Below are 72089 nucleotides of genomic sequence, written 5' to 3'. Positions count from 1 at the left end.
TCAGATAATATCACTTTCAGATAGACTATGAGGCAAAAAGAAATCTCACAGTCGTGTTGCCTGGTGAGAATCTAACCCAAGACTTCTTAGCTGTGGGCTAAGTAACTTACAGAGAAAAAAAAAAAAAAGTTCAAGAAAATTAGATAACATTTCGTGACTTTACTAAAATCTTCACTTGTGACTGAGCCTAATAACTGTGGTATTAGAGAGAGAGAGAGAGAGAGAGAGAGAGAGATCAAAAGCACCATTATTACTGGATAATTAATGTAGCCTACATAATGAACTTAAAGAGCATCTTGCAGAGCAATTAGAACTGAAACACTTGCTCATCAGTCTGGTTGGGAGATCGTGTTAACCCCTTCAAAAGGATGTAGCTTTAGTCTCTCTCTCTCTCTCTCTCTCTCTCTCTCTCTCTCTCTCTCTCTCTCTCTCTTAATGTAATTTTACTTAGTCGTAGCGAATGTTTTGATGTACCTTTCTGTGTTCAACCCAACTGGTATTTTGTGAGGAAAACTTATACACACCTTTACAAATTGTCATGCATTTTTTCACTCTTGGTTGATTTCCTGTCCCACAATTTTGTCTTACCGTCCCAAGGCATATATTACTGACTTCCTTCACTTCTGTTTTGTGTTATATATTCAGAGCATACTAAGAAGACGAGACTGCCTACGTCTCTTCACAGTTACTAAATATAAACATTATGTGTATACTCGCATTTTTTCGTCACTGTAGTCTGAAATTTGCTATTGGCCCATTACTGTTTAAGGGATTTTCTACAATCAGGATATCTTGGGCCCAACGGTGTTTATATATATATATATATATATATATATATATATATATAAATAGAGAGAGAGAGAGAGAGAGAGAGAGAGAGAGAGAGAGAGAGAGATACAGATGTAGATATATAGATAGATAGATTGACTGATAAATAAATAGATAGATAGATGGATACAGATATCGATATATATTATCAGTTCTCGAAAAAAAAAAAAAGGAGAAAAGTTTGACAAGGGATACTGAGCCAGCAGCTTCTTGCATATCTCTTGTGACCTCGGGAAGGAGAAGCCGATGATTTCATGTCATGCAACTCATGTCCCACTATGATGCATTAGAATATGGCGTTGTTACAGTAAATCTACTGCAATTTATATTGCATTTAAGGGTCATCCACGTCCCTGAGATATAGACGCTGAACATATATTTTCGTACCGCCGAATAAGCTTCTGCGAGGCTGCCGCAACTACCTGTAAATGAAATGGTCAGGTGGGAAAGAGAATGAAACAGTGTCCTCGGGGTGAAGGAGTTACGCCAACACTAACCCTCTCATAGCAGGGGACTCTACAATATTCTTCCACAACTAACGCCAAATTGTTTGACGCAGCTAAGAGAGTCATGGGAACTTGTGTGTTAATACCGGTACACTCGGAAACCACAATCTTTAGCCCACCCGGGTCTGGCCTAGAGGTTAGGACCAGGTCCTTTCTGGACGGACGGCCCACTCAATCACGGGGCAACACCTGCACGTACACGCATGTTATGAACCAATCAAAGCTTGACTCTGGTTTGTATAATTTATCTTGCTAGAGATAATCATATTATGGCGGTATAGATGACGATATGTATTAATTTACTGCATGTTTCCCTGCGATATCTCTATTCTATCCTACAAGGAGAATATGTTTTCACCTCTGTTTATCTCTTTGTTTATTTGTTTGTTTGTCTGTTAGCAGGATTACTCAAAAACTAAAAGAGAGATTTGGACCAAATTTGGTGGGTATATAGCCCGTGTCCCAGGGAACAATCGATCAACATTCGGGACTGATCTGGATCGTATGATAAATTCTGGATCCGAAACACACTTTTTGCAAAACCCTAATCAGTGATGAGGTAACCTAACCCATTATGAAGAGTGGTTTGGAAATTACCTTGCCCTTGTCGGAGAGATTAAGCTTCACTGAGTGTCCCTTTAGTCAAACATGGACACGACTGTAAAAGTCCATAGCTTCGAAGAAATTTAAGAATCAAAAGAAGCACTTCCAAACCACCCAGTGAAACCACACAACGGTTTCAGCATCTGAATGTGTGTGTGTGTGTGTGTGTGTGTGTGTGTGTGTGTGTGTGTGTGTGTGTGTGTGTGTGTGTGTGTGTGTGTGTAAACGCGAGATAAGTAAGTAACTTTTTGAAATCTTGTGTGTTTGAATCACCAGGCGTCATCCGAAGTAGTTATGATTAATACATAATCAGTTCTAGTGCGAGAATTCGTCCATACATCCGTCTGAGCACAGTGGCTGAAAACGACGCTTCCACCAAACCACATAGACCAATATATCTTGTATTTTCCCCTCATCTGGGTAACTTTGTGATAATATGTATATAATATATGCATAATCTTCAGAAACGTTATAATAAAAGGTGAATCAGTCACTTTTCACCTCACACACTTGTAGTACAATACTTAAAACGGACCCACCCCTGTATACAAATGCACACGGCAAGTCTCACAGGCAACACATACGAACATACAGGTTATGGACCCTTAAAGTCTTCGCTATCAGTGTCGTGTGATGATCGCATTGTTACGTTTAGCCCAGTTTCTTTTTCCCCATAATACTTCACGTTTTACTCTGCTTATCTTAGTAAAACATGAAAAGAAAGGAGACAGACTGTAATTTGAACGCTAAGTTTCAAAAAAGCCTCCCCACATCTGCTCTCATCGTAAAATGTTACACTCTGTGTGTGTGTGTGTGTGTGTGTGTGTGTGTGTGTGTGTGTGTGTGTGTGTGTGTGTGTGTGTGTGTGTGTGTGTGTGTGTGTGTCGTTACATCAACCTTCATTCTCAGTAAATTTTTCATGAAAATACTTTACCTTTTACCGTTCACCCATTCGTCAGTGTCAGCATGTCAGCACCCTCTTGGAGTGCATTGCTTCCCGTCCCACCATGATTCATCTTTTTTTCCGAGAAAGAAGGTTGGTAATTGCCCTTTGAAACAGCAGATCTTCTCCTGCCCTTGACGTCAGATCGTTCACCTGTATGGTGGTGCTTCAGATCTCCAAAAGTCGTAACCCCAGTGTCGGCAGTTTTCTCTCTAGTCCGATGGCCATGACGATATTTTGAAAAGAATGCAATAAAAAGGAGTGTTATCTTAACAGCCATTGTCATCTATGAATCCATTCTTTGACTGGTTACCAAGATACAGATCAAAATGAGAACATGACACAGATAGCAAAGCTTCGAATGATTCATAATTTGTGTAAACGTGCGTGTATTGCCCCGTGATAATCAGAGTGGGGCGCCGTCTAGAATGGATCCGTCCTAATCTCCGGCCTCAACCCGGGTGGGCTGGAGATTGTGGTTTCTCAGTGTACCGTTGGCCCTTTAATGATCAGGGAAGCCGTTATTCTATGCCAGTCAACACAATACCACTTTTATCACTTTAAAATGAAATATAGTAGATAGAGTGTTAAGACTGGAACCACTGACCGCTCCATCGCCAGGACAACACAAGCATTTCTTTGGGTGAGAGTAGGTATCGGTACTATTGCGGCCTCTAATACCAGGTCACATCCGTGCAATACATTACGAGACAGTGAACAATGTATTTGTGTTAATAACAACCCAACAACATTTCAGAATGTTGTGCAAGAGTTTCATGATTGTTCATTCAAAAAGTGGATTGATATTGTTGATGGCAATAGTAGGCACGTGAAACTGTTAATACTGGCACCATGGACTGTTTCATGGCCAGGAGTCTAGTATTCTGTTGCAGCTAACGGCAGGCCAAAGTGACTCACGGGAACCACATGAGTGTTTGTTGCTTCTCAGGAAATAAGTATCCCGTAATGATAGTCTTGCCTTCATTAAAGTAGTCTTAATGAACACCTGAGCCATCAATACATGTGGCAGTGTTTTAATAGAGTTTTGCCGACGTCTAGCTCCAGTGCTGTTATTACCAGGCGCTGTGTTACTCCGCCCCGTTACTTACATATACTAATGAACTAGCAAATCAATGATGCTTTGGCAAACACAAACTTTTTATTTATTTATTTATTTATTTTTTAGTTTATGTGCCCGACTTCTTTCTGTATCCATTGTTTTTCTGGTCGTTGATGTTGTCGTCTGCAATTGTCGTTGTTGTTGTTGTCGTCGTCTTAGTTTCTGTAGTCGTCGTTGTTTTTGTCACTGTCATTGTTGTCGTCGTGGTTGTTGTCGTCGTCGTCGTCACCGTCGTTCTTTTTGTCGTCGTCATTGTTGTCCGTTTCGTAGTCGTTGTTGTCGTCACCGTTGTTGTTGTCGTCGTCGCTGCTGTCACCGTCTATGTTGACTTCATCCTTGTTGTCGTCGACGTTGTTGTCAGGGTCGTTGGTGTTATCGTCTTCATTATTGTCGTCGTCTTCGTCGTTATTGTTGTAATGTCATCGTCGTCGTTTGTGTTTTTTTTTTTTTTTTCGTTATCGTCGTACTTAAAGTCGTTCTCACTGTTCTTTTGTCATCGTCGTCGTTGTCATTATCATCATGGTCGTCATTACCATCGTCGTCGTTGTTGTATTGTTGCAGTTGTTGCTGTTGTCCCCGTTCTCGCTTTTGCTGTCATTGTCACCATTCTTTTCGTTGTTGTCGTTTTCGTCATCGTCATTATCGTCGTCTTCGCCGTCGTTGTCTTGTCGTCGCCATTGTTGTTATCATCACTGTCATCATCGTTGTTTTGGCATCGCCGTCGTCCTCGTTGTTCTTGTTGCTGTAGTTGCCGTCATCGTTGCTAAAGTCATCTTCGCTGTTGTCGTCGTCGTTGTTTTTCATGTTCTTGTCTTCATCATTTTTGTTGTCGTTGTCATCGTCGTTGTTGTTATTGTCTCTCGTCGTCGTCGTTGTTGATGCTCTTGTTGTTGTCGTTGTTCATGTCGTTGTAATTGTCGTCAACATCTTCCTTGTGGTTGTCGTCGTTGGTGTCATTGCTTTGTTGTTGTCGCTGTTCTTGTTGTTGTCATTGTCGTTGTTGTTGTCGTCGTCGTCGTCGTTGTTGTTGACGTCATCATTATAGTCGTTGTTGTTGTTTTTGTGTTGTCGTTGTTGCTGTCGTTGTTGTCGTCGTCGTCGTCGTTGTTATTCTCGTCATTGTCGTGGGCATCGTCGTCGTCGTTGTTATTTCCGCCAAGGACGTTATGTTCTTGCCGGCGTTGGTCCGTTGCTTTGCCGGAATCGAACAATTCGGCAAGCGTGTTGGACACTCCCGTATGTTTGTTTGTCTGTCTGTCAGTCTCCACTCTACTGGTTACAGTTTTGTCAAAATCTTACTTAAAAAAAAAAAAAAAAATCTGAATGTAGGCATAAATAAACCCTGGAAGCCTATTGTTTTTCATCAAAATCGGTCAATGGCCCTGGAGTGGGTGGGGGGTTGAAGCCCCTCAATGGTGGAATTTGTGCTGTAAGACCTGTAGATTGATTGCAACAGGACAATATGTAATAATAATCCTGGGGAAGAGAGAGAGAGAGAGAGAGAGAGAGAGAGAGAGAGAGAGAGAGAGAGAGACAGACAGACAGACAGACAGACAGACAGAGAGACAGAGAGAGAATCACAACATGGGGCAAGAGGGGGGGGAAAGGAGGGGAAGAAGGGAGGAGGGAAAAAGGGGGGGAAGAGGGGGGAAAAGAGGGGAGGAGGAGAGAAGAGGGGTGGAAGAGGGAAGGGGAAAGAGAGGCAAGGAAGACAGGGGAAGAGGGAGGGGAAGAAAGGAAAGAAGGGAGGAAAGAAGGGAGAAGAGGGAGGGGAAGAAAGGAAAGAAGGGAGGAAAGAAGGGAGAAGAACGGGGGGAGAAGAGGGTGGAAGAAAAAGGAAAGAGTGAGGCGGGAAGAGGGGGGAAGATAAAAGGGAAGAGGAGGGGGAAGAGGAAGAGGGAAGAGGGAATGGTAGATATGGCAATAGAGGGGGAAGATGGGGAGAAGAGAGGCGGATAGTGGGGAAGGGGGGAAAGGGGGGGAAAGAGGGGGAAGAGGAAGGTGGTAGAGGGGGAGATGGGGGAAGAGAAGGCAAGAGGGAGGAAGAGGGGGGAGAGAGGGGAGGGGAATGAGAGGAAGAGAAAGATTGGGAGATAGAGGGGAGGGGAAAGATGAGGGAAAGTGGGGGAGGAGGGGGAAAAGGAGAGAGGAAGAGATGAGAAATTGGGGGAAGGAAAGGGGGTAGGGGTGAAGTGGGGAAAGACGAGGGGAAGATGGGGTGGGAAGATGGGACGGAAAAGGGGGGAGGGGAAGGGGGGAAGTGGGAATACAACTTAAAGCAAACAGCAACAGACCTTATGGTCTTTTCTAGGCTGCTTGTTACAAAGTAGACTATGACTACAAGATCTAATTCTAAATGCTGAAGGATAAAGACAGTAAAGCAAGAATCCCCCCCCTCCCAACCCTCCAGTTAAAACTGGCAGGAAAAAGTGAGATGGACCACTATGCAGCATGGAAAAACTCATGTGGAAATTTCACAGGAAAAACTGAAAAGGAAAAGTTACATTCTACAGTACTTTATCTATAATCTGAAAGAGAAAGTAGTAAAGTAAAATGAGTAATCAAATAAATATATAACAAAGGCATGACATTATGTACAGGTTCGTTAAGTTAAGGAGCCGTCTTTAGACACACGTGGAAACTGCACAGTGTGGATGTTCAGGTAGGCAGCAGTCAATCAGGCCTCAGTTCCTTTCATTCCACTGAGACAAGGAACTTTCCAGCGTGGGGCAAGTAGACAAGTTACGCCTTAAGCAGTGACCCATGGTAAAAAAAAAAAAAAGAAAAAATCCCGATCGTAGTCACTTAAATGACAGGGGCCCTCGATGATCCACAGTCCATCACAGGTCGAAAGTTAGAGTAGTGATCGTTATTCAGGGCTATCTGTGCAGATTCTATTCTATGCTTACACTTCCGAATTTGCATTTAACAAACTGGTAAATATTTAATGATGTGACGCAATGCTATGTACAGGTATGTTATGTTTATGAGATGTCTTGTAGACAAGAGGGGAATGAACTTTTGTGTAGCTGGAAAAAGAAAGTCAGTTCCAGATATTTTCAACTCTGCTGAAGAAAAAATATTTTGCTTAATGCGATTGGAAATGCTTTCCTATAATTTTGTAGACATTATTCCACAGCAATGTGTTATTCAGGAGTGAACATTCTTAGCTGGGGGCCAGATAACAGATGCTTATTCAAACGATTTCTGAAGGTTAGAACTATATCACAGTTTACTACATTTGTAGGCAATTTGTTATATATATTTACCATTCTATTAAAGTAAAAATGCTTGGTTTCATGTGTCTAAAATCGCTTACCAATAATTGCTTTACCATTACCTTGAATGTACTTTGAGTGATCACCTGTGAAATGCTTATCAATGGCCATATTATTGTGTCCTCTAAATATTTTGAATACTTGAAATAAATATCCTCGTAACCTGCATTTATTTAGGGTAAAGAGATTCATGGCCTGTAAACATTCCTTGTATGGTTTATTTCTCAATTTAGGTGTCATCTTTGTCACTCTTCGGTGTACTCTCTCAGTTTTTTCCATATAATTGAATGCAATATTCCAGATGCTGGCATACTAGGGAAGTATACAAAGTGAGGACGATATCATCGGATTTACATTCAAAAGCTCTATGAATCCAGTCAATTTCTTTCAGCTTCTGTACACTGATTGGTTGGTTTCAAATCATTTTTTTAATATAACTCATATGTCTTTTTCATGGTTTAACCCATCAAGTTGGACATTGTTAATGTTATAACTACCTCTTATATTTTTACTGCCAGTGATTAGAACTTTACATTCTTAAAACTGAAATCAATTTACCATGTTTGGGCTAAGTGAAACAGTTAGACAAGAACTCTCTGAACTGCCTGCCTCTGCAATGCTGTATCTGCTCTATTACCTATTTTAGTGTTGTGAGCAAATTTTGAAATCTCACAATATAATCATTCATCAATATCATCTATGTATATTTAAAAAACAAAGAAGAGGACCTAACAATGAACCCTGTGGCACTCCACTTGTAACGTTGATTTAGTCTGACTTTTCCATTTATTACTACTCTCCACTTTTGTCCGGTGAGCCAATCTTTGACCTACCCTAACACACTGCCATTGAACCCATGTGCCTTTTGTTTCTGTACGAGTCTTTTGTGTGGAAGTTTGTCAAAAGCCTTTTGAAAATCGAGGTAAACAATGTCAACAGATTTTATCTTATCGTACATGTTAAATATGTCGTCGAAAAAGTCCAACAGATTTGTGAGGCAAGAACGATTATTCTGAAAATTATGTTGTGAATCTTTGATGAGATTATTTTTGTTTCTAAATGTTTCACAAATTTGTGTCAGATAATAGTTTCACGCAATTTGGAAACCACTGATGTTAAACTAATTGGGTGGTAGTTTTCTGGTTGTGCTCTGTTGCCCATTTTGAATATCAGGGCTACATTTGCAAGATTCCATTCGTGTGGCACCCTACTGCTCTTTAGTGGTAAGTTAAAAAGTTCAGAAAAAGGCTTTGAAATTTCATTCTACAGTTCCTTTAATACACGTGGATATATTTTGTCCTTGCTGTTTTATTCTCTTTTAATTTACTAATTGTAAGTAGTACATTACAATCACTAACTGAATTATCATTGATTATTTTGCCCTCTTCTATTGGAACTGGGAAATTGCAGGAATCGTAGGTTTATTTGCTACTATAAATACCAATGCATAGAAAGTATTAAGAATTTTTGCTATCGTAGTTTTATCATCTGTGTGCTCTTTTATCTGTGATTAAGGGCCCGATTGCCGGAGTTATAACCTTTCTGCTTCCTATGTAACTGAAAAATTTTGCGGGACTTAATTTACTGTTACTGGCAATATGTGCCTCAAGGTTTTTCTTACTGTGCTTAATTAATTCTTTTGGCTTTACATCAAAGAGCATTATATTTGTTTTTATCATTTTGACTCTTTTATGGTATAATTTTTATATGCAATGTTTTTTTTTTTTTTCTACCTGACAATGTTTAATATCGGAGTACCACCATTTGGGTTCAGAATTTTTGGCAGGCCTTCTGTTGTGCATTGGAATACATAACCTGACTGCATTGTTGAGAGTTTCTGTAATAAGTTTCCATGCGTTATTGATATCTGTTTCGACAAACGGTTGCCCTGTTATTGTCGGGCGCTTTCTCACAGCTGGACCTGAGATTATCTTCACTGAATTAAATGTTAAATGTAACTGTGCGATGATCACTTGTACTAAATTCTTCACCTACTCGTACAATGGCATTCCTCAAAAAATTTTCCGATGTCGAAGGAAGAGGGGAGGGAAGAGAGGGAAGATGGGGTAGAAGAGGGGGGAGAGGGAGGGAGAGGGGGAGAAGGAGAGAAGGGGGAGAGGGGAAAGAGGGGAGGAGAAGAGGCGAAAAGAGGGGGGGAAAGAAGGGGGGGGAAAGAGGGGGAAGATGGGGGAAGGGGGAGTAAGGGGGAAGTAGAAGGAAATAAGAAGGGAAGAAGGAGGAGAGAGGGGGAAGAGGGGGGAAGGAGGTGAAAGAAGGGGGGAAGGGAGGGGGAAGAAGGTGGGAAGAGAAAACGGGGAAGAGTGGAAGAATAGGGGAAATAAGAAAAAGAAGAAGGGGGAAGAGGGGGGAAGAAGGAAGCAAGAAGGGAGGGAAGAGAGGGGAGAGGGGGGAAGGAGGGAGGAGAAAGAGGAGGAGAAGAGGGGGAATATGAAGGAGGAAGCCTGGGGGAGGAGGGGAGAAGAGAGGGGAAAGAAAGGGGACCAGAGGAGAGGGGAAGACAGAGGGGAAGGAAGGGGGAAAATATGAAGTAAAAGATGGGGAAAGAGGAGGGGAAAGGGGGAAATAGAAAGTGGAAAAAACGGGGGATTGAAGGGAGGAAATATTGGGGGAAGAGAAAGGGGAAAGAGGGACGGAAAGGGAGGACAAAGGGGGGAAAGATGGGGAGAAATGGAGAGGAAAGAGGGGGAAAAAGGAGAAATAGGAGGGAAAATGGGGGAAAGAGTGGGGAAATTATGAGTAAAGAAGGGGAAAGAAGAGGGAAAGAGGGGGCAAAGAGGGGGAAAGAGGGGTGAAAGTGGGAGGAAAAAGAGGGGGGAAAGAGGTGGGGAAAAGGTGGAAAAAAGTGGCGGACTGAAAAGAGGAGTGGAGGAATCAGGGGGGACAAAGGGAAAGGGAAAGATGGGGAAGAGGGGGAGAGAGGAGGAAAATAGGGGAAAAGAGGGTGGAGGGAAAGAGGAGGGGGTAAGAGGGGAGGGGGAAAGAAGGGGGGGATATAGGGAGGGGAAAGAGGGGGGTAAAGATTGGGAGACAAGAAAGGAAAAAAAGAGGGATGGGACGGAGGGGGGAAGGAGGAAAAGAAGGGGAAGATAGGGTAAGAGGGGGGAGGGGGAGAAGAAAGGGTTAGGAAGAGAAGGGGGGGGGAAGAGGGAACAAGAGGAGGGGAAGAGGGAACAAGAGGAGGGGAAGAGGGAACAAGAGGAGGGGAAGAGGGAACAAGAGAAAGGAGGGAGACAATGGAGGGGAAAGAAGGGAGGAGGAAGAGGGGGAATCCATCCGGCAGACGCTCTGCCGATGGCTGTTTCATATGTTTTTTTGTTTGTCTCTACAGGTCACAATTTTGCGACAATCATTCTAAAAAATATATACATACATACATACAATCAGTAGGTACAGGTAGATATGCATCAACTCTGGACGCTTACCGTCTTTCATCACAATCGGTCAAAGGCCCTGGGCTGGGTGGGGGTTAAAACCCCTCAATAGCCGTGGGTCCGGAAATCGTCGGAACCTATACTCGGTTCCACGGAGTCTGACGCACTGATTTTGCCAGCCGAGGACAGTTGGATCTGGTAACACTGCGCGACGTACTCGGGCGGTGATTGGTGGATTTCCGTTGTGTTTGAACGTGCTCCAAAGTGACTGTATTTCAACCAAGGCCCTCAGTGATTTATAGAATACCGGAATATACAGATACAAATTAAAGCAATGATATCTTCAGTGATAAATATGTGCCTTTTAAATTACTAGAGATAAACCTGAACGACAATGATAACAAAAAGTAAGTAAAGTCGCGACTGAACGCAAGCAGACAAGTCAGCGACTGTGGCGGGAATTCAGACGTTCATAGCAAGGTGGTCCCGAGGTCCTGTGAAGGCTGGAATGTTTTTCCCACCACTACTACACAGTGTTACAGTCTACAGTCTACACCATGCCTTTCATTACCTCATCTACTAATATACCTTACCCTAGATATGCTTAGCTTAGCTTCTAATAATTATGATTTCTGTAAACACACACACACACACACACACACACACACACACACACACACACCTCACTGGGGTCAATTCATGCTATTCTATTCTCAGTACATATAGTGTACATACACATTTTCATTACCTTCATGGGTAACAGTAGCTTTAAAAATCTGCATTTGTTTGTATTCATAGTTAGATTCAGTAGAATTATTTCTTACATACGTTTGGTGTTTGATTTTCCCAAACATTTTCGTATCGTAAGAGACAGACATACAGACGGACACCCTATCCTTGGTCACATAGCATCCTCAAGCATGTATCTCTGCCCCCTCGACAAAGAGCCGGGAAAGTAATGGATTACATCATTATAGAATGAACCGAATTTTTGTTAAAGGTGGAAGAAAGGAAAGTAAGATAAAAACAAACTCCATGAGAAAATAATAGTTGAACTCTGCTGCTATAATAAAACCGCGTGCAGTATAAACGAAATCAAACATAATGAAATGAACTTAAATCCGTCGCTGACTTGTCCGCATGCGTTCAGTCGCGACTTTACTTACTTTTTGTTATCATTGTCGTTCAGATTTATCTCTAGTAATTTAAAAGGCACATTCATCACTGAAGATATCATTGCTTTAATTTGTATCTGTATATTCCGGTATTCTATAAATCACTGAGGGCCTTGGTTGAAATACAGTCACTTTGGAGCACGTTCAAACACAACGGAAATCCACCAATCACCGCCCGAGACGTCGCGCAGTGTTACCAGATCCACCTGTCCTCGGCTGGCAAAATCAGTGCGTCAGACTCCGTGGAACCGAGTATAGTGGCCGCGCACGGAACCATTTTTTTTCAGATTTCTAATATAGACTTTATTTTTTCTAATAAATTTGAAGAGAAATGTCTGGCACACTTGCCAATGCAAATTTTAGATTACCTAAACCTCCTTGTGTTCGCAAGGAAGCGCAAAAAAAAAAAAAAAAATCGCTAAATAACTGCTTACAAGCGGTATAAACTAAGCGCGAAAATTTCGCCAAATGATTGCTTACACGACGGTGAAAGCTAAACACCCACCTGCCAAGCGCTAGGCTTTTGGCAGTTATATTTGTCTATTTGTGTGTTAGCAACATTACTTAAAAAGTTATTAACGGAATTTGCTGACATTTTTTTGGAGGGGTAGGGTACGGTTCAAGAAAAAAAAAAAAAAAAAAAACGATTTTTGTGGTTATCCGGCTCATCATCCTGAACCATGGATTTTTTGTTGGTTTGTCCACACGATATTGCCAAAGGTTCTCACTGAATTTCAGTGAAATTTTGTTGAAGGCTGGGCCATGGGCCAAGGAAGAACTGTTTAAATTTGGAGGCGGATCCGGATCCGGATCCTGCAATGGCACTGGCGGAGGTATGCACTCTCTGAATACTTTCATGTTGTCGCTGTTTTTTTTTTTTTTTAATTGATGTTGCTCTTGTTAATATTATTGCTTATAACATCATCATCATCATCTGTTTTTGTATTTATGGTCTGACCTCATAATCCCGTATGGGATGGCCACAAACAATTCAACGCCATGTCATCCTGTCCATTGCCGTTTCGCGGCTCTTACCCAAACCCATCCTCTCCCTTCTTTCATATACCTCTCCACTCCAACCCTTCATCTCATCCTCGCTGTCCCCCTCCCTCTCCCCCTCCTTCACCTAACTCATATGCACTCTCCTCGTTAGTCTCTCATTCTCCATCCTCTTCTCATAGCCAAACCACCTCAGTTTACTTCTGCTAACAGTTTCTATCACATCCACATCCACACCACAACGCTCTTTCACTTAATCTTTCGTCAGTCTGTCTCTCCATGTAACTCCACATGATCTTCATAAATATCTCATTTCCACGGATCTCACTCTTGACTTGTGTCCTTCCTATAAGGGACAAGCCTCGCGTCCATATGTTAGATTGGGTATCACAATAATATCATCATTATTGTTGTTGTTGTTATCATTATTATTATTATTATTATTATTATAATATTTATTATTATTATTATTATTATTATTATTATTATTATTATTCTATCTATATGTTGCCAGATGCCTCAATCCCGTAAGGGGTGGCCACAGACAAATCTCCCGCACGTTCCCCTGTCCAGTGCTACATCACTGCCTTGCTCCCAGCTCACACCCCTTTCTCTCATATACTTCTCCACTCCATCCACCCATCTCTTCCTCTGCCTCACCCTCCCTCTCCCTCCTCCACTTCACTTGCATGCACTCTTCTCGTTAATCTCTCGCTCTTCATCCTCTCCTCATGGCCAAACAACCTCAATGTATTTCTCTTAAGGCTTTCCATCACATCCACATCCACACCACAGTGCTCCTTCACTTCCTCATTTGTCAGTCTGTCTCTCCATGTAATTCCACATGATCCATTTAAATAGCTCATATCCAGTGCCCTCATTCATGACGTATCTCCTTCCAAAAGGTCCAAGTTTCACTTCCATACGTTGGAGTTGGTTTCAAAATACTGTCATTTATATTATTATCATAATTATCACTTTATTATTATTATTATTATTATTATTATTATTATTATAAGTAGTGATAGTAGTAGTAGTAGTAGTAGTAGTAGTAGTGATAGTAGTAGTAGTGATAGTAGTAGTTGTAGTAGTAGTAATAGTAGTAGTAGTAGTCGTAGTAGTAGTAGTAGTCGTAGTAGTAGTAGTAGTAGTAGTAATACAGCAATTCGATTTATTATTTTAGAAAAGAAAACAGTTCTGATCTACCTGGATCCTTTCAGGTCAAAGTCGGCCACATGTTGAAATTGTGTTTACTCTGAAGGTAAAACAGTAACGGCCCGACTTGGACCCTCCTCAGGTGTGTATTTACATAATAAACACAAAACAGACAGACAGACAAACAGACAGACAGACTGACAGACAGACGAAACTAAAGGCAGTAAGACTGTTTCCTCCAAAGGAAAATAAAAACAGAATAAGGTAGAGCCAAATTCATGATCTGTTTATTTCAAGATGCCTGGACACACTGCGTTTAAATGAATGGAGGTCATAGGCAGCAGGAAATACAGGCAGAATAAGACAGTTCATAAGTACTTTTCAGAAAGTCCTTCCTAGCCAGCATAAAATCGCATGTCGATAGCAATAATAAAGCAGAGTACGAAGCTGTTAAATCCAATCGGACGACCTAGATCAGTCGTTTTCTCGCTGGTATCGGACACTGCGCAGCACTTCTCAATGATCAACACTACCATATTACACTTTGGCCCGTATTCTCGTCCCTTAAGGAGGTTTCCTAAGACCTCTTCATAAGAAATTTATTTCGTGTACTACACTTTCCCGTCCTCTTCTGTGTTATATCATTTTAAAATAACCAGGCTCAACATAAACAATGTACAAAAAGGTTTTCGTCAACCGTCTCCAATAATAAATCGTTATGGAAGACTTATTAAGAATTCTCCTAAACCGAGAAGAATACGAGCCTTTAACCCACTACCAACGATGTCATTCTTATTTATTCATATTTAACGTTACATGTTTTTATTCGGTTCAGGATAGGATTTTCAAAATGTAGTAGACAACGCCTTCACTAACACCGTCAATATGAGAGACGTATGAGGTCAGAAATCATGGTGGGTATGATGATTGAGGATGAGGATGAAGACGATCATATATATATATATATATATATATATATATATATATATATATATATATATATATATATGTATATATATATATATATATATATATATTTGTATATATTTGTATATATATATATATATATGTATATAATATATAAATATATATATATGTATATATATATATATATATATATATATATATATATATATATATATATATATATATATATATATATATATATATATATGTATATATATATATATGTATATATATATATATGTATATATATATATATATATATATATATATATATATATATATATATATATATATATATATATATATATATATATATATATATATATATAAGGTATAATCTGTTAGTGTGGAAATGCATCCCAGAGAGAGAGAGAGAAAGGAGGACGGGAGGGGGGGGTTAACCATCTCCCCTTCCCTTGTAACACCTTATAATATCTACCCCAGCACGTGAGAGCACATTTGTGTTCCACGCCTCTCCAGGTACAGAAGCAGCGGGAAGTGAAGAGCACTTCAGCACTCAAAACAGTTGCCTCTCTGCTCATCTCACCTCCATCTACAAGTAAGAGATTTCAGTGGAAACTGTTATTAATTCCCTCATTGTAACAGAGAATTTTCTGCTACATTACTGATGTGGAGATGATTGTATATCTCTTTATAAGATACTCACTTCGACGACCACTTATTCTTTAAAACCCATCTGAATGTACTACAAACAGAAACTTGTATTAGTCTTAGAAGGGAGCTTTTGCAGTGAGGGAAGTCTTGAAATCTGTAGTCTCTCCAGGTGTAAAAATATATCATTAACAGAATGAAGTAATCTTCATATAACAAGAATAAAGTATAGATGACATCTGCAGATAACAAAAGTAAAATATACAATACAGTCTCTGGTTAAATTAGTCAAACATATAAATCCTATGACTTTTTTTTTTCTTTATCCTTGCTAGCTTAAAAAATTTCATTCAAGATATTCATGAGAACCTGAAAAGAAAAGCTTTTTAAATACGTGACGGTCACGCTTCTTTTAGACATGCGATGGCGAGGTGGGTTCGAGCCCCACACTGACTTACGGCACGATGTTATTCAACCTGTAGTTTATATGTAAATAATTTGTCAACCACTGTGACCGAAAGACTGAGATTCTTAATCACCCACACTGCAATAGGTCGAGGTGTTTGGATCTGAAAAGATAAACTTCATAATTAGGTGATGAATACACATGTGTTTAGACCTGCTGTGGCGAAATGGATTCCAGACCCACACTGATGAAGGTGCTTTACGGTATGAAGTTATTCATATATATATATATATATATGTTAGTGATGTGGTGTATTTGTGGAGGGTAGTTGTGTGGTACTGTGGGGGACGATTGGGGGGGAGGGGATGTATGCACTGGCGATTGGTATGTGTGATTTGTTACCAGTGCGTAATTTGATTGATTGTTTATGTGTGTGGGGTGAAGAGAAGACGATAGGGGGTGCAAGGGACCGCATGTTGGAATAAAAAGGTGAGACAGGCTATGGCACATAAGAAGAAAACATAGAGTGAGTGGATGAGAAACAGGGGTGTGCAAGAAGTTGAGAGACGGCAGACAGAGTTATATGTAGAGAGGAAGAGAGAGGTGAAAAGATTAGTAATAGAGAGTAAGAAAAGAATGGATGAGGAATTTGGAAGGAATTTGAGTGTAAAGTGGAGGGAATGTGAGAAACTGTTCTTGAAAGAGGTAGAGATTTAGACAGGGTGGCAAAGAAGTTAGTCGAGGAGTGAAAGACAAAAATGGTAAATTACTTGTGGAGAAGGGAGAAAAAGTCAGCAGATGGAGAGAGCTCTTTAAGAATTTTTTGAACATAGAAAATGAAAGTAATGTGAGCGTAAGTGGCTGGGGAATGGCTGGGAGACGGAGGGATGTGAGAAGATAGGAAGAAATCAGTAGGATGGAAGTTGTGGAAACAGTGAAGAAAGCCAAAGTTTGGAAAGCCAAAGGAACTGATACAGTGTGTGTAGAAATGCTGAGGTAGTGGTAGAATGGATGTGGAAGATGTGCAGATTTGCCTGGGGAGAAGGTAGAGTCCTGGAGGATTGGAGGTCAGGTGTATTTATTCCCCTGTACAAAGGAAAAGGGGGAAAAAAGAAGTGTGTGATAATTATAGGGGCATTTAGTTTCATAGTGCGTAGGAAAAGTATATGGTAGGATACTTACTGACAGAGTTGCGGAAATAACAGAGGAATTTGTTGGAGAAGAACAGGGAGGTTTTAGGAAGGGAATAGGTTGTGTAGATCAGATACCCATTCTTTGATGTTTATTGGAAAATTTCTAGAGAAGGGAAAGAAGTTGTATGCGGCCTTCATGGATTTGAAGAAAGCATATGACAGAGAGGATAGACAAGGATTGTGGAAAGCATTAAGAATATATGGAGTATATGGGAAGCTGTTGAATGCTGTGAAGAGTATGTATGAGGATGCTAAGGCTGTTGTGCGTGTGGCTAGCGAACTAAATGAATTTTTCTGTTTGAAAGCTGGATTGAAACAGGGATGTGTCATGTCTCCGTGGTCGTTCAATCTGTATATGGATGGGGTTATAAAAGAGATACAAGGTAGGGCAGTCGATGTTGGAGCGGCCCTCAGTGGGCAGTGTTTGGAAACTCCCTGTACTGTTGTTTGCAAATTATACTGTTTTGCTAAGTGAAGACGAAGGGGAGCTGCAAGGCTTGGTGGATGAGTTTGTGAGGGTGTGTAATAAACGGAATGTAAAGGTGAATGCAGGGAAGAGGAAAGCTATGGTCTTCGACAGAACTGAAGTCAGTGAATTTACAGTCAGGTTGGATGAGGAGAAAATATGAGTACGTGTAAGTACTTGGGTAGTGTGATGAGTAAGGATGGAAGTTTAGAGGATGAAGTGCTTAAAAAGGTACAACAAGGAAGAAAGGTTGCTGGTTCCTTGAAAGCAGTGATAAGAAACAGGGAAGTGAGCATGGAAATAAAAAATTTATTACATGACAGTATTGTGATACCAACTCTAATGTTTGGAGGGACAGATGTCAAGACAGAGCAGTGGAAAAGAGTTTAATTGAGAGGAGACTGTGGAGTCACATGGAGAGACAGACTGACAAATGAGGATGTGAAGGAGCGTTGTGGTGTGGATGTGGATGCGTTAGGAAACGTTAGGAGAAACACACTAAAGTGGTTTGGCCATGTGGAGAGGATGGAGAGTGAGAGATTGATGAGGAGAGTGTATGTGAGTGAAGTGGAGGGGGGGAGAGGGAAGGGGAGGCCAAGGATGAGATGGAGGGATGGAGTGGAGAGCTGTATGAGAGAGGAGGGTGTGAGCTGGGAGCAGGGCGGTGAAATGGCGGGGGACAGGGCGACATGGAGGCGATTTGTTTGTGGCCACCCCTTACTGGATTAAGGCGTTTGGCAATAGAGAGATAGATAGATTTCTGTTGTGGTGTCATGTGAGGGGCAAAGTGACTTTGTGTGTGACTAGTATCTGAAAAGCTGATGGATTTGTGTACCAGGGTGATGAGTCCTCTGCCACCGCCTACGGCCCGGTCTTGTCTAATGGTTGTGAAATTATGAAATGAACGTGTTTTTTGTGCGCTGCGTTGTTTTGTTTCTCGTGAAATGGCAGTGTATGTTTTGTTGTTTGATGAATTGTGTGAGTTCTTGTTTTTTGGTGTTTATGCCATCTACGTGTATTCAGAGAATGTTTGTGTGTACGACGTGAGTTGGGTGCTGCAGCACGGGGAGGAGGTGGCGGTGTGGGTGGGTTGTGATGGAGGTAAGGGTTGGGGTGAATTAGACTGGGGTGGAATGGGAGGGGTTGAGGGGTTGGATGTTGCGGGAAGGATCAATGGGTTAGGCTGAGAAGGTGTGGAAGAAGTAGGATTGGGGTGGGTGGGGTTGTTAGTGGGTGGAGGGAAGAAGCATAAGGAACAATTCCAGGTGTTTGTGTAATGTTTTCTGGATGCAAGTGTAATGGGTCCAGTTCTTGCAGGAATTCCACTGAACTGAACCCTTTGTCTGTCGGCTTGAAGTGATAGGTTTTGAGCATGTTGGACATATGTATTTGTTGGTGGGTCCTGGATTGCTCTCAATGTCACCGGCTAGAAGAAGTCTTCGAGAAATGGCAGCCGGGGAGTAATTTCTCGGTATAGAAAAAACGGTGTTGTTGTGTGTGTTGTGCTGGGAGATGTGGTATTTGCCTGGGCGACCGAAGCCATTCCCAGATTCTCGGGCCCTGTGAGGGGCCGTGGGGGTTAGCGGTGGTAAGTGGGGGCGTTCACCATCTACTCACTCGACGTAGTGTTGCTTTGGGTGTCTGCCCTTTACTCTCTTCCTTCCTTCCTCTTCGGTTTTTCATTCCTTCATTCTTTCCTCTTCCTTCTGCCTACGGGTGACTTTACAATCCCTCTTCTGTCTTTCTTTCTTTTATTCTTTCCTCTTCTGCCTATGGGTGACTACACTGAGTGACAAGCCAGTTGGTTTCCTGTACACGAGGAAACCATTTACTACGCTGGGTGGTAACCATATACGCAAATTATGGTGCCTGGTAGTTTAGTGGGTAATTAAGGCACACCAGTCAGACAGGTTTATGTCCAATGGGTCACATCTTAAATGTCAGGACTAACTTCCTAGCCCTGGGCTGCTACGCTCCTCATGGGGCAATATAGGATTGGATGATGGATGGATGGATGGATGGATGGATTGTTGTTGTTGTTGTTGTTGTTATTGTTGTTGTTGTTGTTGTTGTTGTTGTTGCTGCTGTTGTTGTTGTCGTGTTTATGATGATGATGGCGATAACGATGATGATGTGCACATTTTGGGGGTATACGAGATTTTTTAAAGCAGCAAACACGTAGAGAAGGAGAAGGTGTGGAGCATCACGTGAGCTGGGAGGAGTGGAGGAGAGGGAGGAACTGGAATCCAATACTAGCTCCACAGTTCCTAGTCAAGCAGTGTGTAAAGATCCAAATTTACATGTTAGTCACGTGAAAGACATGTCGAAGTCTTTGGCAAGTACTAACCTATGCATTTCAGATTCATGGCAGTCACACGACAAGATGGTTTAATAAGCAATAAATTTGTATTTTGTAGAAGGACTCATTGCATTCGATTCAGAAGCGTACAAAGACAATTTGAGGAACAGGTGCTGTAGTGAAAAAAAAATAATAATAAATAATGGGAAGAACATCACACCCTTTACCGGATAGGCCACTATTGGAGAGAGAGAGAGAAAGATGACACACGCTCCGGCTTCACAGGCACGTGTAAAAAATATATATGTTCAATAAAAGCAAGTTTGTCAGTAAATTTATATAGAGGCAATGTCGTATCATATATATATATATATATATATATATATATATATATATATATATATATATATATATATATATAAATATATATATAAATATATATATTATATATATATATATATATATATATATATATATATATATATATATGTCATCAAATTGGTGGATCCACAAACTGTAAAAAACATAATAAAATTAATATTTTACATGTGATATTCTGCACAGGGAGGCCCTTTTGCAACACTCCTTTTCCATTCTTGTGTGTATGTGTGTACGGTGTTTACGTGTATATACGGTGTTTGTATGTGTGTGCACATGATTATATGTGTGTGTGTACGTGTAGTAGCAGTGGTTGTTCCCTAGGCAGTCTGACCAACCAGCCCCGAGTCCCTAGGAAGGGCCACAGCTGGAACCGGGCTTTCCCACAGAGCTCTCAAGGAGAGTATGTTGTGTTGTTGGCGCAGGTGATTGCGTGCAATGAACTCGTCCACAATGTACTTAACAGTATGGGGTGTTGTATTGCATCCTGGGCAGGCATCAGCGACAGAGTCATTGAGCCTTTTCTGATAACTCAAGGGGGGCTGGATGATGCCCACATCTCAGCCTGGCCAGGTAGACCCTGTCCTCACAAGGAAGGTACGATTCACAAGAGTGGATATCAGGAGGACGTCCATGCAACTGTGTGTTGTCTTTAAGTGACTGAATGGAGTGGCGAGTGATTTTAGTATTGATATGATTCTGGAAGCTGGCTTGGGACGGGTGAGGGGGGAGATACAACAGTATTTGTGTATGATATCGTGTGCTGGGTTTTGTTTTGATATTCCTTAGTGTGTGTGGATGCGCTGTCAGGTAGTGTAGTGGATATTGTGTGTCTGTGGAGGCTGCGGCAAGAATTTGTGTGCCTCTTATTTATAGATGATCCTTGACTTTGAGGACTTAGGTTTCTTGATGCAAGTGGTCTGTGGGTGTAGTAGCTGTGCAGCCTGTGATTATTTTTAGGACCTTGTTCTGTATGGTCTGTAGAGTGTTGTAATGTGATTTAGTGAAATTAGAAGCCCAAGGAGGGCCTGCATAATTCATCACCGAACGCATATATTCTTTGTATACTGTGGTTGCGGTTTCTTTGTTGTGTCCAAATGATGTATGGGCAAGTGACCTTAAGGCATTGAGTCTTCGTGTTAATTCATCTTTAATGTTTGGTGATGTGTTGTTTAAATGACATTGATGTATTGTATGTTACACCAAAGAGAGAGAGAGAGAGAGAGAGAGAGAGAGCGTGTGTGTGTGTGTGTGTGTGTGTGTGTGTGTGCGAGTGAGTGATAGGGCAGTGTTGTTAATGGTAAAGTGTGGGATGAGACTGTGTTCTCCTGTCCAGTTTCTGATAAGGGTCACTCTAGATTTTGCTAGTGGCTATTTTGAGCCTGCTTGTGGTGAACCATTCGTGTAGTGTGTTGAGGTAAGGTTGGAGGACGTGTGCGGCTGTGTTTGCGTTTTGGTGTGTACATGTACTGTAAGTGTTATGTCTTCTGCATAGGAATCTATGTGTATTTGTGGTGTGTGGGGTGTGGTATGTCGTGCATGTATAGGTTAAAGAGAGTAGGGGACAAAACAGATCCTTAGGGAATGCTGATTGTGATGATTCTAGTGTTTGATGACTGACCTGGCAAATGTTACATGTGCACATCTGCCTGCTAAATAGTTTGTCAGCCATCTTTTTATGTTATTGTGCATGATTGTGTTGATTATTTTGTTGAGTTTGTGGCGGGGGATGGCACCAAAAGCTTTGCTAATGTCTAGTATGCCTAAGAGTGTTCTGTGTGGTGGCCTAGCTGAAGTGATGCCATCAAAAACTCTCTGTGTAAAATCTGTAAGAAGAGTAGTTTGTGGAGTGTAGCGGCCTAAAACCATGTTGTGATGGGGCTAGGGGGATGTGAGGTGTAACTTGTTGCAATACCAGTCATTCAGTGACTTTGGAGGGGATGCACAGAGTGTGCTGGGGTGGTGTCAGGAAGGTAACGTGGGGTCTTTGTTGGGTTTGGGGATAGTGATGATAGTGTCATGCTTCCAGATGTTGGGTATTATGTTGTGTGAGTAGCTGCAGCTTGATATGTTTGCGAGTGCTTGCATGCCTTGTGGCCCAAGGTGTTTAAGGTGTATGTTGCTTATGTTTTCTGGTCCACAGGCAGATGAATGCTTAAGATTGCTAATGATGTGCTTTGTATGGTTGTAAGTGAAAGCTGCGAAGTCTGCGTCTGTAGGGAACTGTCTCTTGCGTCGGATGACACGTCGGTCATCGCACTGGGGGTTTAGATGGCTGACATGTGAAAAGTGATTGATGAAAGTTTGTTTTTTGTTTGTTTGAGGGTATGGTGTCTGTTGATGTGACGGCAGCGTGTGATTGTGTACTGTTGCTATTGGAGAGCGTGGTGCTTTTTAGTGTTTTCTAGAGTTTGCCGGTGTTTGTTTTGTGACTGGGGATAATTATTCCAATTTAGTGTTTGCTGTTCTGATATTTTATTGTTTATTTGAGATTTCTTGTTTAAAAGTGCAATGTAAATAATGATAAATTAAATACTTAACAACACATTGTATAAATATAATGCTACAGAACATGTACACAAATAATGTTGCACTCTTAGATAAAAATTAGGTTATCATTCTTCAGTCATGTATACTTTATGTACTGTATTATGTAACAAGAATAACCACTGTTGGTGGAAATAAAATTATTATTATTATTATTATTATTATTATTATTATTATTATTAATAATATTATTGAGTTCTTGCATTTGTTGCACAGTCTTGTGTATGGGGTGTTGGGGAGTGTAGTCGTGTATCGCATTGACTGATGAGGCCTTGAATTTCTGGTGTGAAGTTGGGGTTGTGTCTCTTTCTGCTGCCTCAAGGGATGTGTCTTTTGTTTGCATTTTGAATATCTGTATTGAAAGTGTGCACAGTGGTGTTAATGTTTGTGATGGATGTGCTGTTTAATACTTCAAAGTGTTGTTCGGTTTCAGTTGCGAAGGCCTCCCAGTTGGCTCTCTTATAATTAGTGTATGTGTGTATGTGGCCAGCTGGTGTGATTCTGGTATTGGTAGTGACGATGACTGGGAGGTGGTCAGAGCCAAGGGTTTTGACCACTCTCCAGGATGTTGTGGGGGCGAGGTTTGGGGAGCAAAAGGTGATGTCTGAGGATGATGGGAGGAAGAGGGCTTGGTGTGGGATGTGGGTATGTTGATGAAGACTGTTGAGGATGAAAAGATTATCTGTTTGGGACTAGTACCAACCCTTGATCTGTGTAAGGGATGTTGACATGCCAGGCCGACTCATTGGCATGAAAATCACCACCCAGGATAATGTTGGGTGTGTTAGTGATATGGTGTATTTGAGGAGAGTAATTGTGTGGTACTGTGGGGGACGACTGGGGGGGGGGTATATGTATTGGCGATTGTTATATGTGATTTGTTGCCAGTGCGCATTTTAATTGATTGTATATCTTGTAGTGTTATGTGCAGAGAGAAGTAATTTTGTTTGTAAACTGGTCTCTGAAATGTCGGTGGATTGGTGTACCAGGGTGATGAGTCCACCGCCACTGCCGTTGACCCGGTCTTGTCTAATGCTTGTGAAATTATGTGTAGTTTTTTTGTTTTTTGTTCTGAGGTACAGTATTTATATGTTTCTGTGTGTGTGTGTGTGTGTGTGTGTGTGTGTGTGTGTGTGTAGTCCAGTTTAAGAAGCCTCAAAGAAGATTACGAACTTCATACCTTAACGACTGAACTGGAAATCATTAGTTGCGGTAATGTAGGTCTGAGGGAGATCTACAGAATGAAGAGAAATTTATTAGTCCATGACAGCTACCAGGACTAATAAATTTTTTTTTTCCCACCTATTTTACTACAGAGAAAGGTAAAATGAAAGAATGGTTTAGGATTTCTAATTACAAGAAATGTTGCAGAGAACGTTGTTAAATTCAGCAGTGTATCTGACAGAGTAGTGTGGATTGTAAGTGGACTAGTGAATAGATACACACTGAAAGTAATACAAGTATATGTACCGACTTCTCAAGCTCAGAGAAAGAAATAGAAACATTTGATGACGACATTTCCCAGATAACAAGAAAATTACCAAATATACTATACTTGAGGGAGATCAGTGAAACAGTTGGCAAATCGAAAAATGGAGAAGCATGTGTGAGAAAACTCGGCGAAAGGAATGACACGTAAAACGTGCTATCTTTTGCTGAAATGTATAACATGAGAATAATGAACACATTCTTTTATAAAACAACAAGGAGGAAAATGACCTGGAGAAGTTCAAATTGAGAAGCAAAAAATTAAATTGACTTCATTATTGCAGACAAAAATAACACGATGAAAAATGTTAGTTATCAACAAAGTAAATTTAGGATGTGACCATAGAATGGTAGGTTATATAGCCAGATTCAGTTTTAGAAGTGAGAGAAAGAAGCTGATTAAAACTAATATATATATATATATATATATATATATATATATAAATGCTTGTGTGTGTGGCTGCCAGCAATTAGGGTGAACAGAGACTGCGACAGATACATTGTCGTGATTCCTGCAGACATCTCACATAAAGTAACTGCATTGTACAACTTGAAAAGAAAATTCCTAATAACCTAATGCTTCACTCTAATATACACAAATACAGCCATAATATATCATAAACACTCATCAATAGCTTAACTCTGGCTCAAGGAAATGTTGACTTACATCTGTGCTCCTCATAAACACTAACAGCCACTGCCAGACCTCGCTCAGTGCCTCCCAACAGACGTCTGCCTGAGGCTCCAAAGCACACACAACAAGTAGCCGGCTGCCTAGTATGAACTTCAAATCTTAATTATCTCTGGCTAACAATTTCTCAAGGCACTGAAACAAAACTGTGAAGCATTGGGCTTACAAGAGCTCCAACAAATCCGACAAAATATTTAACAATATAAGACCCAGCACTAGGCAACAAATGCAATGAACATAAATCGACAAACAACATGAAAGTATTTAACATCATATACAAACTGCAGTGACATACCGGCCTCTTAAATGTGAATTTACAAAGGGACATTTACCTCATAACAGTACGACTATTTTACTACATGAACACATATCTATTTAACTGTTGCTTATAAAACTCTCTACAAAACAGTTATATGTAGAATTATGCACACAAATTCTGTTTCTGATGGTTGATAGTCGAGGCGGATCAGAATTCCCACAAACAATTTCGCCTATTTCTCATCAGCCCCGTCCAAGAGGCATAGGTTACCAATTGGTCTTATTAAAAGGTTTCCTCTTATCTTTACTTCAACCAATCGAAGAAGACCACCTTGACCTTTGAAAACCTTTGTGATTCGACCTAAAGGCCACATACCTCGTGGAGTACTGTTATCACATACTAACACCACATCCCCTTCTGTGAAGTTTCTAGCTCTGTCAACCCATTTACGCCTCGCTTGAAACGTGAGAATATATTCTCTCAACTAACGACGCCAGAACTGATTAGCCGAGTGTTGAGCATGTCTCCATCGTCTACCATACTCGTCTGATTTACAAAACTTTCCAGGTAAAGTTTGAATGCTTGGATGCAGAATCAGGAGACTGTTGGGTGTGATCACTTCTAGATTCTTAGGATCCCCTGACACAGGAGACAAGGGTCGTCCGATAACAGCCGACTCTGCCTCACAAAAAACTGTGTCCACTCGCTCGTAATCCAACACTTCTTTCCTCAGGATACTGCCGAGTACCTTTCGTACCGATCTTATCTGGCGCTCCCAAACACCTCCCATGTGTGAAGCAGTGGGAGGGTTGAATTCCCAGGTGATGTGGCTTTTTAACAGATATTCCCTGGTCTTATGACTCTCATTCCACTCCTGAACCGCTTCCCTGAGCTCTCTCTCTCCCTTGACGAGATTAGTCCCATTATCTGACCTAACTTTCTCAGGAAGGCCTCTTCTAGCTGAAAAACGAGAGAGCATTAATAAAAGAGTCAGTGTCCAGTGAATACAGCTTCTCAATATTAATGGCACGAATCGCCAAACATGTGAACAGACAACCGTATCTTTTTTCTCGACCCCGGCCCCTTTTTACAAGAAAGGGCCCAAAACAATCAACCCCTACTCTCGTGAAAGCAGGGCACCCAGGTGTTAACCTGTCAACTAGAAGATTTCCCACCTGCTGTGTAGCGGTGGCACCTGTTACTTTCTTACAAGTTATACATCGTCTGATAACCTTATCGACGAGAAGACGTGCCTTAGGAATCCAATACCTTTTCCTAAGCAAAGATAATACATATTCTCTTCCAAAATGCTTCGTTTCAAATTCGTGAATTTCTTTAACAATCAGTTCAGCGAACTCTAAGAAGGTACTATCATTGGATGCTTTGTCGTGTATGAAATGGGCGCAGCTGCCAGCCTACCTCCTACTCTGATCAAACCATCACTCACGACAGGATTAAGACAGTACAATTTACTCTTTGAAACTTTACCAGTCTTCTCTAGCTCTTCGATTTCCCGTATAAAGATACTTTCCTGCACGTATCTCAGTATGGCAGCTTCAACAAACTTCATTTGGTCTACATTTAAATCAGATTTGATCTTTAAAACTATGGTTTCCTTGTGAATCTTAGTGGCTATAAACCATTTGCAAAACAGCTGCAACAAAGCCACTGCTCTTCTCAGTCTGAACCAGCTAGAATACCTGTTGATCAAGTAATTAATGCAATTACCACTACCTGAGGTTTCCACTGCAGCTGTACACTGTCCCACTGGTTCCTTTACTTCCTTATCATCCTGTAACAAGTCAGTATGGCTACCTGGAGACTCAGGATACTCTGACTCATCTCACCTCAAAAAATCCGGCCCCTTTGACCACCTCCTGTTAGACACCATCTCTGCTCCACTCAGGCCTCTAGATACGTCGTCTGCAGGGTTAACTTTCGTGTTCACATAATGCCACTGTCTGAGGAAAGAACCATCGTAAATAACAGCAATACGGTTGGCAACAAATGTGTGGAACCTGTTACTTTCATTTTTGATGTACTGTAGCAAAATCATGCTGTCAGTTCAATATATTGGCTCCTGTAACTCTATCGTCAGCTCTTTCTCCAACAAACTGTTTACCTTCACTGCCAAGACTGCTGAACACAACTCTAGTCTCGGTATCGTCATGGGTTTTAATGGTGAAAGCCTAGATTTTGCCATAAGAAATGAACAATGATTCTCACCTTCAGCATTAGTCATTTTCAAAAATGAAACAGTGCCATAAGCATCCTGGGATGAGTCACAAAAGTGATGAATCTGATAAGAAGTTACTTCACCAAACCCATTAGGCACATGACACCTGTCATGCCTAAGTTCTTTAAGTTTATCCAGAGCTGCTAACCACATCTTCCATTTCTGTTTGTTTATATCCTCCAACTGATCATCCCGACCTTTACCCAGTCTACATTCCTCATGAAAAACCTTAGCCTGAAGCACAAAGGGAGCAACAAAACCTAAAGGATCACACACTGAACTTATTACACTTAAGATTCCTCGTTTTATACATTCCTTATCCTTTGATGTTACACTTACACTCAGTTAGTCACCTTCCATGTTCCACTGTAGACCTAAAACTCGCTCTGTAGGAAGGACATCGCTTTCCAGATCAAGATCAGTCACCTCTTTGCTCTTTTGGGATAATGGAATAGAGTCAAGCACCTTTTTACTGTCACTTAACCGCTTAGCTATATGAAATCCTCCCTTGGATAGCAGATCCGTCATATTTTTCACAAGCTCAATAGCAGTACTTTCATCTTTTACAGATTTAAGGCAGTCCTCAACATAAAATTTTTGCATGACAGTTTTACTTATTTCAAGAGAATATTCGCCAGCATTGTTCTGAGCTGTGAGTTGCAGTGCAAAATTAGCACAACTTGGACTCCAGATCCCTCCAAATAAATGAATAGTCATCCTATATATTACCGGCTTCTTACACAGGTCACCTCCTGGCCACCAGAGAAACCTCAGAGCATCATGATGCTGAGGTGACACCTTCACTTGGTGACACATTTATATCACCACTAACCGCTATACTGTTTTCTCTAAACCTCAGCAGCACTCCAAGAAGTGTGATTGTTAAGTCATGTACCTGCAATACCTTTTTATTTGGAGAGGTGTCCTCATACTCAGCTGCACAGTCAAACACAATTCTAAATTTGCCGGGCTTCCTAGCATATACGACCCTGTGATGAGGAATATACCATAACCTGCCTCTATGAGCATCCACCTCTTCGTCTGGCACACGTTCAGCATACTTTTGCTCCAGAAACCCGTCTATCTCCTTCGTATAAAGTTGATGCGACTGGCTGTCTCTGGATAGCTTTCTACCAAGACTCTAACCTTTTAGAAGCAACAGAAAAATTATCAGGTAATTCTGGAGGATTGGACTTAAAAGGTATATCTAATTGATAGTGTCCATCAACGAGACACGCAGAGTTCATCCAAACGTCTACCACCTTCCTATCTAGACCTGAGAGTTGTGTGTCTGAGCTTGCTAGATGTTGACTGACATCAAGCCTCCAAAATTTCTCTACTTGTTCATCTAGACTAGGTTCTGTTCTTGGTAACGAATTAATAAAATTACACACTGCATTATTCTTACTTCTCTTCCCGAGAGGTCAATTTACCGTCCACCCCAGTACTGTGTGTACAGCATGTGGCTCACCGTGAAGACCCTTCCTCACCTCAGGTGGAGTTAACACATGCGGAAGGTACGGACCAACGATTAGGGAAACTCCACCAGCCACCTGAGGAAAATCAAGGTCCTTTAGATGCCTCCAGTTAGAAATATAAGAGGCAGCTGGAATACTGTCGGTCATCTCGGGGAGGTTCGACACTTCATATGCCTTAGGGATCTGCACAACCTTTTGCTTCTCTAACCAGAAATACCCGACACCTACAAAGACACTTCCAACACTTCAGTGGTTTTGCTGTCAATCTGAGTAGTCATCAACAATGAAGTCTGATTACCCTCCACACCAAGCTGTTTAATCAGGTTCATCGAACAGAAAGACTCTACTACCTGGATCAAGCAAGGCATATGTTTTTATCTCCCTTTTCCTCCCAGCCCCATGAATATTTTCCGGTACGACTGGTAATGCAATACAGTCTTCCCTTCCTGCATTTCCACAAGCACAACTCCTTGCTGCACCTACTGCTACTGGTTCACTGGTTTCTATATCAGTACCCTTACGAAGCTGTAGTCCGGTGTGTAACAGTCTTGAATGCCTTCCTTTACTATCATTAAAGTCGCATGTCCTTTTCAGCCATCATCCTTGGGCTTTGTGCTCGGTTGATGCCAAACAGTTAAAACATATTTTCATATCCTTAATGACTTCTACTCGTTTTTCAGAAGAGTACTTCAGAAACTGAGGACAATTACGTAGTTGATGAGAACTCTTACAGATCCAACATAATTGCTTAACACATTTATCATCATTCGAAGTTTCTTTGTCCTTTGTTTCTGAAGCTTCTGCATCTAAGTTTACGCTCCTTTTCTTTATATACCCAGCTTAGTTGTTGCTCTTATCCCCTCTCTGTCTTTCCTCAAAACATCCAAAGAAAGGATCGTTGGTCTCTCTAGCAACAGTGTCCAGGAATGTTACTAGTGTAGACATACTAGGATATCTACCTCTCTCTTCTATATACTCAACTGCCGATTTACGCCATCTTCCCTGAATGTACAGGTGTAATCGTTCCAAGACTTTCATCATAAATCTACGAGTAACCACTTCCTGTAATATACCCATTGCATCAACTGTCTCCTTACAGCTTCTGACAGTATCTGCCGAGTTTTGGAAACAGGGACGATACAGCCAATGTATCCCTACCCAGTGGCTTAGGCTGTCTGGTAGATATTGTATTATAGGGTGAGAAGTGATTGTGAGTGTGACTGTAGTGTTGTAGTGGCTTTGGATGTGTGTGTAGTCTGTGAACCAAGTGTAATCGGCCCGCCTTAAGCCGCCTGGGTGCAAGCATACTAGTATGTGACATTGATCCAACCACAGCATCCCTTATGTCCGCCATAGTAGTAAGTGGCTCGGTGAATGCTTCCCAGAGTTTTATATATATATATATATATATATATATATATATATATATATATATATATATATATATATATATATATATATATATATATATATATATATATATATATATATGCCCGATAAAACTAAGTGAAAACAAAGCAGCCAATCAGAAATATCGAAGAGATTTCAGTCTCTAAGTTATACTGAGTGTGACACTGATAAGTTGAATGACAGACTAACAAAAATGCTAAGAGAATCAGCGGAGGTAGTAAGGAAAGCTACTTCAGCCAAAGTCGAAAAAGTATTAAAAAATTACCCTCAAGCTCATGAGCAGAAGAAAGCAGATGAAAGTAAAAACAAAGAAAGATGAAACAGAACGAGCAGAATTACATAAGCGTATCAACATGAGACAGAGAGAAGAAAAAAGAAAAAGAAACATGGATCAGATCAAATAAAACATGGAAAAATGAAACCCCCCAAAATGTCTGAAGTAAAATTGCACTAGGAAAGTCACAAATTATATCACTGAAAGACAAAGGCGGTGGCCATTAAATGCAGGGACAGGACGGTGAAATGAACTGAAGAAATGTACAAAGAACTGCATGCATCAAAGACAATAGTACCATCAGGTAATTTTTCAGTTGTCACAAATAAAATACTTGAGGTAACACCAGACGAAGGAAACATTTCTCTTAAAAGTATGAAAAGAGAAGATGGAATATTAGCAGATTTACTATCAGGTGCAGAAGTAGAAGTACAGAACAGGCTGGCCCACTTAATTACTCAGTGTGACCAGAAGAAGTTAATTACAAAGTAATGGTGCAATGTAAGTTATTTTGCTTTACAAATAAGACTCAAAAGATTTTGGTAACTGTCTGCCCCATAACTTATTTCCAGTTAATTACAAACCCTTCACTAACGTCCTAATCTGCAGAATAACAAATTTCGAAGAACACCAACCTCGTGGACAGGCAGGTTTCCGAAGCAGATATTGACTACTGATCAACTGCACACGATAGACCAGCTAATTGAGAAAATTGCAGGATATAATAAACCTCTGTGCATAGGCTTAGTTGATTATGAAAAGGCTTTAGGCTCAGTGCAACACATAACAATTATAAATTTATTGTGGGAACAAGGAGTAAACGAGGACATTGTAAAACTGCTCAAAAACATACATAAAAAGAGAAATGCTGCAGTTACATTACAGAAAGACTCGGAAATAATTCAAACTGCGAAGGGCACTTGTCAGGGAGATACATTTTCACAATTTTTTAAACCATACCTAGAATGTATTTTCAGAAATCTTAACTGGGAGGACAAAGGAGTAGACATAGATGGGGAAAACCTTAATCATTTATGATTGGCAGATGACTCTGTCCCAATCTCACAAACAGAAAAGTCAGTGCAAGAAGTGTTAAATGATCTAAATAGAGAAACTCTTTAAGTAGGGCTAAAAATGAACAAGAAGGAAATTACTGTTTAATCCCAATACACCAAAGAGCGTCATTGGAATTTGTGAAGAATTTTTTTTTGAAGTCGAGGAGCACAATTACTTAGAGCAAATAATAAAATCAACGGAAAACCATGATAGCGAAAGAAAAAGACGCAATTTAAGTAGATGGAAAGCTCACGGTAAACATAGGGACATCATGAAAAGTAGCCAACCAATATATATGAAATAAAATTATAAAATAAATGTATGATTCTGCTTTGACAAACGATTGTGAGACCTAGAAACTGAAAAATTCGATGGGAAATCAACTAATCCGTTCTGAAAGAGGGATGAAAAGGTCAAATCTGGGAATATTTATAAGAGACAGGAAAACATCAACTTACGTCAGAAAGTAGACTAAGCTAAAAAACATTATATACCTTATAGCAGTTCAGAAATGGAAATGGGCAGGTCATTTAGCAAGAATAAGGGATACCCTATGGAGCAAGACACTGGATGACTGGGTTCGAAGAGATTGTAAGCATAGCAGAAAAGGCGAGGAAGGAGGTCGAGAGATGAGGTACAGAAGTTTGCGGGCCAAATTCGTGGAAAAGTGTGGAGGAGGCCATGGTTCAGCAGTGGATGTGCAGTGGCTGATGATGATTATCTATCTATCTATCTATCCATCTATCTAACTATCTATCTATATCTATATCTATCAATCACTGTATCTATCTATCTATCTATACACACACACACACACACACACACACACACATATATATATATATATATATATATATATATATATATATATATATATATATATATATATATATGCCAAACGCCTCAATCCCGTTCGGGGTGGCCACAAACAAATCGCCTCCACGTCGCCCTGTCCCACGGAATATCATTGCCCTGCTCCCAACTCACACCCCTCTCTCTCATATACCTCTCCACCCCATCTCTCCACTTCATCCTCGGCCTCCCCCTCCCTCTCCCCCCCTCTACCTCACTCACATACACTCTCTTCGTCAGTCTTTCACCCTCCATCCTCTCCACATGGCCAAACCACCTCAGTGTATTCCTCTTAATGCTTCCTATCTCATCCACATCCACACCACAACGCTCCTTTATATCCTCATTTGTCAGCCTGTCTCTCCATGTGACTCCACAGGCTCCTCTTAAATAACTTATTTCCACTGCTTTCACTCTTGACTTGTGCCCTTCCAACAACGTCCAAGCTTCACTTCCATACGTTAGAGTTGGTATCACAATACTGTCCTGTAGTAATTTTTTCACTTCCATGCTCACTTCCCTGTTTCTTATCACTGCTTTCAAGGAACCAGCAACCTTTATTCACTGCTGTACTCTTTCAAGCACTTCACCCTCAAAACCTCCATCCTCACACTACCCAAGTACTTAAACATACTCACATTTTCAAATTCCTCACAATCCAACCTCGCTGTACATTCGCTAACTTCACCTCTCTCAAAGACCATCACTTTACCCTTCCCTACATTCACCTTTGGGTTCCGTTTCTTACACAGACTCTCAAACTCATCCACCAAGCCTTGCAGCTCCCCTTCGTCTTCACTCAACAACACAGTATCATCTGCAAACAACAGTACAGGGAGTTCCAAACACTACCCTCTCTCACCAGGGCCTCTCCAACATCCACTACCCTACCTTGTACCTCTTTTATTACCCCATCCATGCACAGATTGAACAACCATGGAGATATGACACATCCCTGTTTCAATCCAACCTTCAAAGAGAAAAATTCACTCAGTTCACCATCCACACACACTGCAGCCTTAGCACCATCATACATACTCTTCACAGCATTCAACAACTTCCCATCTACTCCATATATTCTTAATACTTTACAGAATCCTTGTCTATCCACCTTGTCATATGCTTTCTCTAAATCCATGAAAGCCACATACAACTTCTTTCCCTTCTCTAGAAACTTTTCCACTAAAGATCTAAGAATGAATATCTGATCTACACAACCTCTTCCCTTTCTAAAGCCTCCCTGTTCTTCTCCATCTAATTCCTCTGTTATTTCCCTAACTTTGTCAATAAGTATCCTACCGTACACTTTTCCTATTATACTAAGAAGACAAATGTCCCTATGATTACCACACACTTCTTTTTCCCCTTTTCCTTTGTACAAGGGAATAATTGTACCTGACTTCCAATCCTCCGGAACTCTACCTTCCTCGCAGGCCACTCTGCACATCTTCCTTATCTATTCTGCTACTATCTCTCCCCCATGCTTCAACATTTCACCACACACTCCATCAATTCCTGGGGCCTTCCCCAATTTAACTTTCTTCATTGCTTCCACAACTTCTATCCTACTGATTTCTTCCTGTCTTCTCACCTCCCTCCTTCTCCCAGCCATTCCCCAGCCACTTATACTCGCATCACTTCCATCCTCTATGTTCAACAATTCCTTAAAGTGTTCCCTCCATCTGCTCACTTTTTCTTCGTTCTCCACTAGTAATCTACCATTTTTATCTTTCACTCCCCTGCTAACTTAACTTCCACCCTGTCTTACTCTCTTCATCTTTTTCCAGAACATTTTCTTACAGTCTCTCCACTTTACACTCAAATTCCTTCCAAATTCCTCATCCACTCTCTTCTTACTCTCTCTTACTAATATTTTTACATCTCTCTTTCTTTCTACATATAACTCTCTCTTCCGTCTCTCAACTTCTTCCACGCCCCTATTTCTCATCCATTCATTGTATGTTTTCTTTATATATATATATATATATATATATGGTATGTCAGGGTGCATCAAGTGATAAAGGACTAAATAAAAGTGGTAGGATTTCTTTTGCTAACTCCCACAGTTGTTCAACTAGGAGAAACAACTTATGGATCGGGCATCATTTATGGGTGTCGCAACGAAACAGAATTTATTCTGTGTAACAATATTCATCCTTCTGTGACTGAAAAAAAATAAAAAAAACATATTTTATTCAAAATCACACTGGATATACAACAGCAACTGATGGAACATACTGAAGGAATGTATGAACAGAGGAGATCATGTTTGTCGTCTTCTGATACTTTCACTTATGTTCTTCAACGACTGAACCATGGTCTGGAGCTGATCCTCTTTCTTGGACCTGCCCTTGTTTGTAAACTCTTGAATGACGGCCACTCTGCTGCGTTGTTTGTCACTAGCAGTTTGGGGACACGCTCCTTAACTCAAGCGCAGGCATCTGTGGTTGCCCAGGTCAGAATCAGTCTCCCAGAACGAGAAATCGATGTCCAGATGTTGCAGCCCGATCATCTTCATACTGGTGAAAAACTATGACATGCTCTTCCTTACGACATCATCGAGGGAGGAGTGCAGATGCGGGCTTGTTCTTCCGAGCCCACAACAGTGTTTATGCAGTGAACCATTGCCTTCTCCTCTGTTCTGAACAACCCATTACCACATAATGCAAGCTCATCTGTCGCCTCAGAAATATATATATATATCTATATATATATATATATATATATATATATATATATATATATATATATATATATATGTGTGTGTGTGTGTGTGTGTGTGTGTGTGTGTGTGTGTGTGTGTATAAATATACGCACACATACATTGAGAGAGAGAGAGAGAGAGAGAGAGAGAGAGAGAGAAGAGAAATATACCTAATTTTTCATCAAACACATTTTAGTGCGTCACAAAAGCCTATTTACCACAGTCCTCTTCATGCTTCTATTTTGAAGCGGATTTTTAAAAATTAGATTATGAGAGGAGAGTAATTCATTGAGGTAATATTATATTTTGTCACAAACTTGGCATAATAAATAAGAATTCATGAATTAGTTCATGTTGTGGAATGCAATAAAGCACTCCATGCATACAGCCTTTTGACAATTTATGCACGGATGTTGATTTTTTTTCTATATTCCTTCAGTCGTCAATGTTTTCAGTGACTTGGTATGTTCATTAATCCCAGCTCTCCTACAAAAATCTCTAAACTCTGCACATTGAATTCTCCTCTGTTGTCCATGATTACCTGTGGCTTGCCATACTTACAGATGTCCTTCTTAAATTCTTCAGCTACGGCTTTAGCGGATTTTGTACGAAGGGGATAGATACGTAGATACCTAGAAAAATGGTCTATCACTGTGAGACAATACATGTGATCACTCCTACTATTGTGCAGATCTATGAGATCTACTGCAGCCCTCTGACCATTATCATCTACTGGTGGCAATTCCTTAAAATGGTGCACAATCTTCCCGTGACCCTTGAACTGCTGACAAGATTTGCATGATTTAACAAAGTGCAGCGCATCGGTAAACAGAGACGGCCAATTGAAAAACTGCCTTGCCTTGGCTACCGTCTTGCGTTCCCTTAGGTGTGAAGGGTTATGAACAACTGAACAAGCAATAGCCACAAAAGACTTGGGTACTACCAGGCACAATCTAGACTTTCCCATTTCTTCTCTGCGGAGATACAGAATTTCCTCGGTCAATTAGAAAGTGTAAATGGGACAATTACCAGACAACTTCCTGGGTAACTGACCTAAATACTGTATTACCTGCCTCCATCTTGGGTATGCTTTCTGGGCTTCCCAGACCTTGTCCATTGTATGGCCCAGCCACTGAAATTCTGCATTAGATTGGGTTACATCTGAGGCCTCCTCAATTGCTCCTACTGGTCTACTCAAAGCATCTGGGACATAATGATTCACATCCTTATTATATTTTATCACCAAATCGTAGTCTCTCATCTCCAACAAATAACGCGACATATGTGGGCATTTAGTCTTTTCTTAAAGATGGTGGTTAACAGTCTAATGTCAGTAACAATGGAAAAGGGTTTGCACCATAAATAATGGCTGAAAAATCTACACGCACTCACTACTACCGGGGCTTCCTTGTCTGTTACTGAGTATCTTTTTTCTGTCTGGGTAAGCTTCTTTGAAAAGTATCCAATAGGTCTCAGATCTTTCTCACCCTCCAGCTGCATAAGAGCTCTGCCAATGTGCGAGTCACTAGCATCTGTGTGTAACTTGAACGGTTTAGTTAAATCTGCCTTTACTAGTACTGGAGCTAACACTAACTTTTGTTCCTCTGACCATTCAAATTTTGCGTCCTTCCTGAGCAAATAAGTGAGAGGACTGGCAATGGCAGCGAAGTCAGGAATGTGTTTGTGATAAAAGTTACATATGCCCACATAGCATCTCACTTCCTTGGCTTTCCTTAGTCGTGACATCTGTTCAATGGCTTCAGAATTCTTACTGTCCAGGCGTACTCCTTTCTTCGACACTACATGTCCCAAGAACTTAATTTCTCGCCTTATGAAAGAGCATTTACTAACATTCAGCTTCATTCCAAACTCGGTTAATCTTCCAAATGTAATCTTCAGTTGGTCTAGTATCTGATCGAAAGAGTCTGCCCAAATCACAACATCGTCTAGGTAGTTACGGCACCAACATACTCTAATTAACCCGCCCCATCCCGACGTTTTCTGGACAGTGGTATGCCCCAGTCCCGACATTTTTGAACCTTTTTTTTTTTGGCTCAAACATCCGTTTTTGGTGAGAAACATCGAAAATTCATAGAGAAATCGCTCACCTGAGGTTTAAATACTCGATCCAGGTAGGAGTACCTCCTTACCTTACAGGGTTTTCTATCAGGCTGGCTGCAAAGAAAACGAGTTCTGTGGGAGGATAACTATTCTACACCACTCATAAACAGTATTTATTTATTTATTTGGTACGAATTGATATGTAGTACGAGAGTATATTGGTTCTCAAACGGTAATATAGGCATTATAAGCATTGTTTCACTCACTAACTCATCACCATTCCTGACCTTTTTTTGCCACATTACCTGATCATCATTTCTGACTGTTTCTTCCTCTAATGTTTGTCCTCCACATTGTCATCGATTGGGGAATCACTCTAGCCCTGAATTTCGTACTGTGGCATGACATGGCTTTACTGGCCAGGTCACTGATAACAGGTGAATTGCTGAGAAAAGGTCATGCAGGAGGGGGAGGAGGTCATGCTGGGTAAGGCATTGTCCCTGCCTGGCGTCTTGTAGAGGAAGGTATCCCGTGTATACATGCCGAAAATTACTTGCGAAAATTGAAAATTGTGCAAATTAGGGACCTTGCAATGTTCTTGCAATGTTGCCGCGTTAATTTACGTCTCCGGGATATGAGTGCACATCATGGGAGGACATGAATTCACGTCTCCGGGACGTGGTGGGTTAAAGGGGCTAACACTTGCTGCATTTTCCTCTTGAAAACAGCTGGACTCACAGACAGTCCGAAAGGTATGCACTTGTTTCTAAACAAATTAACCCCATCAGAAGAAGTTGTCAAGTCTCGAGAGCTCTCATCCAACCGAACTTGAAGGTAGGCATCTCACATAACAAGGGTGCAGTAAAACTTTTTCCCGGCACTTTCCTCTACTAATTTGTCTAATCGGGGTAAGGGTTGGATATCTATCTTGACCTTATTATTAAGAGCCCGTTTATCAATACACATCCTTTTACTGCCATCCGGCTTGCTGACTAAGACTATGGAGGCTAAATATGCAGCAGTCGATTCCTCAATCACATCCTTATCAATCATCTCAAATTATCTTCCTTGCTTGCCCAGGATGCCGATACAAGGGGATACACATGGGTTCAGAGTCGATAGTATCAATGTGGGCTTCAAGTACTTTAAGAGTGCCAATTTCCTTCGGATCACGAATGAACAGTGCATGATTATCCAATAGCAACTCTCTCAATTTGTCCTTCTGTGACTGAGACAAATGTGTCCACTTCAGCCCTCTGAGAATTGAATTAAGCACAGCATATTGGTCACTCCCATCCTGTGCTTGATCCATATGCAGTAAGAAAGCATTATCAACCTGAACTACATGTACTGGTGCCACAAGATCACCTTGTGCCTCACCTTCTGGTTGCATTAATTCAGGTGGACTTCTGTCCTGTTCTTTGGGGCTAAGATAAGTATTACTCATCAACAATATGGTTGCCCAACCATTGTCCTGGGTTTAACTTTACTGGCTCCTTGGTTACGATGGTAATGGGTAACTAGCATGTTCAATTCCCACTAACTCTCATGCAACAGTTTGGTGCTAATGAAGCTACCCCTGGCCTTCTGAAATTTACTAACATGTAAGACATCTCCAGGTTTTCTGTCTTTAAACACAGTGGGTACTGACATAAATGTCTGCGTAGGTACCCCCGTCGTACACTTCACTTGTACTAGCTCTCCTTCTGCCTTTCTCGTATGGTTATACCGGAACCTTATTCTATACACCTTCTGGCAAAGCTTATTTCTGACCTCGTACTGCTGACCACCCCAATGACCTCCATCCCAAGTAAAAATCGCCCTACCAATTAAGTCCGCACCCATGAGCACTTCTGTCGACAAATAATAGTCTGGGACCACAACAAATCGCTGCACTACGTTTGTCTCAGGGGCGATATGCACTATCGACGAAACCTGGCCAACAACAGTTAAGTTATGGTTGGATACTGAATGCAGTGAACGTCGGTACTTGCTAATCTTTAATCCTAATCTATTTGCTGTACTCTTTTTCATCAATGTTGCTACACTATCGGTATCTATAAAAGCTGAAAATTGATACTGTCCCAAAATCAAGCGTATCACTGGAGTGTCTACTTCACCTCGAACTTTTTGGACTTCCACCATCTCAGCATCTGAAAGGTTCTGTATGCTACACACAACATGACTGGCAGCCTGCATTACCTTGGGATCCTCTAGTCATTCCCTAGGCAGTTGGGAGTCTGGATGCAATTGAGAATTCTGCTGTGGGAGGGATTAGTTGTTTAGGGACGTATACTTGGCACACTTCTCTCTGGTTTTCTACTCAAGTTAGGTCTATCAGGGCATCCCTCAAGTCCTTTTCAAGAGTTAGCTTTCTAGCAATCAAAACAACTTCCTGGCTCTGGTTTTCTTGGGCAACTCACCCAGTCATGTTTACTGCCATTTGAACACCACCCACAAGGCAACATTGTAGGTCTAGGTTTAAAGGATACCTGAAGTACGGGTACTCGAGTCACTGGACGAGCGTTGTCACTAACAACTGGATGAGTGATTCTAGTAGGGGTAGGAACATAATTAACATCAGACCCTTGTTCATCCACAACTTTTGCCACTCTACGCCACTGTCTATAACCCCTTTCTCTCTCTAATTCTGAAATAAAGGTCTCCTCCATTCCCAGATTTTTAAACAACTCGAATCGTTCCCTAACTTCTTGGTTGACATTACGTAGCACAGCTTTCTTCCACATCTGTTCCACATTGTGAGGGTTAATATGTGGATGTTCTCAACAAATTGCCCTAAAGTTACTCTTGAATTGTCTAACAAACCTCTTAGGTGGATCCTAAGAGTTATACTCCATCTGTGCAAGCTTGCAGAATGCATCAGAGATCCCTGCGGGACCTCTAAACTCTTGTTGCAACAATGTTTTCATGTCCCACAAGTACCATCTGCCTCACATACACTTAACTCTCCCAGAACATATGTACGCAACTCTGTGTCCATACAGGTGAGCGCTACTGCCTTCCGCTGTTCTAAGTTAGCAGTCACTGACTCCACCTGCAATAAAACGTGATCCACCAAGGTCCTAGCATGTACACCGTACATTTCACTCATCCTTAGAACGTCAACATCCTTGCACTCTAGTACTACCGAATTTCCATGACAGCTCTGCATAACTCTACAGGCAAATTTGACCACTGTGGAGTTAACTGCCTAAATAGATTTCCAGACTTTATGGGGGTATACTCTGATGGGCCTCCAATCTTGGTCGGGAGGAGTTCGGGTGGGGTTAACATCTCCTCCAAAGCTGTAATACGCTCAAAACACTCAACAATTGCGGATGGTTCCTGCTTTACATCTACTCCCTCAGGCATTTCAGTCTCAAGGTCAATTAATTTTTCAACCTGGGACACCATCACTAATTATACAAACATGACCAACCCCAGCAGGTGAAGCTCAACTATTAAAATACCCAACTGCAACAACAAAATAGTACACACTACAAATACACATACCCTACAATTCTACATATAATACCAAGCACATATACCTTTGAGAACTGGGGGATGAGCTATTACCTTAATTAGATTTAATGACAATCCTCTAGATGACCTCTCAATTATTTCTTATCATTTTAATTACCCTCTCATTAATAGGTCATCCCAATGCTGCAACACCACTTGTACGAGTACGGTCTGCGATCCAGACTTTTGCGTGGTCAAAAGGGAAAAAAATCAAGTCACTAGTGATGACCGTTGTATGCTGGAATGGTTGGGAACTCAGACTGACGAAGACCCTTCCACTAGCTGCATCTTCGGTTGCGCATGTTACATGTTGAGTAGCCAACTGAAGAGTGTTAGCATGCCAAATTGATGGGGATCAGTCTCCACTCAGCCGACCCATGCCCGGCCTTCGCGATTTCCCCAAATGCTCCTGGGTTACATATTAACAAGCTACTAGGTCAACTCTATACCACCAGTTCTCAAGGGTTATACAAACAATAAAGTTCGAGTGAGAGGATATGTGTATTAACAAGACCAAAAAAGAAAGGGTAGAAATCTTCCCATTTACCAGCCTTACAGAATAACCCTGAATCAGCTGACATGTTATTCAACAAACATATGACCCTAATATTGAATTTCACAAAACTTAGCTCCCTCGTCTCAGGTTCAGTCCAATGTGGCTCTCCATAATCGTCCCTCTGAGCTTATAGTTCACTGGTCTGCTCTTCTGATATTCTTGACTTCCACACTGGGACCTTGACCACACTGGGACCCGCTCACTATCCACCCACAGAATACAAGGGAGATGAGCAGGAACTCAGGACTCACTCGTCAAATGAGGCCAATGGCATCTCCTTGTGTGATCAAACACAACACATCAGAATTCCTTGGAGGGGGGGGGGGGATGGTAGCACCGACCATCTGCCGCAATTAACAGTCGGTGAGCAAGTGACACACTGCTCATGGTATGCCAATGTGGCAGAAAGGGAGGGGGGGAGGATGACGGCTTACACATTTTAAATTTTCATTACTATAAACTCGTGATAGACTCAATGTGATGCCCTTCCCCTTACAATTGATTACGTGATAAAAATGACATTCCCTAGTTACTATAATTACTCTCCACCAACCTTTCTCTATACCCTTACATCGAAAATAACTGAAAATCATCATGCCTTACACCCCTTTGCGCATGTGTAAATCATGTTGGATTACGTGACCACAGGCAGATTTTCCTACCCGCTCGAGATTTTAATATTATAGAGAATTAATACTAATAATTTACAGTTGGAAAAAAAATGACAAGTCCTAGGTAACTTAAGCTACATTCTGATCACGTTCACATGGAAACATCCATACCCTGGCCACGCTCTCTCACTAAACCGAACTTTTGGTGATAAAATAAACAAGATACAACTCGTTATCACTTCCATGCACTACACAGCGTTCTCCCTTTCATAGTGATAGCAGAGTTTGTTTCATATATCAGTCGAGATGCTCAGTACTCTTTCGTAGGAGATACATAAACCCAGTTTGAACAAGTGGTCTACCAAGTCACACTTGCATATTTTTGTGTGAACCATCAGCCAAGATAGACTGGCAGAGGTGTTTCTCTTTGTTTGCTGTGTCTGGGGGTTCCAGAAGCACCCTCCTGTCTGCGTGTTTCATTGTTGTACATGAGAAGCTGGGATAAGGTAGTTGTTGCAGGAGACATGATGACGAATCTAACCTTTCTTTTATGTAGGACCATTCAGTACCATACCAACCATTGCTAGGAGTGATGATGGCACTGATTTCTCCATACACTGGCTGTCATATAAACCACTAAAGAGAACTTTCATTTTGAACATGTCTCTTTGCAGAATGCGTGCTGCTCTAGCAAGATGAATAGAATCATCATCAGCATCATGTTCACAGGCATTCTTTAAAGCATGCCTGTTATCTTTCTTGAAGCTAAGAAATATTTCAAGGCATTGATTGTGAGCCTTCAAGTCCAGGAAGTATTTCAGTATGCGATTCTTGAGTTTGGTGGAATGCACCCGCCCAGTGACTTTGATACCAAGCTGCTCCGTTCTCTTGCTGTACAAGTTGGCCAGACTTGAGAGTTTGAACACTGGGGCAATATTACTGTTGGTGCGGGTTTCGTCAATGTAAAAAACTAACTCAGCAAGTGCAATGATGCGTCTTTCTGTGTCACTATTTGTTTCTCCAGATGGATTAGCCTTCGCATTACTTGCTGCTGTATGCCTCTTGTAAAGTGCAGCCAAACACTTGGAACGGTTTTTGGATTCTATGACAATCATGTCTCCTGCATTAAGTTTTGCCAACAAAGGTTTGTCCCCCAGTTCAAGTGCGCACTTTCACACATTCGTCCAGGTCGAACATTGAAGCAGCATGAAGAGAAAGGCTACCTGCCGGTTTCTCACAGAAGAAACATAGAGCCGTTGAAGTTGAGCTGGAACGTTCCTTCCTTATCTGAATATACTTTCTGGGAGATTCTGCACATTCTGCACGTGGCATCTTTCTCTTTTCTGCTCTCTGCAGTTCCGTCTTTTTGTATAGTAGCCTGCAACTGTCATGCCACTTGGCTCTGTGCTTGTGTAAAGTTTCCTCAATACCTTCTCCATCATCAAGATGTGAAAGTTGTATACTGGGGTGGCACACATCCAATTTTTTGGAACCCTATTAGGTTTCATTGTGAATGTCTTATACTCAGCTCCTTCTGTTCCCCATTTGGATTCGGATTCTGCTGGGCACTGGAGTGTTTCAGAACTGTCTTTCTGACACAAGCTGCATTTTTCCCAGTCTGTCTTTGCTGTGCTTGTCAGAAGAACTAGGCATTTGCGTGTCCATCATCTTGTAGAATTTTGAGATTGTTAGTTATTATTGATTAATTGGTACTGTCGCAAACTACCCAATCACCAAGTGGACAAGGTGCACGGCCTGAGTAAAACCACGATAGAATGATAATTGAGTGTACGACAAGACCATATTGTATTACTTAGATCTGGAGTTACTTTAGCATATGAACATTTAAGGAGAGTCAAAACACCACGTACAAAATTAACATAATCTATTAAACTACCTTAACTTACAACCAACAGTGGGAAAACAAAACACAAAACATCACCCTGCCTACTGGACAAGAGCATAAACTTGCTAAAGTCCATCCTACATCCCTAACCAAGGACATACACAAACCTTAAACCTGGACGACCCAGAGCTAGCCGGCGTCACTGACAGGGAGACAGAGTGAGAGAGCCACAGAGCCTCTGCGCCTGGGCTTATATGCAGGCCTACCACCACTTCATTGGGTCGCCAGTTCGTTAATTTAGAAACACCTTAACTAGCTAGTTATACACGTGGCACGAAGGGGAACAATTACCTACACAAAATATGCGTCCACGTGACACCTCCCCCCAAAAAAAAGAACTTTTTACCAAGCGGGAAAAAGTTACTCTAACATGTACAAACATTATAGGTACAAAAGTAGGTTTACTTCAATATTAAAAAAAATTCCTTAAACCTAAAAACATAGAATGGGTAAATGACATGGTAAATCATAGGGAACCTACACTCTGTTCACACTCTTGACAACGCATCTGCAATGGTATTGTCCTTGCCACGAATATGCTGCAGTTTTATATTATACGGTTGCAAGGCTAGAGCCCATCTCAGCACTCGAGCATTCTTAAACTTGACCTTTTCAATAAACACAAGGGGGTTGTGGTCTGTGAACACCGTGATGGGGAATGCGCTACTGGACAGATATACTTCAAATTTTTCTATTGCCATGACAATTCCAAGAGCCTCCTTTTCAACGGTGGCATAAGCCTTTTGATAAACCTTAAACTTTTGGGAAAAGTAGCATACGGGATGTAACACTTCACAATATTCTTGCAAGAGCACTGCCCCCACCCCTACATCACTTGCATCGACTCTAATGATGAAGGGCCGATGTGGGTCCGGGGTTCGGAGCACAGGAGCAAAAGCCAGCAGGGCCTTCAAACCCTCAAATGCCCGCTGACATTCATTTGTCCAATGGAACGTCTTCTTGGAGCTAAGTTGATCCGTAAGGGGAGCAGCGACCTGGGCAAAGTTCCTGCAGAAACGACGATAGTAACCCACCATCCCAAGGAACCTCATGGTAGACTTTCGGTCAGCTGGTGGTGGATATTGTAAGATGGCATCCACCTTTGCATCAACAGGGGCTAGCTGGCCCTGTCCGACCACATGCCCCAGGTACACGACGTGGGCGTGTCCAAACTCACTCTTGGCAAGGTTCACTGTGAGATTGGCCTCCTCCAGGACATCAAAGAGCTTTCGCAGCCTCTCAAGGTGTTCCTTCCAATTGTCACTCCAGACAACTAAGTCATCTAGGTACACACGGACGCCAGGCAACTCTGCAATCAAATAGTTCATTAGTCTTTGGAATGTGGCCGGGGCATTCGCATGCCAAAGGGAAGAACTAGAAATTCCCAAAGGCCGCTTGGAGTGACAAAGGCAGAGATTGACTTGGCTTGTTCTGTCAAGGGCACTTGGTAATACCCTTGGAGGAGATCAAGCTTAGTGACGTAGCGGGCCACTCCTAGGTCATCAATAATGTCATCCATTCTGGGTAGTGGAAAGGAGTCGGGCAGGGTAACAGCATTGACCTTCCTATAATCTACACAAAGGCGGTAACTTCCTCCAGCCTTGGGGACTAATACTACAGGTGAGGCCCAGGGACTCATACTTGGACGGATCAAACCTTGCTCTTTTAGCCTCTGCACCTCGGACTGCAGGAATTCCCTCTTCTCGGCACTGAGACGGTATGGAGCTTGTCGGATCGGAGGGGCTCCTTGAACATCCACATCATGGGTCAGCAGGGTACAGAGCCGAGGGGTGTCACCAAAGAGGTCTGGATGCTCCTGTAGAAGACAGTGAATATTGCCTGCCTGGGTGGGGGGCAGATGCTCTAATTTACTCATAAGATTTGTTAGAATTTCACGATTTGACAGCTTACTGCCTACAAATGGTGTAGGGTCATTTTCCTCTGACTTTTCCACTACTCTAGTTCCTGTTAAAGTGACCTGTTCCACTTTCCTTCCTTGTGATTGGTCACGAGTGATACATTTTCAACAAATTGACATGGACACTTCGCCTTTCTTCCGCCTCTCTGGCGTAGCAATGATATAATTAAGGTCTCCAACCCGCTTCAAAACATGATATGGCCCAGAGTACCGAGACTGAAGAGGCTGCTTTGGTACTGGTAGCAGAGCTAAAACTTGATCACCAACATGAAAAATGCGGGATTGTGCCTTGTGAATTTTGTCATAATTGTCTTTCATTCGTATTTGAGCATGACTGAGATTAGAATGGGCAAACTTTAAGGCACGCTGCAAGTTGGAGCGGAACTGAGTTACATATGCAGCAATCGGTACAGTACTCTCGTCATTTGACCAGCATTCTTTCAAGACTTTGAGAGGACCACGGACCTGGTGTCCATAAATGAGTTGAAACGGGGTGAAACCTAGACTCTCATTTACACTATCTCTAATTGAAAACAATAAAAGATCAATAGCCTCATCCCATTCCTGACCCGTTTCCAAACAATAAGTACGTATCATAGTCTTAATGGTAGAATGGAAACGTTCCAGGGCTCCTTGACTCTGTGGATGGTAAGCGGTTGACTTACACTGACGGACTCCCAGGGCCCTCATCACTTGCTGAAACAGCCTGGAGGTGAAGTTAGACCCTTGGTCGGACTGCACGATGGCAGGTAACCCAACCTGTGTGAAGAACTTGATCAGGGCCCTGACAACATTCCTACTAGTGATACTACGGAGAGGTATGGCCTCAGGGTAACGAGTGGCAACATCCATTATGGTTAATAAATACTGATTCCCGCGTTTGCTCCTTGGGAGAGGGCCCACACAATCAACAATTACCTTACTAAAGGGCTCCTCCATGACAGGAATGGGCTGAAGGGGTGCAGGATTGACTTCAGTGCCTGGTTTGCCACTAATCTGACACACATGACAGGTACGGCAATAGGTACTAACATCTTTCATCAACTTTGGCCAGTAAAATGAGACAAAATCTTGTGGTAAGTCTTACGGACTCCCAGGTGTCCACCCACCCCATCATGTGCCACCTTCAATATCTCTATACGTAGAGATTTTGGGACGACGATCTGATGGACTGTCTCCCACGTGTGATTGGCAGGAGCCTTAGATGGTCTGAATTTACGCATCAACACCCCCAAATTGAGATAAAAACAGTGTGGAACCTCATCTATTTCATTACCTTCAGTAAGCTGTGCAAGAAACAACTTACATTCGGGGTCACTAGACTGTTCCTGAATTAATCTCTCCCTTGTGATAGGGGTGCTACCAAAGTCAAGGAGACTAGAACTAGACTTACTGAGTGTATCATCAAACAATTCCGCAAGGGAAACATCTCCCTCGGGTGTGTTTTCCTCTGGCTCTACAGCAGGGGTATGTGCGTCCAACAACCTCTGGCTCTGACTACGAGTAACAGCACAAGTTGGGAAGAGATTAGGGTGTTTCAGCTCTAAGTCAGTAGTGTTGTTGATATCAACAGGTTTGTCTGAAACGATGGGGTTAAGTGTAACCTGGGAACCAGCTAAATCATTGCCAATTAATACTGAAATGTTCCTAACGGGGAGGTGATCTACTACAGCTAGTAGTACAGGACCTGTGACAAACACAGACCGAAGATACACTGAGCAAAGGGGATATCTAGCCTCTCCTGGCAGACCAGACACTAGTACAGTCTCACCTGTATAACAATCAAAATTGGGAACATCTTCCTTTAAAATGAAAGATAGATCAGATCCAGTGTCACGCAACACAACAACAGGAGCCGAGAATCTACTGGACTCATGTTTTGATACTACACCTCTCGAGCAGAATGGTTTAAATGTTGAGGGTACTTCAAGGGAATCACCTGAATGTTCACATGGCCCCGAAACAAGTAAATCACTAACCTGTGGGTCACTCACCTCCACTGGTTGGGTGAGTGCACTGGCATGGAGAACTGCATTGCCCTGGGTGGGGCTGTACTTACTGGCCAACTTCCTACAGTCTTTTATGATGTGGCCAGGCTTCTTACAGTACCTACAGAAGAGAGACCTCCTCACGTCTTGATTAGTAACTCCACGAGCCTCCTCACCAGCGCACTCACCAGTGGGATCAAGCTTAAAAGAAGGTCCCTGGGTCTCCGTCAGCTTCTTATTCAGGGGCCGTTCACTTTGTGAAGTGCTGGCTGGCTTATGCGGGGGAGCAGTCAACCTGTACTTGTGGAAGGGTTCATTATTAGTTAGGGAGAAATGATCGGCAGCAATGCCAGCCTCAGATAACGTACATAACCCTTTTTCCTCCACATGTGACCTTACTCTAGCTGGGAGGCAAGATTTCACTTCCTCCAGCACAAACAACTCCAGCAAGCCCTCAACTGTCAAACTAGTCAACTCGCTCTCAACCCATTTTTTACAAAGTCGTTGTTTGCGGCGGATAAATTCTACATAAGTCTGTCCTCTCTGTCTTACGGCAGCGGCGGAACTGTTGCCGATAAAGCTTCGGGCACTTTCTTGTATGCATGCAATACAGTTTTTTTTTACAAAGTAATAATCTTCAATTTGAGTGGCATCCAGTGCGGTAAACACTTCCTGAGCTCTACCAGTAAATGAGCTATGTATTAGCAACACCCACTTATCCTGGGGCCAAGAATGGAGCTCAGCCGACTTCTCAAAATGAGTGAAAAAATCTTCTGGATCCTCCTCATTAAATTTAGGAACAAACTTTAATGCTGCAGCAATTTTGAAGGAATCTGGCTCACACTCAAGCGATGTGGGACTACGAGAGAGACGGATTCTGTCATTGTCCGCTTTCATCCTCTCAACCTCAAGCCTTTTTTCCTCCAGCTCAATTTTCCTCAAAGCCATCAAATCACTAGGATGTTCCAACATGTTCACTTCTTCCTCACTGAAAATTTCCTCCTCACCATGTGTGCAAGTACTAACTGCTTTATATCATCTTTCTTCAACCTAGGACGAAGCTCAAGCTTATAATAAGCTGCCAGCACTTCCCACTGAACCTTGGTTAACCTAGAAAGAGCAGTCACTGTAGGATTAGAAACAAAATCTTCCAACACAAACATGATGGCGGCGAGAAGGGAAGGACAACGAAAATAAGCTAGCTAGCTAGATAGTGTAATCACTCAAATATCAGTAAACCACTTCACCTAGTGGGACAATAAACCTTCCACCACACACGGGAACGTAGCGCGCACACACACACACTACAAAAATTACGTGGGGAATACAATGTCACCAGTAAAGTGGGAGTACTAATCTTTGCTGTACGTGGGTATGTAATATTATCCTAATAGATCCAAGTAAAACAACTGGTATAGTAAATATAACGATAGTGGTGTGTATGGAGCTAAGACAACAAACTCCACAAAACACTATACACCACACTATCAAATAATATAGATCATACAATATACATGACCCATATGCCCAGACAGAGTAGAACAAACAAAGAGTTGTAAAGCAACAACACTCTAGGAACAGTTTCGTGAACGGAACACAGCTCTTGAATGAGGTAACTGAGCAGGAATTAGCTACACGCGTATACACTAGTGCACACAATTAGGACTACCAGGGAGAACACTTGTTTCATAAAGCAAACTCAAATATGAGGGAAACAGTTGTTGCTAAAGGCTAAATTGCAATGCACAGGGAGTACATAGGAACGTGTAATGTAGCTAAATATACAGGCTAGTATACATATTCGATCCCGGACAGGCCCCCATTTGTCGCAAACTACCCAATCACCAAGTGGACAAGGTGCACGGCCTGAGTAAAACCACGATAGAATGATAATTGAGTGTACGACAAGACCATATTGTATTACTTAGATCTGGAGTTACTTTAGCATATGAACATTTAAGGAGAGTCAAAACACCACGTACAAAATTAACATAATCTATTAAACTACCTTAACTTACAACCAACAGTGGGAAAACAAAACACAAAACATCACCCTGCCTACTGGACAAGAGCATAAACTTGCTAAAGTCCATCCTACATCCCTAACCAAGGACATACACAAACCTTAAACCTGGACGACCCAGAGCTAGCCGGCGTCACTGACAGGGAAACAGAGTGAGAGAGCCACAGAGCCTCTGCGCCTGGGCTTATATGCAGGCCTACCACCACTTCATTGGGTCGCCAGTTCGTTAATTTAGAAACACCTTAACTAGCTAGTTATACACGTGGCACGAAGGGGAACAATTACCTACACAAAATATGCGTCCACGTGACAGTACGAAACTCAGTATTATAACCACCACCACGTCCCATCATCATAACTGATACATGCAGCATGCAGCATTCAGTTTCTGAAAAAAAGAAATGGAATCAGTTAGATTCTAGAGCGCAGCAAGATTAGATACGGAAATGTTAACAAATATGTTAAGAGATATCAGTTGCCGACATGTCAGTAATTTTTTAACCCTATTCTGACATTAAAAATGGCAGGCAATGACTTGCAAATCTATGTTACTTTTGTGCCATACATGAAACACACAAATTTGAACATGTTTAATGAGCTACAAAGAAAGATCATGCTTCAAGGAACCAAAACGTGCAGAATGCCAACACATCCATCTGGACTGTGATGACCATTTTCTAAAATGGCTGCCAAAGAATCCATGGGTCACATCTGAGATGCCTCTATAGCCAAATATGTCCCCATGATCGTGCCCTAGCAGTGTGCCAAGTCACATACTTTTATGATAAAACGTACAATTCTTTTGACAATTTCACCTATCTGCTCCACAAAGGGTGAGCGCAGTGGAAATGAGTTATTTCAGAGAAGCATGTGGAGTCACATGAAGAGACTGACAAATGAGGAAGTGAAGGAGTGTTGTGGTGTGGGTGTGGATGTGACAGAAGTGTTAGGAGAAACATATTGAGGTGGTTTGGCCATGTCGAGAGGATGGAGAGTGAGAGACTGATGAGGAGAGTGTATGTATGTGAGGTGGAGGGGGGAGGGGAAGGGGATGCAAAGGATGAGATGGAGGTATGGAGTAGAGAGGTATATGAGAGAGGGTGGTGTGAACTAGGAGCAGGGCAGTGAAATGGCAGGGGACAGGGCGACATGCAGACGATTTGTTCTGGTCAACCCTTGTGGGACTGAGGCGTCTGGCAATAGATATACTTATCACTAACTTTGCAATTTGTTAGAGCTTAAATCTATCAATCTATCTATAGCCCGACGCCCTATTCCTGAAAAGGGTGGTTGCAGATAAAACGCCTCCAAGTCGCTGTCACCCACCATTCGACTAACCTCCCCCCAACTCCTCCCCCCTCCCTCATATACCTCTCAACTCCATCCCTCCACCTCATCTTCGGTCTACCCCTCCCTCCACCTCACCTACATACACCCTTTTAGTCTTTCATTCTCCATTCTCTCCACATGTCCAAACCACCTCAGTGTATTTCTCCTAATCTTCTCAACCACATCCACATCCACCCCACAACGTTCCGTCACTTCTTCATTCGTCAACCCGTCCCTCCATGTCACTCCACATGCTCCTCTCAAGTAATTCATTTCCACTGCTCTCACTCTTGACTTGTTCCCTTCTTGCAAGGTCCACGCCTCGCTTCCATACGTCAGGGTAGAGATCACAATACTATCATGCAGAGACTTCTTAACTTCCACCACCTCCCTATTTCTTATCACTGCTTTCAGTGAACCAACAGCCTTCCTTCCCTGCTGTACCCTTTCACGCACTTCATCCCCCAAAGTTCCATCCCTACTCATCACACTACCCAAGTACTTGAATGCACTCACGTTCTATATATCCTCACCATCCAACCTCACTGTACATTCTGTGACTTCATTCCTCTCAAACACCATAACTTTACTTTTGTTTTCATTAACTTTCAGCTTCCTCCTCCTACACACTGTCCCAAATTCATTCACCAAACCTTGCAACTCCCATTCATCTTCACTCGACAATACTGTATCAGCAGCAAACAGCAGCACAGAAATCTTCCAAATCTCACCCTCATTCATTAGAGACACCCCCACATTCACTGCCCTACCTTGCACCTCCTTTAAAACCCCATCCATGTATATATTAAACAGCCATGGAGACATCACACAACCCCGTTTCAGTCCACATTGAGATCAAGGAACTCAGCTCACCATCCACTCGCACTGTATCCCTAGCTCCTTCGTACATACTCTTCACAGCACTCAACAATTTCCCCTCCACTCCATATATTCTTAATACCTTCCACATACCTTGCCTTTCTATTCTGCAATAAGCTTTCTCCAAGTCCATGAAGGCATCATACACTTTCCTTCCCTTCTCTAGATACTTCTCCACTAAACATCTTAGAACAAATATCTGATCTACACACCCTTTTCCCTTCCTTAATCCCCCTTGTTCTTCTCCAACTAGCTCCTCTGTCATATGCCTAACCCTATCAATGAGTATTCTACCATATATTTTACCAGTCACACTGAGAAGGCAAATACCCCTATGGTTACTACATACTTCTCTCTCCCGTTTTCCTTTGTATAAAGGAACAATTATACCTGATTTCCAGTCCTCTGGAACCCTTCCCTCTTCCCAAGCCAATCTACACAACTTCCATATCCACTCCACAACAATCTCACCCCCATACCTCAGCATTTCACCACACACGCCATCAATTCCTGGGGCCCTTCCCAACTTGATCTTCTTCATTGCTTCCACTACTTCCGCCCTACAGATCTCTTCCTCCCTCCTCTCATCTCTTCTTCTCCTAGCCATTCTCCAACCACTTATATTCGCACTGCTCTCACTCTCTACATTCAACAAATCCTCAAAGTGCTCCTTCCATCTCCTCAATTTCTCTTCTCCACCAACAATCTATTATTGCTATCTTTCACGCCCCTACTCTTTCCCCTTTGACACTGCCTTACTTTCTTAACCTCCTTCCAAAACAATTTCTTACTCTCCCTCCATTTCACACTCAGATTCCTCCCAAACTCTTCATCCACTTTCTTCTTATTCTCCTTCACCAGTCTCTTCACCTCCGTTCTCCTGGTCACATATACCCCTCTCTTCTCTCTCTCATCTTCTCCCCTACCTCTACTAAGTAATCATTCACTATATGCTTAAATAAAAGCAGATATATAAGCTAAGTGTGAAAAATTAGAGGATATAGTCAGCACCATAGAAATGCTGACATTAACACTCTCAGGCTGTTATGATTCTCTCTCAGCTTAATAAAATTCTATAGGGTTAGTTGGAATAGAACATCAACATGTTTCCCCTCATGAAAATATTAATAGTACCAGTGCTTACAAAGGCTCTTACGATTCACCCTCAGTTAACTAATTTATAATGGTCTCACATTTGTTGTAGTATAAAAATAGAGATATACACAACCACAAGAAAATGAGCTTTAAACTGGCACATTGACTCGTGCGAATGTTGGATAAGGAAACTCCCTAATATCTCTTCCGTAGCAATTTATTTTTCTTATTATACATTACTGTACCCTTCTGTGTTGCTTAACTCATTCTAATATTGCCATACTCTGCAAAGGTACTGCAGGCTACAAATTTATATCAAGTAGCAGGATCCAAAATTAAATCACTAAGGACTAGATGTCAGAGCTTCCTTAACCCGTACCATGCTGGGCATGGTTGGATTTTTTTTTTTTTCTGGCTAAATGGGCTGAATACATCAATATAAGATCCCTGGGACTAGTAAAAGTAATTACTAAAGCCAGAAAGTTGGTTGCATTGAGTCAGGTTGGTGCCACTCTACCTCTGAAATCTTCGAGATTACTGAGAGAGCAGAGCGGCTGTGAGCTTGTGAACCAATTTCAGATTTTTTTTTGTTTCTGGCTAAATGGGCTGAGTACATTAATATAAGATCCCTGACACTAAAAAATGGAATCACCAAAGCCAGAAAGCTGGTTGAATCGAGTCAGGTTGATGCCACTTTACCTCTGTAATCTTCAAGGCTACTGAGAGAGCAGTGTCTGTGAGCTTGTGAACCAATTTTGTATTTTTGTGTGGGTAAATGGGCTTAATACATCAATATAAAATCCCTAGCACTAATAAGAGTAATCACCAAAACAAGAAAGCAGGTCGAATTGAGTCAGGTTGGTGCCACTCGACCTCTGAAATCTTCAAGGTTGCAGACAGAGCATAGCAGCTGTAAACCTGAGAAGATGTAGTTGCCTCCTGCGCTCATAAAACAGTGTCTGAAGTTAGTGAGATATGATATTGCCTTCCATTATACTTCAATTTCTTGGAATGACTTCTCAGTGCTAAAGGACGTAGATCTACGTCACCAGCGTTTTTAAAGGGGTTGTAGATCTATGTCACTAGTACGGTACAGGTTAATGGACAAGAACACGGAGTATGCAGTTCAGACACTTGCCGGTCGTGGGTGTATGTAACTACAGGACCCTAAAGAGGGGAATCACACCAGCCATGAGACGATACATATATAGCAGCACTCGGAATATAACCTTGGCCTTGACCTACTTTCACTAATTTTGAACTTGTCCGGGATTTTCATCCCTGATACACCCGTTAAATTTTGTGACACAGACAAACTGAAAACAATACCAGCTTCGCTAGCACAGCTGGTAAATTATCTCTTACTGCATAATGGGTAGGGAATTGTGTGATTAGTGATATCCTTCTTTCTGTGCCTTCATCTCTAGCTTCCTTTCTGGTCGTTCTATAGCCGCTGTTGTAGACGGCTATCATTCTTCTCCTAGATCTATTAACAGTGGTGTTCCTCAGGGCTCTGTCCTATTACCAACTCTCTTCCTTTTATTCATCAATGACTTTCTAAGCTGTACATCTAACCCTATCCACTCATACGCTGATGACTCCACCCTTCACTTTTCCATTCGATTCCCACAACGTCCATCTCAGCAGTTACTTCAACAGGCAAGGGATGAGGCTATGGCACACCTAATGTCTGACTTGGCTCGTATCTCTGACTGGGGTAAAAATAATCTGGTTGTTTTTAACCCGCCCCGTCCCGACCACTTTTCGACCACTGGTACCCCCCAATCCCAACCATTTTTCGACCCTTTTTTTTTTTTGCTTAAACTTTCGCTTTTGGTCAGAAACAATGGTCGGTGGCAAAGAAAGTGGTCCCCGGGGTCCCTAATTAGCTTAACCAGGTATGCCTTGGTCCCACCTGGCCCCGTGTTCTCCCTAGGCGGTCTGAGCCTCAAACGTTTTCTATGGTATTATAAGTCTGGGAAACCAATGAAAGTAAGTAGAAATGAATTTATTACAAACATAAAAACATGTGATAAAAGAGTATATTGGATTTTATACAAAAATAGAGCAGAAATAAGCATTGTACCATCGTACGAAACGAGCAAAATCGGCCAACTTGGTCACGATGAATCGCTAACATTCTAAAATCATGATACATATAATTTTTTTTACTTACATAATACTTCTACAATAACATTATACCATTTTACATTTTATTGAACTGTTTTTACGTATTCACAGGCCTTTTGATAACATTTAGCGTAATGTGTGTAAGAAACGGAACCTAAAGGTGAATGTAGGGAAGAGTAAAGTGATGGTCTTTGAGAGAGGTGAAGTTAGTGAATGTACAGCGAGGTTAGATGGTGAGGAATTGGAAAATGTGAGTACGTTTAAGTATTTGGGTAGTGTGATGAGTAAGGATGGAGGTTTGGAGGGTGAAGTGCTTGAAAGGGTACAGCAGGGAAGAAAGGTTGCTGGTTCCTTGAAAGCAGTGATAAGAAACAGGGAAGTGAGCATGGAAGTGAAAAAGTTACTACATGACAGTATTGTGATACCAACTCTAACGTACGGAAGTGAAGCTTGGACATTGTTGGAAGGACACAAGTCAAGAGTGAGAGCAGTGGAAATGAGTTATTTAAGAGGAGCCTGTGGAGTCACGTGGAGAGACAGGCTGACGAATGAGGATATAAAGGAGCGTTGTGGTGTGGATGTGGATGTGATAGGAAGCGTTATGAGGAACACACTGAGGTGGTTTGGCCATGTGGAGAGGATGGAGGGTGAGAGACTGACGAAGAGAGTGTATGTGAGTGAGGTGGAGGGGGGAAGAGGGAGGGGGAGGCCGAGGATGAGATGGAGGGATGGGGTGGAGAGGTATATGAGAGAGGGGGGTGTGAGTTGGGAGCAGGACAGTGAAATGGCGGGGGACAGGGCGACTTGGAGGCGATTTGTTTGTGGCCACCCCAAACGGGATTGAGGCGTCTGGCAATAGATAGATAGATAGATAGTAATGTTAGCGCTTATTTACGTAGTGAGTGAACTCGCTGTGACTGTTGTTTCAACTCGTATTGTGCTTTTTCTACTTACATAATACTTTTCTAATATTATTATACACTTTTCAACTTTATAGAACTGTTTTGAGATTATTTCAGGCCTTACGTAAATATATAGCGTAATAACAGCGCATAATAACACACACGGTGAAGTCGCTATGACAACTATTTCAACTTACAACCTATTTTTGTACTTATATAATAATTCTCCACTAACATTGCACATGTAAACACTTGATATAATTGATATCACATCATTTCTGAACTTACGATGGAACTGAGCGTCATATTTGCGCGTACTTACACAGGGAGTGTTATCGCGATATCATTTGTTTCATCTTACACTAGTAATCAACTTATAAAATACCTTACTACTAACATTACAACATCTTCCACTGTATATAATTCCTATCACATACTTACTGACCAGAATGTGGGTGTACTCATGACATCAATTATGACAACTTACAGTAATGTTCAACTTATACGTTTTATTCATGCTAACATTACACCCGTTTCCACTTTATTTCCTTGCTATCACATATTTACTGACCAGATTTACACAGTGGGTGTAGTTTTGATAACAATTCTTTCCACTTACACTAATTCTCATCTTATACATTACTTTTCTGAAAAAATAACACCCGTTTCAACTTTATATTTGACTTAGCACCTACTGACTGGCCTTACCATTATCATGAGCGTCATTTCGCCTTCCCACACAGTTTCAGTAGTGTAGGAAATTATGATATTCCTTGAAACAAGGCTGAAGGCACAGCGCAACATTGCACTCGACACACTCGTATCTTGTGTCTTTTCTCTGCGTGGATGGTCTGACTGTTGAGTGCCTATATACATGGCAGCGACGCTGGGGTTTATGACGGTTTGGTTCGGAAGGGATTGTGCTGGGGTAGTGGCGTCCTGCAAGACGTAGGGGAGTCTGAGCAGCCCGGGGGGCGCGGGTGCGGTGTGTGGGTCTGTCCTGGGCATGCTTGGCGATTATTTCACGTGCCAGCTCCCTCACAAACCCCTCAAAGGTCTCGGATACTCTGGTGGTCATTGCGTGCAGGTAGTGGGCGTTCAGGACTGTGATGTCGAGCAATTGGAAAAAAAGTTTTTTGTACCACTTCATCGTGGTCCTGGCACAGTCAACACTTGAAATCATCGAGTCTGACTGATCAACTTGCCTCATGTTCAGATTATAGGCAAATACAGACTCTGGTTTCCACACGTTGCGCCTCCTCTCGCTACAGTGATCCACGGAGTCTGTGCGGTGCATCAGGGGGCTGTGAACAGTTGATAGGAGGCAAACTTCCCTGTTGTGGTTCCACAGGGTTGCAAGGATGTTATTGGCCTGGAAGAAAACCACCTCGTTCTTGTCAAGTTTCCTCCCTATCTTGACCATATGGCGACGGTTTCTCTTGACTGTACCACAGACTCCGGTGTCGTGTTGGTGGAGGAACCTAGCGAGAAGAGGGCTAGTGTACCAGTTGTCCAGGTACAACACATGACCACGATAAAGGTACTCTTCTATCATTGTCTTCACCAAGGCCCCAGAGAGTCCTATACTCCGATCTTCTATTATATCTGTCTGTGCGCCCGTGTACAAGACTATGTCTTGCACATAACCAGTCTTACAGTCACACATAACAAAGATCTTGAACCCGAAACGGTGTCTCTTGCTGGGTATGTACTGCCTAAAAGAAATATTGCCTCTCCACAACACAAGACTCTCGTCTATGACGAGGTCTCTGTAGGGATAAAATGAGGAGCGGAACATTTCCCGTAAATGATCAAATACCAGCCTAATTCTCCTCATTTTATCGGTGTTATTTGTATTGGCTGGATCATCTGCATCAAAAAAGTGGAGGCGGCCGAGAATATACTGAAATCGGTTACGACCCATCACCTTTCCAAAGAAAGGGGTGAGGATGATTGGGTCAGTTGTCCAGTAGGCAGGAATTTGGTTTTTCCTCACCACACCCATCAAGATAACCAGGGCCAAAAATAGGAACATCTCTGAAATAGTCACGGGATAGTCATACTGTTTGGCATGCCTGCTCGTAGTTCCTAAACGTTCACTTTCACGGCGCTGGGATTGTGAAAAAATATTTGTTTGTTCAACTATGCACCCAACAAACGCCTCACCAAAGAACAAGTTGAAAAAATCCAACCGTGACGAACCTGCATTTACACCTGGAGCCGTGCAACCTGACCGCCACTCCTCAGTGAAAGGGTGAATGATGGGAGTAAAATTACTCCCATCCTCCCAGTTCCACGTGATACCACCGTCTCCAGACATGTCACCATCGTCCCCTTCGTCAGGGTGGGGAGGTGAGGGTGGTGGGGGAGGTTGGGGAGGTGGAGAGCGGCGCCTCTCATCACTCGCACTTCTCTTCCCTCTCCCTTTTCCTTTACCCTTTCCCTTCCCTTTCTTTCCTTTCCCCACATCCTGGGGCTGTTGGGAGGAAGTTTGGGAATATTCAGGGGCGAAAGAAGTGCTGGGGAGTGACTCAACCTCCTCTCCCCTAGGCCTACGAGCACCACGGGCTCGTGCTGCCTCCCTCACACCACTGGCCCCTTCACTCCGCACTACCCCCACACCACTCTCACTTTCACCCCGCGCTGCAGCCACAACACTTTCCCTTTCTCCCAGCAATCCCACCACACCACTTGCCACTTCCTCAGACAAAGTACTTTGACCATACCTTATGTGTCGTCTCGCCCCACCTTCTGATCCTCGTGGTGATATTTTCTCTTTTCCCAACCACACGGCGATATCACGTCCTAGGCCTCCGTCATCCTCATCGTCCTCATCCTCGTCCTGATCAGATTCGGGATGGAGAGATAGCTGTGCACGTGGTTGGGGAGCAGGCTGGCCTGCCCTTGCCTTATGGTATGTCACATACCGCGTTTTTCGGGGCGAAGGGACCTCCTCATCACTACTACTTATTTCTTCCTCTGGCTGGACGTAATCGCGATCCACCACATCATCATCGAGTGGAGAATCACTGTCTCTAGTGAAGGCTTCCAGGACGGATGCGATTTCCTCGTCTGAGAGACCTTTCCGTGCCATGTCTGACCTGGGTCACTGCTAGCAGGTGAGTGACCGAGACAAGGGCGAGCACGGGTCACGCAGGGTCTAGGACGCTGCCCGCCTGGCGGCAGGTAGGGGAGGCTTGGGTACCCGGGCGAAACGAAAATCTCCCGCGAATTTTGAAAATTGTGGAAATTATGAACCTTGCAATTGCAGGACGTTGAAGTACGTCCCCGGGATTAGCTGTGACAAAACGTGAGGACGTGGAAGTACGTCCCCGGGACGCCGCGGGTTAATGCATCAAAGACTCAGTTTTTGCACCTATCAACCCGACAAAATCTTCCACAGGTATACCCACTTATGTTTAATAATACTCAACTTAATCCTGCATCATCGTTGAACATGCTTGGGGTTTCATTTGCTCGGGACTTGTCTTGGAAAAATCATATTACATCTCTTGTAAAATCTGCTTCCAAGCGATTGGGTGTGCTAAGCCGACTCCGTTCCTTCTTTGCCCCTGCACAATTGTTGACTCTATACTGGGGTTTTATCTGCCCCTGTGTGGAGTACAACTCTCATGTGTGGGGAGGCTCCCCACATACAGCTCTTCTCAATAGGGTGGAGTCAAAGGCTTTTCATCTCATTGACTCTCCCCCTCTTACTGACTCCCTTCAACCTCTGTCTCTTCGCCGCAATGTTGCATCTTTATCTCTTTTCTATTGCTGCTTCAATGGTCACTGTTCCTCTGAACTGTCTGCATGCATTCCTCCACTTCTACAATGGGCGCGTAGCACCCGTCTAGCAGCAAACTCTCACCCCATTTTTGTCCAACTCTCTAATGCAAGAGTTAACCGTTACTCCCAGTCCTTCATTTATGCAACAGGTCAACTCTGGAACTGTCTCTCTCTGTCTGTATTTCCTGCTTCCTATGATCTCCCGTCTTTCAAACGCAGTGTGTCCAGGCATCTCGAAATGATCGTATCTTGAATTTGGCTCTCTCTTGTAATTTGTTTTTCTCTTGGAAGGAACAGTTTTGCGGGCTCATGGCCGTTACTTCTTTCTTCCTCATATAAAAAAAAAAAAAAAATATTAACCCTGTCCAGTTACAGGGTTAAAACTTATCACTCTAATGAAGTGCTTTTCTTATTTTCCTTTTACATTTTTTTTTCCTGTCATCTCCAGGCATAATCATTCAGCTTAGAAAAACGTTTTTGTTCTGGTGTGGTTAGATGCAGCCCTAATTAACCCCTTTAGTAAGAGATAACTCTCCTAAACTGAATAAAATTGCCTGGAGGTTGAAGGAATATAATAGAAATATGTCATCTGATCCATGTAGTTATATTTATAGAATTTAACCAGAGAAACTCAAGTCTGATCAGTGATTACTTCATTTCCTCTTAACGACATGATGTGGGAAGCCTATGATGTTATATTAACCCACCAAATGCCAGAGATGTACAGGTGCGGCAGTGCCTACGTCCACAGACAGTGCCGGAGCCGTACCTGTATGGTCTGCAATTGCAACTGGTGTCAACACACGAATTTTCAAATTTGGCGGGAGATGACTGACATGGACATGCATGCACCATTCCTGCATCTGTACCCGCACTATGAATCACCCAGATCTCTCACGTGATGCGTGGGAGGCCTGCTCCTCAGTCCTACTTTGTCTCTACTTTTGTGAACATTATGTCACACCATGGTCTTTCCCAGCCTGAGACTGATGCCTTTTTGTTCGTCCCTCATGATGGCGAAAGTGATTCACCAATTGACGGCGATGTGGCTGACAAAGACTATGTTCAACCGGACGTGGAAACAAGTAGTGGTGATAAAATACCATCGCCAAGAAAGGCTAAGTATATGGCATATAGACCAGCCACCTCCCAACCACACTACCAGTGTGTTGGTGTGATGTGGGTTTATGCATGATTCCCTGCTTTGAGGAATACCACACGCTCCTCCACTACTGACTAAACAAATAATGAGTGCAAGAAAAGATGCAAGTGAAATGTATATAACTGTAAATAATGCATAACGATAATTATTTCATAGGTAAGTGTAGTATGATATGAAACTAGTGTTGCTGATATTATTAGAGTACGTGAAGTAAAACAAGTTATGTATGTGTATCTGTCTCTGTATGTGTGCGAGAAAATATACTAGTGAAAGGACATGGTGCGAATATCTTGCCATGTGAGAATAGAGAATGCTAGTGTGTTGAGTGTGCGAGAAAATAAACTAAGTGAAATGACACAGCGCGAATGTCTTGCAGTGCGAGAAAAGAGAATGGTAGTGTGCTCAGTGTGCGAGAAAAAACACCAAGAGTGCATAGACCGACAAGAATTATAAGTTATGTGGAAAACAAATATAACGTACAGTATAACACGTGTGGGCACAGACTTTCTATTTCAGAAAAGAAGAAGAAGAACTATTATGAACATTATATGGGAAGTCCAATTCACTCGCTTGTCATAATGCGCAAACATACATAACTATGCTTGGGGACACTTCTTATATCATCTATATACCCAACAAGAGTGTTCTTGGCTCGAGTAGCGTAGTTACCGACGAAGAAAATGCAGTGCTTCTGCCTCCTCTCTCTTTGTGGCGGTGGCGGGCAGTGAAGTCTGTGGGGATTACTACGAAGTTTTCAGCCTCCTGGTCACGAAGAATCGACCTCAAAATCGACCTAAATGGCTTCTGTGAGCATTATTATGGTTGTTCTCCATGTTTTCTCATCATTTCTAACCTGTCTAGCAAAAAAGGAAAAAGGTCAAAAATTGTCCAGCACCACGGCTCCATGAGGGTCCCAAGTCTGCTAGCACATGGCAGGTTAATGGAAGTCAACCAAAGTAAGGCATTCCTTAACACTTGGTTTCCTCTCGGAGACATGATGTGGGAAGCCTGTGATGGTTATATTAATAGAACAACCACCATCGCTCATTTCTCAACACTTGGTGACCTCTTGGTGACATAATGCAGGGATCTGGTGGCAGGTAGGCTAAGTTCAATTTTCTCAGGATGATTCTTCCATTTTTTTTATTTTACTGCTTTAATCTAACTTAACCTTTCCTAACCTAACCTAACCCAATTGACTACCACACTAATCTAACCTTAATCTAGGAAAACAAACTTAGCCTTACCTGGACTTTCCTGGATAAGAAAAGGTGCAAAAATTGCACACAAAACAGGAATCAGATACCCAGTGATGAATTGGTCAGCACATCCAGCGCCAAACTGAAAAAAAAAAAAATAGTTCCATTCTTGGTCCTGCCAGACTGTTGGGTATAGTCTGTATCCTCGCTGTTCCTGTACACCCACCAGAACAATTGGCCACCTGGGTATAAACTGACTACTGCCATTCAGATCCTGGGGGACGACAGAGACTTAGCAATAAACTTTTTGTTGAGTGGGGATGGGGGAAGTGTTTACATGAGAAAACATCATTTGTTCACAATCTCCGAGCTTCATGTAAAATGGGAAGTATGGAAGAAAGTTTAATCCATCCATTCCCAGGTCCTGACTGTAGAATATCTTACATAGGAGTAAATAGGAAGTACGTGTAATAGGAGGCCTGTTGGCCCATGGCAGGGTTATTTGCTGAGAAAAAAAAAAGTAATTCTGCAAAGGTCCAATCAACTTGTAAAAGAAAAGGATAGAGAAGAGGAGGGTTCTCCTCCCTCATCCACGACACCATCCGGTTCAACCGACAGGACCTGGAGTGGTGGCATCTTCGTCATGGGTGGACCCCCCAGAGGCTGTCAAAGCGCAGGAGGACTGCATGGGAGCCAAAGAACCACAACCCCTCCCCCAGCCCCTCACGGGGCCCGAGAACCTGGGAGTGGCTTTAGTTGCCCAGGCAAGTACCATAACTCCCAACACAATATGCACAACCCTTTTTTCTACTTCGAGAAATGACTCTCTGGCGGTCATTAATCGAAGACTTCTAGGCAGTGACACTGAGAGCAATCCAGGACCCACCAACAAATACACATGTCCAACATGCTCAAAACACATCACTTCGATTCGACTGACAAAGGGTTCAGTTCAGTGCAATTCCTGCAAGAACTGGACCCATTTCACCTGCACAACACCTGCATCCAGAGAACATTACACAAACACCTGGACCTGCTCCTTCCCCCCACCCTCTTACCTCCCGCCACCAACTCCTCCCCTACTTCCTCCACACTTCCTCAGCCTAACCCACCGATCCTTCCCAGACCATCCAATCCCCAAACCCCTCCCATTTCACCCCAATCTTATCCACCCCAACCCTCATCTCTATCACAACCTTCTCCAACCCCTTCCCCTCCACCCACACCCCCACCTCCTCCCCAGGCTGCAGTACCCAACACACATCTTATACACGACATTAATATTTTTCAAATAATCATAGATGGCATAAACACCAAAAAACAATAAGTCACACAGTTCATCAGACAACAAAACAACCATTGCCGTCTTACAAGAAACAAAACTATGCAGAACACAAAAAATACCTACAATTATCATTTGACCACCATCAAACAAGACCAGGCAGACAGTGGTGGCAGTGGACTCATCACCCTGATACAGCAATCCATCAACTTTTCATATACTAGTGCACACAGAAAATCACTTCTCCCCCCACATGACACCACAACAGAAATACATTGTTATAATACGCACTGGCAACCAATCACACTTATCAATCACCAGTACATGCATTCCCCCCCCCCCCTCAGTCATCCCCACAGTACCACACAGTTATTCTCCTCAAATACACCACTTCACTAAAATATCCTACATCATCCTGGGTGCTGGCTTCAATGCCAAGGTGTTGGCCTGGCATATCAACAACCCTGACATAGACAGGTGGCTGGTACTACAATCCCAAACAGATAATTTTATCATCCTCAACAATCTCTATCAACATACCCATATACCACACCAAGCCCTCTTCCTCCCATCATCCCCAGACATCAACTTTGCTCCCCAAACCTCGCCCCTACAACATGCTGGAAAGTAGTCAAAAACCTTGGGTCTGACCAAGTCCCGATCATCATCATTATCACAACCAGAATCGCCCCGGCTGGCCACAGACATACATGGAGAGAGCTAGCTGGGAGGCCCTCACAACTGACACAGAAACATTAAATAGTACACCCATCACAAGCATCAACACCGCAGTGCACACTTTCAGTACAAGTATTCAAAATGCTGACAAGAGACACATCCCTAGAGGCAACAGAAAGAGATGCAATCCCAACTTCACACCAGAAATTCAAGGCCTCATCAGTCAATGCGATACACTACAATGCTCCCCAAAACCCCATACACAAGGCACTGTACAAAAAATATTTGCACTCAGTACTGAAATAAACAATAAACTATCAGAGCAGCAAACACTATATTAGAATAATTATTTTCAAACACTTGATCACAACACAAACACCAGCAGACTTTACAAAACACTAAACAATATCACTCTCCAACAGCAGCACTACACAAACACAAATTGCCATCACTGCAACAGACACCATACCCTCAAACAAACATCAAGCAAACACTCTCATTGATCAATTTCACACGTCAGTCATCTAAACCCCCATCGCAATGACCGGCGTGTCATCCAATGCAAGAGACAGCTGCTCACAGACCCAGACTTTGCACCTCCACTTACAACCAGACGAAACATATCATTAGTAACCTTAAGCACTCATTTGCCTGTGGCCCAGAGAACATAAGCAACATACACCTTAAAATCTTGGACCACAAGGCATACAAGCACTCACCAACATATCAAACTACAGCTATTCACACAACATAATACCCAACATCTGGAAGCATGGCACTATCATCACTATCCCCAAATCCAACAAAGACCCCACGTTACCTTCCTCACACTGCCTCATCACACTCCTCTGCACCTCCTCCAAAGTCACTGAACGACTGGTACTACAATTAGTAACACCCCACATCCCCCTAGCCCCATCACAACATTGCTATAGGCCGCCACACTCCACAAATTCTCTTCTAACAGACCTTACATAAAGAGTTTTTGATGACATCAATACAGCTAGGTGATCACACAGAACACTCCTATTACTAAACATTAGCAAAGCTTTTGATGCCATTCCCCTCTACAACCTCACAAATAAAATATTCAACACAAACATGCACAATAACACAAAATGATGGATGGCAAAATATTTAACTGGCAGATGTGCACATGTAACATTTGCCAGGTCAGTCATAAAACATCAGAAACTTCACAAACGGCAGCCCTTAAGGAAATGTTTTGTCCCCTACACTATTTAACCTATACATGCATGACATACCCACACCCTGCACACCACAAATAACACATAGTTTCCTATGCAGACAACATAACACTAACATCTACACATTAAAATGCAAACACAACTGCACAAATCCTCCAACATTACCTCAACAAACTACACGAATGGTTCACCACAAACCGACTGAAAATAGCCCCAGCCACTTCTACAGTGACCCTTCTCAAAATAGTGGACAGCGGAACATAGTCACATTCCACACCGCATCATAAGCAACAGCCCCTCCCCCCACACTAAATCATTGGTGTACCATGCAATACATCAGTGTCATTTAAACAACACATCACAAACATTAATAAATAAATTGACACCAAGACTCAACGCCTTAAGGTCACTTGCCCATACAACATTCGGACACAACAAAGAAACCACCACCACAGTATACAAACAATATATACGTTCATTGATGAACCATGCAAGCCCTGTTTGGGCTTCTAACCTCACTAAGCACAGTACAACACCCTACAGATCATACAGCACAATTCGGGCCTAACAATAATTTCAGGCTGCACAGCTACTATACCTACAGACCACCTACACCAAAAAAAACAAAGTCCTCAAAGTCAGGGATCATCTAGACATGTGAGGCATGCAAATTCTTGCCGCAGCATCGACAGACCCACACCATCCACTACACTACGTGGCAGCACATCTACAGTGCACACACCAAGGAACATCAAAACAACACCCAGCACACGATGTCAATACACAAATAGGCCTACTGTCATCTCTCCCCCCTCGCCTGCCTCAGATCAGTTCCAGAAGCATATCCATGCTGAAATCACTCGCCACTCAATTCAGTCACTCCAAGGTAACACATAGCTGCATGCACAGCCCCCCTTTGAATCCTACCTCCCTCGTGAAGACTTGGTCTACCTGGCCGGGCTGAGATGTGGGCCTCATCCAGCCCTCCGAGTTATCAGATGATGGATGGTTCCATCACTGATGCCTGTCCAGGATGCAACACAACACCCCATACTATTAAGCACAATATGGAAGACTGCATTGCACATAATCACCTGTGCTAACAACACAACATACTGTACACTCCTTGAGAGCTCTGTGGGAGAGCCTGGTCTTGGCCATGGCTTTCCTTACGGACTGTTCAGCCAGACTGCCTTGGGAACTATTACTTCTACTATTACTACTACTACTACCAACAGGAAGAAAAGTAAAAACACCAGGTTTGTTAGCAAGAACATGGTAATTTTATACGAGCTACAGAAGAAGGACTATGTATATACTAGTTAAGATCTCTTCTACGGGTCTGTAAAAGAAAGTACTCAATCTAAAGTGTAAAAATTTTTATTTATAGTTGATGCTAATTATATTGTATATGATGAGAGGCCGTACTATAAAGGCCAAGAGATCAGGCGGTTTAATGCCGGTGTTCAGTCGTCAGATGCTCCTGAGTGCCAGTCTTCCTTATTGTAAAAACCTTAACCATCAGCCTTGGCGAAACCCAGATCAGGTATTTGAATGCCGTAATAGTCGCTCGACTGGGCGAAGATATTCTGCACGAGCGCTAAAAGCGCTCGAATTTTCAAAGTTTCTTCTGTTTAATAGACCAGACACATCGCTAACCCATTTTAAGCTGCTGTTTCTGCGTAGGAAATGTGTATATAAGCGCTAGAATTGGTAGAAAATGATGGTAGAACGCAAAAAGAGGATACATTTGCGAGCAAGATACAGTGCACTGTATACACTAAGTAAGAAATATAATTTAGCCTCCTTATGCCATTATTTGGATATAATATATGTTGACGATATCTAGATTTGAATTCATATGAGCAAAATGAATGTCATAGGCTACACATCCATAGTATGTTTCTTGCCAGCCCACCAGTCAGGAACTATGCAGCAGTATATCGTACGCCTCTACTCATCAAGCTGTGAATCCTATGTTCCTAAATTTATAGTGTAAGATGTAAGATGTAGTCACATCATTATTACATATATATTTTTAGCATAGAGACTGATTTTCTTCTTGACAAAATTGATTATGTGATGACATTGAATCAGCACTGACACATGAGGGATGCAGTATTTTTTCTTTTTTTAAGCAATTTCTGTCCAGGCCTATCATCCACTCGTGACCAGTAAATCATATTGGAAAATACTGGTTATTGGATGTGTGCACTATCACAGTTGTTCATGCAGTTTCTATACATCTGGCCATAGTTTTCCTTCCCTATACTATTAGCATGTTCCCTGTCTGTTATTTCTAGTAAATTTTAACTTTAGCTCAATAACTGCATTCCTCTGGTTTTCACATTCTTCATTATTACTTTTCCCTTCAAGCAGTACGCAATGATTTCTTAAGTTACTTGGTACAGTAATTCATTTTTTATCCCAGTCTGCTACATAACTCTTACCTCTTTTCCCAGAAAATATTCCACCTCTACGGTACTTTCATCCAGTCCTGTTTTATACATTTTCAGACTGCTTACTGTTCTGTTTTCCTAGCTTTCTCCCAGTCTTCATATGCATGATGTTGGTCTCCACTAAATATTTATTTCATTTTTTTTTTTTTTCAGTTTGCCACAGTCACTGATTGTCTGCTCCTTTCACTTATTCCCTGCTCTTCCTAGACCTATGTACTCCTCCAATACAGAAATTATCGTTTCCATCTGATTAACTACTTGTATTTCTAAAATTGTATATATGCATAATGCAGGCCTTTTCCTTATGCCTGCAGCTATTTACATGTAAGAAAAGCTTCGGATGGAAAGATGTCATTTTTTTTTATATATCCTTTGTGTGTGTGTGTGTGTGTGTGTGTGTGTGTGTGTGTGTGTGTGTGTGTAAATCTCATGCAATAATCTGCACTGGTTTACAAACAAATTTTGTATTAAAGCGTATACACCTATGCTCAATTCTAAGTGCGTGATTGAACTTGGTAGATATTTTAGCCGGCATCCTAACCAACCAGTTCACTATTTATGGTTGCTTTATCTACATCGTACCCATATCAGCTTATTAATTTATTTTTGTGCAAAAACGAAGTACACATTCCAATAAAGAACGTAAGTGATTGCATTTATTTGTTGGTATTGATGGAAAATTGATGTACTCTATTTCTTTACCCATTACTGTAAATTACAATTTATGAGAACATTAAAGCCGGTGAAAAAAGCACGCCTAACCATTTACCAACACTGACCAAGCACTGATATCTGAAATTTCTCCCATATAACAAAATATTGTATATTTAATACGCTTTCCTGAAATGTGGCGGAAAAGTAATACTGAACCCAGCAAAGTACCATACTAACTCATTTGTTGTAGCAACTACTGCAGCTGCTGCATGAATCAACTGCTGTAAACAACCTGCAAGTGATTTATATGAAAAAGCACTCCATTTCCAAAAATGTCATTTGCTTCATGATATCTCAATGACAAGATCGTCATCCAAGTACAATGTTGGGCTAGAGAAAGAGATTTATTGGCTTGCCCTATGTGATAACTACAGCACTGAGCTGGATAACACATAGACTTTAATATTGTTTGCAGTTTAAAAATCTATCGAAAAATTACACATGTAGACTGAAATTAACTGGGAAGCAAAATTTATCATATTGCCAAACATTATGCGCCACCAGGGTTGCCACTCTACTGTACTTTTAGCGATCATACCAAATCAGGCCACAGAAAAGTACCAGATTAATACAAAACGTACCACAATTAATAAAAACAAATTTACTCACTTGATCTACTTGAAATTGTGTATCCTCCACTTCCTGTGAATCTTCCGTAGTTAGCGTTGACCACTTCTTACTCATTTTATCTACAAGCTGCTGGGATATTTGCCATGTTGTACAATTTACACCATGTAATAAATTCTTGCTGTGAAGTAATCCATTGAGGGTTTCTGTCTGCAGATTCTCTCTGCAGCAGCAGATGAGGCAAAGACATTAGGTTTAGCATCAATCTTGAAACATCTGGAAATCCTGGTTGATCACCACATCTTTCTTGTGATACAGTGTGCTAGAATTTTTCAGGTTCTTCAGAAGTTTCTTTAAGTTTCAGAGCCGGTATCTCGCCCACAGTCAATTCCCTCCATTCACTGTTAAGGTCTTCATACACAGTCTCATCAACGATGTTGGGAAATTTTATTGCCAATGGTATGAAGGATTTAGGTTTTCCTTGGAACACATTTACTGGATCTAATGCTTCAAGCAGTTCTAAGTTATTGAACATATTATGTGACAGGAAACGCTTAAGCATCTGGTTTGATAGAACTACATAGAAATTCTGTGTTTTGACCTGAAATTGTTCCAAATCCCTTTTGGTTATATCAGCAGTGTTCCAGGTATATGCTTTCAGTTCTAGCTCCACGGTAAATATCACCAAGAGGAAGGTAGCTTGATGGATCACTCACTGTAATCTGAGTTTAGTGTCTATTTTTCAGCTTATCAGGCTTAATGAAGTTGCTGAGAATACCCATGAAACTGCCGTTGACTGATGTACGGAGCCTGTGTATTTTCAAAGAGGTTGACTGGATTTCTAAATTCAACTTGTTAACTGCAGGCAAATTTAATGCCAAAAAAGCAAAGTACATCTAGTTACTGGGCTTTGTAATTCCTGCAGTACTGCAGAAGCAATAGCCATCCCATCTTCTAATGCAGCTGAGGTATACTACAGTGTAAGTGCAGGCCATTGCTCTAAAATTCTTTTTACTACTTCTTCTAAAGACAATCATCTAGTGCAGATAGGATGGAGTATTTTGTGAGGTTGTACTTCTGTGAATTTCTGAAATTCAGCATACTCAGACAATCTTTTGGGGTTGTTCATAATGTAAGCGTATATACTCCGAGCTAATTCTTCAGTATTGTTAGGGAGCTCACTGCAGGCATTCGAGGCACACACAGCTATTGAAAGACACATGCAGCCTTGTACAGTCGCCCCAAGAAGTGATGGCAGAGTTTCAGATTGTTTCGGTCACTGCACTGACATACTCTCAATGAAACAGTGGATATAAGGTAAACATTCAATGCCTTCATCACGTCATATAAAAAAAAATATATATTAAATCGCGCTAAGAATGATGTAAAATGAGTACCAGGAGACAGTGATATATTAGAAGTTAACAGTCACCTTTCCCGATTTGAATGAATGTGAAATGTATTAACTCCACGCGCGGTGTGCATTATAACTCCGAGTTCCTGATTTATTTGTTTCCCAGGATTTGAAATACAGATGCTCTAGTTTTGAAGACCAATTAAAGAAAAAATTTTCGACTGCAATACACTGCCTTATTTTCAAATGCTATAGTGAGGATAAAGCAACAATAAGGATGCCATAACAATGAAATTATTCTTCGTAATCATGCCTACCTGCGGTAGCAGCAAGACCATACTGCCTTTTATTCCATCTTCCTCCTGCCAATAATAATTATAACTAGCAACTTTATTCCCAATTGATGCAAAATTATTTTTACTTGTAAGGAGGTATGACAGATTCTGCCTTTTTCTTTTACAGCTGGCAATAAACAGGACCAAAACATGAGTTCATTAACTCTTGCAATGCACAAGCACGCACTCTTTACTCCATCTTTTAATTTTAACCCGCGGCATCTTGTCAACGTTCTTTAACGTCCACATGTTTTGTCACTGCCAATCCCATCGACGTACATAAACGCGAATCAATTGGAAGGTCCCTAATTTGCACCGCGAGTGATTTTTGGTACGTATATACATGACACCTTCCTCTACAAGATGCCAGGCAGGGACAATGCCTTACCCAGCATGATCTCCTCCCCCACCCTGAATGCCATTGTCTCAGCAATTCACCCGTTATCAGTGAGCTGGCCAGTAAAGCCATGTCATGCCACGGTATGAAATTCAGGGCCAGAGTGATTCCCCAATCAATGACAATGTGGAGGACAAACTTTACATAGCATTAGAGGAAGAAACAGTCAGAAATGATGATCAGGTAATGTGGCCAAAAAAGGTCAGGTATGGTGATGAGTTAGTGAGTGAAACAATGCTTATAATGCCTGTATTACTGCTTGAAAACCAATATACTTTCGTACTACATATAAATTTGTACCAAGTAAACAAATAGATACCATTTATGAGTGGTGTGAAATAGTTATCCTCCCATAGAACTCGTTTCCTTTGGTGCCAGCCTGTTAGAAAACCCAGTAAGGTAAGGAGGTACTCCTACCCGTATCGAGTATTTTAAACCTCAGGTGAGCGATTTCTCTATGAATTTTTCTATGTTTCTCACCAAAAGCGGAGGTTTGAGCCCCCCCAAAAAAAATCCAAAAATGGTTGGGATTGGGGGGATTCAGTGTTGGAAAAGTGGTCAGGATGGGGCAAGTTAATATGTCTTTTTAAATAAACTGTAATGTCCTGCTGAACAGAAAATGCTGATTTGGAAGTTTTTAACTCAGTGATTTGTTTATGAACCTCTGCATCTTATTACTCTTGCTAATCGATTATGCACTGAGGATATCAG

Source organism: Coenobita brevimanus, chromosome 31 (genome assembly GCF_032717465.1).
Source record: "Coenobita brevimanus isolate Jiangsu-jjx chromosome 31, ASM3271746v2, whole genome shotgun sequence".
Lineage (NCBI taxonomy): Eukaryota > Metazoa > Arthropoda > Malacostraca > Decapoda > Coenobitidae > Coenobita > Coenobita brevimanus.
This window is presented reverse-complemented; position numbering follows the sequence as displayed.